The sequence below is a fragment of the Tursiops truncatus genome, chromosome 10 (assembly GCF_011762595.2).
Source record: "Tursiops truncatus isolate mTurTru1 chromosome 10, mTurTru1.mat.Y, whole genome shotgun sequence".
Classification (NCBI taxonomy): domain Eukaryota; kingdom Metazoa; phylum Chordata; class Mammalia; order Artiodactyla; family Delphinidae; genus Tursiops; species Tursiops truncatus.
Window position 1 is genome coordinate 61,769,531 of NC_047043.1, and position 72,089 is coordinate 61,841,619.

General features: G+C 43.4%; 2 protein-coding genes across 2 annotated transcripts; both read left to right on the forward strand.

Moving 5' to 3' along the window:
* Window positions 1–34,971: 34,971 nt before the first annotated feature.
* CCR2 (C-C motif chemokine receptor 2) lies at window positions 34,972–41,599 on the forward strand. The gene is made up of 2 exons (XM_004311483.4): window positions 34,972–35,206; window positions 39,106–41,599. The coding sequence occupies exon 2, from the start codon at window positions 39,117–39,119 to the stop codon at window positions 40,236–40,238; it is 1,122 nt and encodes a 373-aa protein (XP_004311531.1). The 5' UTR covers window positions 34,972–35,206; window positions 39,106–39,116; the 3' UTR covers window positions 40,239–41,599.
* Window positions 41,600–49,817: 8,218 nt separating this feature from the next.
* Window positions 49,818–54,699, forward strand: LOC101319152 (C-C chemokine receptor type 5). The gene is made up of 2 exons (XM_019946955.3): window positions 49,818–50,028; window positions 51,571–54,699. The coding sequence occupies exon 2, from the start codon at window positions 51,582–51,584 to the stop codon at window positions 52,638–52,640; it is 1,059 nt and encodes a 352-aa protein (XP_019802514.2). The 5' UTR covers window positions 49,818–50,028; window positions 51,571–51,581; the 3' UTR covers window positions 52,641–54,699.
* Window positions 54,700–72,089: the final 17,390 nt, after the last annotated feature.

Below are 72,089 nucleotides of genomic sequence, written 5' to 3' on the forward strand. Positions count from 1 at the left end.
CCAGACCAGGATTCGAACCCATGTTCCCTGCATTAGCAGGCAGATTCTCAACCACTGCGCCACCAGGGAAGCCCCTATCTTTTACTGTATTAACTTTTCCTGATTTTGGTAAAAAGGTAGTTCTAGCTATATTAAATTGTAAGTGTTCCCTCCACTTCTACTTTCTGGGAGCTACTGCATAGAATTGGTTTTAATTCTCCACTGAAACCATACAGACCTGGAAATTTCTTTTTTGGGAACGTTTTAAATTATTAATTTAATTTCCTTAATAGTTGTAAGAATATTCAAATTATCTATTTCGTACTGGGTGAGTTTTGACAGTATGTGCTTTTGAAGAAATCGGTGCATTTCATCTAAGTTATGAAATTTCGGTTTGTAGAACTGTCTGTATTATTTTTCCTCTTTGTTGTGAATGTTATTGATCTTTTAGAAGTATCTTTTGTTTCAGTGATTTCCTTTATTGTTTTTCTCTTTTCAATTTCATTGATTTCTGCCCTTATTTTTAGTGTTTTCTTACTTTTTCTTGCTTTGGCTTTATTTAACTCTTCTTTTTCTAGCTTTTGGCAGTGGGAGCTTAAATAATTGATATGAAATTTCTATTCTTTTCTAATGTAAGCATTTAGTGCTATAAATTTCTCTCTTGGCACTGCGTTAGCAGTGTCCCACAGATATCGTATTCTCTTTTTAATTTAGTTGAATGTATTTTTATTTATTTATTTATTTAAATTTATTTTAGTTTTGGCTGCATTGGGTCTTTGTTGCTGCGTGTGGGCTTTCTCTAGTTGTGGCGAGCGGGGGCTACTCGGCTACTCTTCACTACAGTGCACAGGCTTCTCATTGCAGTGGCGTCTCTTGCTGAGGAGCACGGCTTCTAGGCACGCGGCTTCAGCAGTTGTGGCACGCGGGCTCGGTAGTTGTGGCTCGCGGGCTCAGTAGTTGTAGCTTGTGGGCTCTAGAGCGCAAGCTCAGTAGTTGTAGCACAGGAGCTTAGCTGCTTTGCAGCATGTGGGATCTTCCTGGACCAGAGCTTGAACCCGTGTCCCCTGAATTGGCAGGCAGATTCTTAACCACTGCACCACCAGGGAAGCCCCTGAATGTATTTTTTATTTCCTTTAAGACTTCCTTTTTGATGCATGGGATTATTTAGAAGTATGTTGCTTAATTTCCAAATGTTTAGTTTTCCTGTTATCTATTATTAATTTCTATTTGATTCCACTGTGGTCTGAGAACACACTCTGTATTATTTCAACTCTTAAATTTGTTGAGGTTTGTTTTATGGCCTAGGACATAGTCTACCTTCATCTGTGCCCTGTGGTGCTTAAAAAATGTGTGTTCTACCTCTGTACAGTGGAGTGTTCTTTAAATGTCAGATCCTGTTAATTGGTGGAGTTATTAAGCTCTTCTATAACCTTGATGATTTGCTGTCTGATTGTTCTATCAGTTGTTGACAGTAGGATGTTGAGGTCTCCGACTCAGCATCTCCGATAGATAATTGTAAATCTATCTGTTTCTCCTTTCAGTTCTTTCAGTCTTTGCTTCACTTTGCAGTTCTGATGCTTGGTGCACACACATTTAGGATCTGTATGTCTTCTTGGTAGAGTGTCCCTTTTATCATTATGTCCTCTCTATCCCTTTCTATCCTGGTTAATGTCCCTCTCTGTCCCTGTTAATTTTCTTTGCTCTGAATTCTGATATTAAGAGCCACTATTGTTTCTTTTGACTGCTGTTGGCATGATATATATATTTCCATTTTTTAACTTTCAATCTACATGTGTTATTATATTTGAATTGAGATTCTTGTAGACAGGATACAGTTGGGTCATTTTAAAATAATCCATCCTGCCTATATTTGTGTTTTAAAAGGTATATTTAGACCATTTATATTTAATGTTACTATTGACCGTATCAGGGCTTACGTCTGCCATTTACTTTTTTTTTTTTTTTTTTTTGTGGTACGCGGGCCTCTCACTGTTGTGGCCTCTCCCGTTGCAGAGCACAGGCTCCGGACACGCAGGCTCAGTGGCCATGGCTCACGGGCCTTGCCGCTCCGCGGCATGTGGGATCTTCCTGGACTGGGGCACGAACCCGTGTCCCCTGCATCGGCAGGCGGACTCCCAACCACTGCGCCACCAGGGAAGCCCTGCCATTTACTTTTTAATCTCTATTTGTTCTGTTTTTCATTTCTCAATCTTCTTTTCCTGCCTTTCTGTGGGTTATTTGAACATTTTTTTTTTAGAATTCAATTTTGATCTATCCATTGTGTTTTTGAGTGTATCTCTTTGTACACTTTTTTGTTTTTGTGTTTTTTTGGTGGTGGTCATTCTAGATATTACATGATATATAAACATCACAGTTTACTGGTATTGACATTTCACCAGTTCAAATGACATACAGAAACCCTACCTCCTTCTACTTCCCTTTATCCTTCCTCATTTATACTTTAATTCTCTTAAAATATTTCCTTTACATATATCTCAAACCACATCAAACAGCATTACAAGTTCTGTTTCAATCATCGAAAGTCATTTATGAAACTCGATATCAGCAGGAAGATGTGTTGTTCTGACCCATATTTTTACTCTTTCCATTGTTCTTGCCCTCTTCCTGATGTTCTAAGAATTCTTAATCTTATTATTTCCTTTCTGTTTAGGGAATTTCCTTTAGCCATCCCCTTATGAGAAAAGAGAGGTAGCAAATGCTCTCTTCTTTTCTCTCATCTGATGTCTTGATTTTCCCTTCACTTCTGCTGGATATTTTCACTGGATATAGGTTTCTGGATCAAATAGTTCTTTTTTTTCAGCACTTAAAATATTGTGCCACTAACTCTGAGCCTTTATGATTTCTGATGAGAAATTCACTGTCATACTATTTTTGTTTGCCCTCTATAGGTAATGTGTTTCAAACTGCTTTCAAGATTTTTAAATTTGTCTTCAGTTTTCCAAAGTTTGACAATGATGTGTCTTGATTATATCTTTTGCTAAGTTTATAAAGTTTCATCCATTATTTGTTTGAGTACTTTTTCAGACTCATTCTCTTTCTCCTCCCCTTCTGGAAGTCTGACGAATGAATGCTGGATTCTTTTGTTATAGTCCCTCAAATTCCTGAGGCTCTGTTCTTTTCTTTTTCCTCAGTCTTTTTTCTTTCTGTTATTTCTATTGTTCAAATTTTAAGTTCACTGATTTTGTTTTTCTCTGTCACTTCCACTTCTGCTGTTGAGCCCATGCAGCAATTTTTTGTTGTTTTTATTGTTGTATTTTTCAGTTCTATAATCTGCATGTGGTTCTTCTTTATATCCTCTATTTCTTTCCTGAGACTTTCTATTTCTTTGCTGAGATGTTCAATTTATTCATATGTTTCAAGTGTGTTTATAATTGCTCATTGAAGGCTTTTATATGATGGCTGCTTTTAATTGTATTTCTAACATCTGTGTCATCTCTGTGTTGGAAGCTGTTGATTGTCTCTATTCTTTCAAGTTGAGATTTTATTGCTTCTTGGTACGACAAGTGACTTTCTATTGAAACCTGGACATTTTGAGTAGCGTAATATAGGACTCTGGATCTTATTTAAACCCTCTGTTTTAGTTGGCTTCCTTTAACACTGCTCTAGCAGGGGAAAGGGTGGTACTGCCTTGTTAGTGCCATGTAGGGGTAAATGTCTGGGTTTTCCCACTTGTTCTTCATTGACACCCAAGGGGGAGGAGGGGCTCTTGTTACTGCTAGGTGGAAGTGAGAGTACCCACTAGGTTTCCACTAATACCATTCTGGAAGGGAGGGGTGAGAGTGCCTCATTATTGTTCCTCCATGTGGCCTCCACTGACACCACACTACCACTGGACCTTGTTAATGAGTGGTGGTAAAAGTCCTGTCTTCCCACTAGCTTTCCTCTGACACCACCCCACTGGGGAGTGGGAGGAATCTTTTTTACTGCTGGGTGGGAACTGAAATCCAGGCTCCTCACATAGTCTCCACTGACACTGAAGGGTGGTGGGGATGAGCCTCATTCCCTGGTGGGGATGAAAGTCCCTGCTCCCCACCTGGCTTTCTTGACACCATTCTGCCATGAGAGGAGGGGAGAAGTTTGGGGAGTCTCATTAAAGCCTATGCTCACCACTGGTCTTTGACAGCCTGGGTGAGCTTGGGGTCACAGTTCTCTGTGAGGCATTTGGCTGGAATAGAGCGTATAATGTCTGAAAGTTTTCTGTCTTTCTAGTCCTTGGGCCAGAGAGAGTAGAAATTCATTGGAGCTATTTTTTGTCTGTATCTGTTGTCGGTTCTAGGTTCCTAGCTTTTCTAGCACCCAGCCTGGGATATATGAGATGCAAAGAAAACCCAATGAACTCATCACTGTGTTGCACCTTGGGTACTGAGGTCTCTAGCTGGTTTGCCTTCTTCTCTCCACCTTTCAGTTTTCTTTTTTTTTTTCTTTTTTCTTTTTTTTTTTTGCGGTGTGCGGGCTTCTCACTGTTGCGGCCCCTCCCGCTGCGGAGCACAGGCTCCGGACGCGCAGGCCCAGCAGCCATGGCTCACGAGCCCAGCCGCTCTGCAGCATGTGGGATCCTCCCGGACCGGGGCACGAACCCGCGTCTCCTGCATCGGCAGGCGGACTCCCAACCACTGCGCCACCAGGGAAGCCCAGAGTTTTCTTTTTTTATTAAACTTATGATTATTTATTTATTTATTATTTTTGGCTGTGTTGGGTCTTCATTGCTGTGCAGCCTTTCTCTAGTTGTGGCGAGCAGGGGCTACTCTTCAGTGCAGTGCATGGGCTTCTCATTACAGTGGCTTCTCTTGCTGCAGAGCACAGGCTCTAGGCGCATGGGCTTTAGTAGTTGTGGCACACAGGCTCAGCAGTTGTGGCTCACGGACTCTAGAGCACAGGCTCAGTAGTTGTGGCACACAGGCTTAGTTGCTCTGAGGCATGTGGGATCTTCCCGGACCAGAGATTGAATCCGTGTCCCCTGCACTGGTTGGCAGGCGGATTCTTAACCACTGCACCACCAGGGAAGTCCCTCAGAGTTTTCTTATGTTTCTTTTATATACGATGATCAGGGGTTTTAGTTGTATTCAGTGGGAAGAATAGGGAAAAGTACTTTTACTCCATCTTCCTGGAAATTCCTATTTGTTTAATTTTATGTCCTTGTCCCACAGCTAGACTGTAAGAGCCGTGTCTGTTTTGTCTACCATAGCAATTCCAGGAACCGGTACAATGTCCAGGTGATTGTGCGTGTTTGATAATGAATGCATGAAAAGTACTAAAAGGAAATAGAATTAAATCTTTACACTGTAGACTTTTTTTTAGCATCTTTATTGGAGTATAATTGCTTTACAATGGTGTGTTAGTTTCTCCTTTATAACAAAGTGAATCAGTTATACATATACATATGTTCCCATATCTCTTCCCTCTTGCGTCTCCCTCCCTCCCATCCTCCCTATCCCACCCCTCTAGGTGGTCACAAATCACCAAGCTCATCTCCTACAGTGTAGACTTTTGATGGTAGAACAATAGTGATTTTCCCCCTCTCTCTCTATACATTGAACAATTTTTCTAAAATTAGCATGTATCACCTTTATAATGGAAGAAATGAGCTTTTTTTTTTTTTTTTTTGCGGTATGCGGGCCTCTCACTGTTGTGGCCTCTCCCGTTGCGGAGCACAGGCTCCGGACGCGCAGGCTCAGCGGCCATGGCTCACGGGCCCAGCCGCTCTGCGGCATGTGGTATCTTCCTGGACCAGGGCACGAACCCGTGTCCCCTGCATCAGCAGGCGGACTCTCAACCACTGTGCCACCAGGGAAGCCCAAGAAATGAGCTTTTTAACAGAAGAAATTGAAGCCCAAGATAGGTGAAGATATATTGAGAGCATCCATTTTTTCCAAAAGAGATTTATTCTCCAGATTCAGATAAGTCACACTAGAGGTATGGAAAGAATTTGCAGGTATAACTAGAAAACTATTGTCAATAATACTCAGAGGGTAAGAGAGGAGGCAAAAGACTGGATGGAGTTGGGAAGATATCCTTGCTTCACTTATATAAAAGGAGAGACTGTTGAGTATTTACTTAAGTGAGATGGTACTGAAACTTCACAAATGCTGGGCAGAATAATTAAATGCTAGCTCATAGATACTAAAAGACACTAAATATGAGGAGCCTGCCAAGGGAAGGTGGTAAGGTTAAGCCCCCAGACACGACAGGAATAAGAGGCAGGGGTGGAGAAATGGAGGGGAATTTACAAAACAAATACTTACTCATTCCCTCTGGTAAGCTCAATGTCCAAAGTTCATGAACTTCTTGAATATCACTCTTTCATTTCCACCACCAACTTCTGACCTAAATTTCCCTGCAGTTAGTCCACCATGCTTACGAACTTCTGGTTTAGCCCCTCCTGTGCATGCTTAAGCAACACTTCTCAGTTCCACCCTACTTGCCCACCCTGTCATTTTTTGTTGCTTAATCCCTTGGCCTAGCGCCACCCTACCCCCCTGGCAGAGCAACCAAATCTTCCACTATAGGACAACATACATCCACTAATAACAATTCATGCCATACCAACTACATTTCCCTTTTCAATGAAGTTACTCAATTGGTAAATCCAGGAATGCCAATGAACCCCACTGACAACAAGATATTTGGCAGGCTCTCTACTGCCTAGTACATATCTTGGCATTTGGAGTTCAAATAGTGAGAAACAGATTTAATTGGATTGGACTGGATTGAATTGAGACCTATGGCATAGCTTAGTCAAAGGAGAAATGAAGACCAGTTCAATAATGGTATCTAACAAGAGTTGATTAATGGATTAATATTACCCTCAAGAAGATCTTTAGGGGTAAGCTAAATCTATCACAGCGAACTATTTTCTAGTCAATGATTTAGCAGTTACTCGAATGAGGGCACTAAAGCTGTGGCTTACTGGAATGACAACTGGCACAAAGTTGGGAATGACAGCTAATGACATAACAGAACCAGATTTCAAAAACATCTTGACAGCTGGTGCTTGGTTAAAACTAAGAGGATAAAATTTAATAGGAATAAGTATAAAGTCTCATTTTTAGATGCATTAAAAACTAACCTCTCGAAAATGTCAAATAATGATAATAGCTAAAGTATGTAAGTTTATAGTGAACATGATCCATTTGTATTTTGTAAATTGTCATAATATTGTTGGAAAGTAATGGGGCAGATGTTTCAATAGTCATAAACTATTTTTTTCTCTTTGACACAGTAATTCCATTCCTCGGGATTTATACTGAAAACAGTAATCTAAAAAGGAGAAAATGCCAAATGCAAAAAGAAGCTCATTACAGCACTACTTATAATAGCAAAAATCTGGAGACAAATGTACAATAATAGTGATAATGCTTAGTAATTTGATATATATCAACCACATTATGTACCTTAAAAAAGGGAGGAGATTTTTAAAGGAAGAGGTGTTATTCTAAAGACAATACAGCACAAGAAATAAATCTTACAGTATGTGATTAAAACAAAATTATTTCCCATTCTATGAATACAACTGCAAAATTATATGTGCTTATGTATATTTTCAACAAGAATTATGCACAAGAACTGCATAAAAACAGAAAATGAAAGCGATCTGTTAGAATACTGTGCTTTTTTTTCTCCTCTAATATCTATTATTTCAGTAGCATATAAATTAATGAATTTTTAGCTGCACAAGACATGATGAGAGATCTAACCTGTTATCAGTTTATGCTCATAAGATACCTAATAGTTTTTATTAGGGGCAAAGCACATGTTTGTTGGTTTGTTCTTTTCTCTTTAAAAGGTGTTTATTGATCATATACAAAATAAAGAAAACCTTATATATCACAAACATACACTACGTACAGCAATAAATACCCAGGGCCCGGCCCAGTGCTGCCCCCCGTGGACAATAACTTAGCAATAAATGCTGCACCGGGCAGGGAGGGCACGAGGCCGCCGCCATCCAGGTCAGCCAGGGTGCTCCAGTGAGGCCCCTCCCCACCTGGATCCTCAACAACCCTCACCCACCCCGGCCCACCCCGGCAGATCCCAGCGTACCCACCCCACCTCCTGTCTTCAGCCCTAGGCAGGGCAGGCAGGGTCTGATCAACTCTGCTCTGCCCACCTCTCAGCGCTAAAGCACATGTTAAGTGGAAGAAGAGTTATGTCCCCAAAGAAAGAGTTAACCAGAAATCTACACAGAGATCAGAACTCTGAGCAAATGAGGTAAAAAAAATGTCCTTCTACTGGAATGTCTGGAATATTTTATGGAAGTCTAGGGGTCATCATAAGATGGAGCACATCTCTACAGGACTAATCCTTGAAGACATTCCATAATAGGTGTGGCTTCTCTCTTCTGCCCACTCTGGAACCAGAATCTGACTGCCAGGACCAGTTCAGTCCACCCCAAATTAAAACAGTACAAGGGTATTTTTCTACTTTATATCGAAACACCACAGTTATTTTTTTTAAACTGTGGTGCTGGTACAAAAGTGGACAAATATATCAATAGAACAGAATACAAAGTATAGTAACAAATTCATAAATATAAGAAAATTTAATATATGATAAACGTGGCATTGCAAAGCAGTGGGGGAAAGACGGATACTTTCTTGGAATGAGGCTCTTAACTAAAGTCTTCTCAAGTTAACTAACTAACCCCAGGAGGGTATATTCTTTTTTTTTTTAACATCTTTATTGGAGTAGAATTGCTTTACAATGGTGTGTTAGTTTCTGCTTTATAACAAAGTTAATCAGCTATACATATTCATATGTCCCCATATCTCCTCCCTCTTGCATCTCCCTCCTACCCTTCCTATCCCATCCCTCTAGGTGGTCACAAAGCACGGAGCTGATCTCCCTGTGCTATGTGGCTGCTTCCCACTAGCTATCTATCTTACATTTGGTAGTATTTGTAAGTCCATGCCACCCTCTCACTTCGTCATATAGGAGGGTATATTCTCGATTGAGGTATTTCAAATGTGCCCCCAGGATATGGATTAAAACTAAATAACACCTCTATATTACATGTTTAAAACTGAAGTGTTTTAAATTAAATTCCAGATAACACAACAGCATTTTATTACAGGTGACCACAGGTGGTACTTCCATTAGCTGTTTCAAAAGCCCATACCTTAATACCAGCTGGATTTTCATCAGCTTTAGCCGCAACCAGGCCAGGGAATCAATCCCAGTCCCCTCATTTCCCTGAGGGTCTGTGATCTGTGCTCCTCTAGAAACCAACTTCTACTTGGTCAAGGTTCTTAGTGTGAGCAATAGAAACAATTCTAATTGATATAGGAGCAAATAATTTTATTGGAAGGGTATCAGTAGCTGCCACAATTGATGAGGAGACTAAGGATCTAGGTTTGGGCATAAACTAAGGCACATCCATTATCCTGGTGACATAAATGTTCTACTTCTGCTATTGCTGAAGACCCTGCCACCCAACACTGGTCAATCAACGACACCACAGCCACTATGAATGAGCTCTAACCTGACCACCACTCCCTCCAGATGAAAATTTCCAGAGGGCAGCAAATCGTCAGGCCTAGATCTCATGCTCAGCCACAAGGTGTCAGAAAGTGAGACGGGGGAATTTCTCCCCTGCTTTGGCTTCCAAAGCGGAAAGCAGAGCTGCCCCCTCCTTACCTGGGTTATTTCTGAAAATAGGAAGTGTTTTCATACCGGGCAGCCAAAATAATACACGCTCATTTTACCCCACCAATTACACATTCTCCTTTCTCTTAAAGGCTCAAATGAGGTCACATTCTCTTCTTTCTCTCCAGATCAAAACCTACATTCAGGAAAGTATCTGATTAATATTTTTAGTATGAAGAAATGACTGATAATGCAAGTGTATTGGTACCTTGCTTCTAATAGTATTTGGCCTCAGACCAATTACATAAACGATTTGAGCCTTGAGTTCCTCATCTTTAAAATGGGAATACCATCACTTAACCTCATAGGGTTGTTGCAAAAACTCAAAATGCCACAGTGTATCTGAAACGCTTCCTACATGAAGGACACAAAACAGGGCTTGAGTAAGTGTAGAGTCCTAACACCTTCCCGGATAGAGAGACTACTGTTGTAAAGATGCCCATTTTCCTCAAGTTAAACTAGAAATTCAGTACAATTTAATAGTTTTTTTTTAAACTGGACGAAGTGATTCCAAGTTTACAAAGAAAATGTGAGACCCCAAACAATATCTGAAACAGAAGAATAAAGTCTCATCCATTCAGAGATCAAAACATATTATGAAGCAACTGTAATTAAAATGTGGGATACTGGTGCAGAGGTAGGGAAACGAATGAAATGAAATAGTCAAAACAAATTCATGTGTATATAGGGATTTAGTATATAATAAAGGTGGCATTTCAGATCAGGTGAGAAAAGATGGGTTATTCAATAAATGCTGTTGGAAAAATTGGTTCTACATTGGAAAAAAATAAACTCTTCACACTATATATAAAAAATAGACTCCAGATGGATTAAATATATAAATGCAAAAAGAACCCAAAAAACAAAACAAAAAACCTCCATACGGACTAGAAGAAAATATAGGAGAATATTTTTATTCCTTTGGGATAGGGAAGCCCTTACTAAATAAAACACAAAATCACAGCAATAAATGAAAACAGCTGGACACAATATACCAAGTTAAAAAACACAGGCAACAAAGCAGAAGTAAATAGTTACTACATTTTACAGGCCAAAGATTATCATTTAGCCTCATATGATAAGAGCACCTCCACATAAGGATATCTCTTTGACACCACATGGCTCCTCAAAACAAGACAAATACTCCATCTCAGGCCAACCTAAGACAAACAAACAAACCGCTGACCTGTTCCAACAATGAAGGGAAACACTGCCGGAGCAGCTACAGGGCACCTTCAGAAAAATGAGAAAAATGTACTCCTTCTAAGGAGCCACATGTGGCATATTCAGTTAGAGCAGAGGCTGGGCTGCATCTCAGCACCCAAGAGCACCCCAATCACACCATTCTCACGGGTCCTGAATGGCTGTGCTGTACTTACCAACTAGACGTCAGTCTCCTACGTTTGTCTTCCACAATATTGTGATATGATGAGAATATATATATTGATGATTGGTTGATGTGGGGAAAACTCCCACATTACTTGGTGTCAGAAGTATTCTGTGGGGGGAGGAAACAGGGTTTTCCTTTACTTGAAGTGTCATGAGCAGAGTACAGGAAAAACAGGAGTTTTTCTTTTTAGTCTTTCTAAGGATTTTCAATAATATTTTTTTGCTTTTATTTAGATTTTGCTTTGCTCTACATTGCAATCGATTTGTGGGATGCAGCTAACAATGCTTAGAGGGAAGTTGACAGCCCTAAACTCCTATATTAAAAAAGAAAAAAGTCACAAATCAATGACCTCAGCTTACACTTTAAAAAACTAGAAAAAGTAGGACAACCTAAACCCAAAGTAAACATAAGAAAATAATAAAAATAAGAGCATAAATCAATACAACAGAAAACAACAAACTAAAAAAATAGAGAAAAATCAATGAAAAGCTAGTTCTTGGAGATCAATAAAATTCATAAAATCTAGCCAGACTGTCAAAAAGTCAAAAAAAGGAAGAAGACACAAATTACCAAAAGTGAGGAAGATAACATCACTACAAATCCTAAAGATACTAAGCGAATATTATGAACAATTTTATACAAATAAATTAGGCAGTTAAAATAAAACAAACTACTTGAAAGACACAACCAAGATCACCCCCAAAAGAAACAGATAAACTGAATAGCCCAAGAGCTATTAGAGAAATTGAAATTGTAGGTTAAAAAAAAAAAAACCATAAAGAAAACTCCAGATGGCTTCAATTCTACTAGACATTTAAAGAAGAAACAATACCATTTCTAACAAACTCTTTTATAAAATTGGAAAAAAAGTTGAAAGGAAAAAATACTTCCCAGCTCATTTTATGAGACTAGCATTACCCTGACACCAAAATCATACAAAGACAGTGTAAGAAAACAACAGGTCCATATCCTCCATGAACATAAATGAGATACAAGCTACCCCATGCATAAATTAAGACTTCACACTGTCCTACAAATACAAGCAATTCAGCATTGTTGGCTGCCCTTCCAGGTCTGTTAAGTCCTGCCTTTTTCATCAGAAGGCATCCTTCTTGAGGACAGAAGCCTCAACATTTGTCTCCTCACAGCACCTCTCACGGTCCTCAGCACTTGCTGACCCATCACTACACAGATAAGACATTGAGTACATCCACAAATTATTTTAGAGAAAAAGCAAGAGGAGAAAGGGATTTTTGTACAGAGAAGAGAGAGGAAATTCTTGTGGGTTTTGTACAGATGGGGCCAAGGGAAAATTACACATGTGAAAAGAAGGAGTATGTGAAATAGTGTCGTTGGTACACACAAATGCAATAATTTCATTCTTTTTTTGAAAATGACAACTATTCTAATTTTTAATGGTAATGCTTTATTGAATGCAAACTATATACTGGTTCCTCATGCCTAAGGCTGGAGATGATAATTTCCTCTTTTCATTTGATTATATTTGGTGAAACAATTCAAAGGCTGAGATGCAAACACATTCTATTTCAGGTGCATGACCTTCCTCCTGGGCTCAACACAAGAGTGATTACAGCTGAAGACACCAGGTCCTACCAGCAGAACTTTTCTCACAGTCTTGACTTTGCCTTTGTAGTTCTGGACCTTAACATCAAAGCAGAGGGAGGCCAGAGGAAGTGACTCATTTCTGCTTGACGCAAGTTGCAGGCTTCTAATGAGGAAAAAGCAAGATGCACATCTCCCTTTCCTAGTATGTAAAGTCTGTGTAATTTAGGACTTAGGACCTATATGGATTTGAAATATCAAGCATTGGAGCTGGAGTGGTTGGGGACAACACTGGTGGTGTGGTAGGCCATGGAATGTCAAAAGGTGAAACCCGCGTGAGATTAAACATCAAAACCCTCCCCTCTTCCAGTTTCCTGTGGGATGTGGATTACAATCATTGATGGAGCATAACTGGGATGGAGCTGGAGAAAATATTATCAACTAGGCATTTAAAAATGTTTGTGAGGGGCTTCCCTGGTGGCACAGTGGTTGAGAGTCCGCCTGCCAATGCAGGGGACACGGGTTCATGCCCCGGTCTGGGAAGATCCCACATGCCACGGAGCGGCTGGGCCCGTGAGCCATAGCCGCTGAGCCTGTGCGTCCGGAGCCCGTGCTCCGCAATGGGAGAGGCCACAACAGTGAGAGGCCCGCGTACTGAAAAAAAAAAGTTTGTGAGAGCTAGTTTCTCTGAATGAGAACCCATCCTATTTCCATGGTGACCCACTGGGTATTGATTCTAAAAATCCATGAGTCAGAAGAGTCCTTGTCTTCTCCAAGTTATTGTCCAGGACTCCAAGGAACCCCAACACATTAACCTTTCTGGATTCCTTTTTGTGCCACTAGCCTAGGAGTTTCCGGAAGGGGGTGGGGGGGGGGGTGGCAAGACTCTTGTCCTATTCATTCTGTAACCTTAGCAACTGACCTGGAAGAGCTGTCCCCTCAAGGTCTGGTGAATTATAAACATGCATGTCTCATCCTACTTCTTCCAGAGTATAAGCTCCAGGTACGGATAACAGTATTCCTATGATCTGTTGAGCACCTGTCTCCCTCACTGAACTGTGAACTTCCTGAGAGTGAAATCCGTGTCTGACTTATCTTGGTCCCCCCTGCTCCCTGTATTCAAAACAGAGTAAGCACTCAGTATGAGTTTGCTGAATGACCTGAATGCACATGTGCATGAATGAACAACAAGAGCCTCCCTAAATTTTATTTATCAATTACACCTCAATAAAGCTGGGGAGTGGGGGGAATGAGCCTCCCTGTTTCTGACAGTGGATCAGTTGCTTTGCTATTTTCCTGCAGCCTAGAGCTCAACGCCTGGGGCATCTAAAGTTATCTATTAGTGCGGTGGTTCTCAAATTGGTGTGTATCAGAATCACCTAGAGGCCCAGGTTCTTTGATGTACCATAGGGCCTAGGCCTTTGTAGTTTTACTAAGTTAGGCCCTTGTAGTTTTACTAAGTTCCCCAGCTGATTCTAATACCAACCGAAACCGGAGAACTAACGCTTCTGTGCAGTGCTTATCAACCTTTTTCATGTTGAACCATCATAGAGCATGATACGTATTGAGCATATTGGAGTAAACAAGATGAAGCTACTTGTAGTCAGGGGACTCAAACTCTTGGCCCACCGATGATCCTTTCATTCACTGGAAACGCCAGTTGTAACACTCTGCAGAACCCTGATATTCAAACAGCGGTCTGGGGACAAACAGCTTCAGCGTCAACCAAGAGCTTGTTAAAAATGCATATCTCAGGCCCTCCCCAGACCCCTGAAGCAGCATTCTAACAAGATCTCCAGAAGATCTGTGTGCCAATGAAAGACTGAGAAACACTGGTTTTAACAACCCTAACCTTGAACTCCAACTCCTCTCTGACCTAAACAAAACCTATGTGTCCAGGAAAAGGCATGACTCTTCCCTCCCTGTGGTTGACTCAGAGAAGCAGGGGAAGTAGGGCAGAAACCTGCTGAGCTCAGCTACAACCACTATTTACACTTGAGGACAGCGGGCGGCGGGGGGTGGGGGGTAGTGCACATGTTGTTCCATTCCTGTCGGAGCACCACTGAGCCAGAGCGTAATGGATGGTATCTGAGACGTTTAAGAAAAATAGTCAAAATTCTAAAAGATGCTGAAGGAAATTTTGTACTGACCCTTGAGCTCACTCTCCGCAGCTGAGATACATCCAGGACAGTTTTCTGCTCCATTCCTGCTATCATGACTCTAGTTCATTCATTCACTCATTCATTCACTGAGCATCGATTTTGTAGGAGGCACCACAAATACAAATGTGAAACAACACTTCAGATTGTTGCTCAAGCCTCTGCCCACAGCCTCTCGTCCTCCCAGTTCACACTGCCTACCGTACCAGACTAACCTCAGAATATGTATTTCAGTGTCACTCCCTTGGACCAGATGCTCTCAGGGTGCCAACCTTCTTTATTTGCTGGCCTATCTCCCAGAATTTTCCTATATAGACCTACCAATCCCTGAAGCTGGACTGTCCTTTAAATGTGCCAAGTGCTTTGCTGCTGGAATCTGTTTCAGCAGGTCTAGGAAGAGGCCTGAGCAACATAGTTTTGTAAAGCTGATGCACAGCCATGACTTGAGAAACGCTTGTTAACAAGATCAGAGATGTGACCCCTGTCTTCTGGACACTCATGGCCCAGCCAAGCAGGGTGTGAAGGCAATGACAGCATGAGGTGGGAGCTGCGGTACTCAGTAGAGTGTTGACATCAACATGGGTGGGCTGACCCTGGACAGGACATCCAGGAGGCTGGCTGGAGGAGAAAACGGCTGAAATGTTTTGTAGGTAGATGAGAGGAAGAAAGATACGCAGGCAGGAGACATGGTGTGAAGCTTCATAACACCTTCGGGGAACGAGAGTGAATTTAGTGTGGCTGGAGCTCGTGCAGGGTGGCATCAGGAGGAGAGGATGGTGAGGCAGAGGGCCAGATTTCAGCAATCAGCTATGCCACACTAGAGAAGTTGGTCTTAATCACATAAAGGGGTGCAGGAGGGCGGTATGGAGATTTTAATTGGGAATGCAGATCTGAACTTGAGTCTCAAATGAGGAGTCTGGACGTTTTGCAGAGGATGTGTGGTAAGATGGGGGTGGGGCTGAGGGCATGAGAGTCGAGTGCAAGAAGGCTAGTTAGAGAAGCCTTATGCAGAGTGACAGAAAGACAACTGTCATGACTTGGTTCTGCCGCTCATTGCTATGCAGCCTCCATTGAGTCATGCCATTTCCCAGGGCCTCAGTCTCTTCATCTGTAACATGGGCGGGTTGCACTGTATAACCAGAAAGATCATTCTCAGTGCTACAAGCTCATGATGTGGTGAAATTTAGTCTTATTTTTTTTTAATTGTGATAAAATACACATAACGTAAAATTTACCATTTTAACCATTTTTAAGTATACAGTTCAGTGTTATGAAGTACATCCACATTGTTGTGCAACCATCACCGCCACGATCCATCTTCAGAACATTTTTATCTTCCTCAGCTGAAACTCTGCACCCATTAAACACTAACTCCCCATTTCCTCCTCCTCCGAGCCCCTGGCAACCACTATTCTGCTTTCTGGCTCTATGAATTTCACTATTCTAGTACCTCATACAAGTGGAATCATAGAGTATTTATTCGTTTGTGACTGGCTTATTTCACTTAACATAATGCCTTCAAGGTTCATCCTCACTGAAGCTTGTGTCAGAATTTCCTTCTATTGAATGTATATACCACATTTTGTTCATCTATTCATCTCCTGACAAACACCTGGGTTGCTTCTACCTTTGGCTATTGAGAATAATGCTACTATAAAGATGAGTGTACAAACATATGTTTAGGGAAAGTCCTGCTTTCAATTCTTTTGAGAATATACCTAGAAGTGGAACCGCTGGATCATATGGTAATTCTATATTTAATTTTTTGAGGCACTGCCAAAACTGTTTTCCACAGTGGCTACTACAGCATTTTACATTCCCACAAGCAATGCACAAGGGTTCCAATTTCCCCAAACTTCATCAACACCTGTTATTTTCTGACTTGTTGATAATACCATCCTAATGGGTGTGGAGTGGTATCTCATTGTGATTTTGATTTATATTTCCCTAATGATTAGTAATGCAGAACAGCTTTTCATGTGCTTATTGGCCATTTTCTTCTTTGGACTTTTAAGCTATTCAAGCCCTTTGCCCATTTTTGAATTGGGTTGTTTGCTTTTTCATTGTTCAGCTGTAGGAGTTCTTTATATATTTTAGATATTAATCCCTTATCAGATATATGATTTACAAACTGTTTTCCATTCAGTGGGGTGCTTTTTCATTCTGTTGATAGTTTCCTTTGATAAACAGATGTTTTCAATTTTGACGAAGTCTAATCTGTCTATTTTTACTTCTGTCGCCTGTTTCTTTGGTGTCAGATCCAAGAAGTCACTGCCAAATCCAATGTCATGAGGCTTTCCCCCTAATGTTTTCCTCTAAGATTTTTACAGTTTTAGTTCTTACATTTGGGTCTTTGATCCATTTTGAGTTAATCTTTGTATATGGGGTACCACAGGGTCCAACTTAATTCTTTTGCATTTGGATATCCAGTTTTCCCAACACCATGCTGAAAACAGTGTCCTTTCCCTATTGAATGATCTTGGAGCCCTTGTCAAAATCATTTGACCACATATGTGAGGGTTTATTTTTGAGCTCTCTATTTTATTCCATTTATTTGTCTTTATGCCAGAACCACTGTTTTGATTACTGTAGCTTTATGTAAGTTTGAAATCAGGAAATGTGAGACCTTTAATTTTGTTCTCTTTTAAGATTGACTATTTAGGATCCTCTGAAAGTCCATATGAATTTTAGGATGGATTTTTCTTTTTCTGCAAAAAAAAAAAAATGTTGCTGGGATTTTTATGAGGATTGCATTGAATCTGCAGATCACTTTAGTAAATACTGACATCTTAACAAAATTAAGTCGTCCAACCCATGAATACAGAATCTTTCATTTATTTTTGTCTTCTTTAATTTCTTTCAGCAGTGTTTTATACTTTCAGTGTACAAGTTTTTCACCTCCTTGGTTAAGTTCACTCCTAAGTATTTTATTCTTTCTGATGCTATTTTAAATGGAATTATTTTCTTAATTTCCTTTCTGGTTTCCTCATTGTTAGCGTATAGAAATGCAACCGATTTTCATGTATTGATTTTGTATCCTGCAACTCTGCTGAATTCATTTATTAGTTCCAACAGATTTTTTTGTAGAATCTTTGGGATTTTCCACATATAAGATCATGTCATCTGCAAACAGAGATAATTTTACTTCTTTCTTTCCAGTTTTGATGCTTTTATTTCTTTTCCTTGTCTAATTTCCCTGGCTAGGTCTTCCACTACATGTTGAATAGAAGTGGTGAAAACAGGCATCCTTGTCTCATCCCTGATCCTGGAGGGAAAGATTTTGGTCTTTCATGGTCTGAAAGAGTTTTCTTAGCTGCGTTGGGTCTTCGTTGCTGCGCGCAGGCTTTTTCTACTTGCGGCGAGTGCGGGCTACTCTTTGTTGTGGTGCGTGGGCTTCTCATTGCAGTGGCTTCTCTTGTTGCGGAGCACCGTCTCTAGGCGTGCGGGCTTCAGTAGTTGTGGCTCGCGGGCTGTAGAGTGCAGGCTCAGTAGTTGTGGCACAGGGGCTTAGTTGCTCCGCGGCATGTGGGATCTTCCCAGACCAGGGCTCAAACCCGTGTCCCCTTCATTGGCAGGCAGATTCTTATCCACTGCGCCACTGCCCTTAATCTATTCTTGGGGTTAAAGAATTTCAAGAGTTTGCTAAGGAAGAGACCGCTTTATTAACCCAATGGGCAACAATGCTGAGAGATCAGAAAATAAAGAGAAGGGGTGAGAAGTATCTGGTGAGTATAAAGGTTGAGTGGGCTGCATATCCTTCTAATTTTCCATAGGTATTAAACAGATTGCAAAAGAAACAATGAAAAATGAAGCAACGTAGTAGGAGAGGCAAAAGTCTTAAAGTTGACTAAGCATCACTAAATGAAATGGCTTTGCCTTTATTTCCATGAATGACTTCCCAAGAAGACTCCAGCCTTGATTGTAAGCTAAACAAACAAACAGACAACAACAACAAACCCAGCACCTAAAACCAGAAGCCTTGAAAGAATGAAGAAGGAATTGGGAGACCACTCCATGTCTATTCCAGAAGGGCCAGAAGGGGTCTCCCTCTGGGGTCCTGGCCCCTAACAAGCTATGCATAAACAACCCCGGCCACATTTAGTGACAGATGGTAAGTTTGTCTAAAAATATGAGAGGGAACTGAAACATTTCAGAGAAGGCAGGGCTCAGGAGCAAGAAACAAAAAGAGGAAGGTAAAATTCTACTTACAAAAAAGAGGAATGGAAATTGAATTTTTCTTACAAAGAAAGTCCAGAAGCTTCCCCCTCTTCCCTGACTACTCCATCAAAAAAGGGGAAAAAATAGTCAATGGGAAACAGCTCTGAGAAAAATAAGCCTCTGCACCATTACAGCTGAGAATTCAAACAACCTGAACTGAAGAGTTAGGCAATTTCTTGACTCAAGGTGTGTTTGAACTGAAAGAGCATTTCTTAAAAACATCCATCCCTCCGACCTCAGAGAAGGAACTGAGGCTGAGAAGCCTCTGATCTCTCCCAGGGTCACAGAGCTAACTAACTAGGGTCAGAGACAGGCTGGAAAGTCATTTTCTGACATTGTCCTGTGCTCTTTTCGCTGGACACCCATAGCAATTTGATGTACTCATTGAACTGGAATCTCTCCCTTGACCTTTCCTCAGGACCAGGTTTACATCTAAGTCCGTGGTGCTCAGAGTAGGGTCCCCTGTCAGCAGCACTAGCATCACCTGAGAACTTGTCAGAAATGAACATTCTCAGCCCCAATCCAGACCTATGGAATCAGAAACTCTGGGTGTGGGGACCAGTCTCAACAAGCCCAATGCGAATTTCTGATGCATTAAAGTTTGAGAACCGCTGGTCCAAGAAATAAATCACTTTTATTCATTATAATAACATGCATAATAATGAACATGTACTTCACAATTGACAGAAGAGCTTTTAACATGCATTCTTTCTTATTTTGGTTTTCGGGAGAGATCGGCCTCTTAAAAATCTCTGTGACAATAGAAAGTTAGGTACTGACACACCTATTTTATGATCTCAAAGGTGAAGTTAAAGGAGGGTAAGTGACGCTGAGATGGCTGGTCTAGAGAGGATAGGGCCAAAACTGCAAGGGAGTCTTCTGCCTTGAAAAATCAGCATAGTTGCCCCAAGGCACTCCTAGATAAAACTTACTACTTATCACTTCTAGATAAAATGGTGTCAACTACGGCCACGTTTCAGTACATTCTCAGAAGCACAGAACGCTAGGTCAATTGTGTCATGGTACAGATGAGGAAATGATAATACTAAGTGCTCCCATTTTCTGAGGCCTTATATAGGATCCTGTCAGGTAGGAAGTAGAGTCTCAGAGAGACAACACTGTCCACTCGGATCACCAGGTGGGCCTGGAAGAGCTGGTATCAGAATGTAGGTGTTTGTCTCTAGAGCCTGCCTGCCCACATATGCCACATGGATTGTACTTGGTCATCCAGAGAATTAGGGGGCAGCACTGGCCCCACACTCAATGCTCCCAACTGCATATACAGTGCCCTGTCTACCTACAGAAAACCTCTTCTCCCTAGACCAATGGCTTTCAAACGTAACGTCCATCAGAAGAATCACCTGTGAGGCTGCTTTAAACACAGATTACTCCACCTCAAGAGCTTCTGACTGCATAGGCTGGAGTGGGGCCAATGGATCTGCACTTCTAACAAGCTCCCAGGTAATGCTGATGCTGCCAGTCTGTGGACCACACTTTGAGTAGAGAGGCTCTAGACACCTTAACTTGAAGGGTGATCAGGCTGATGCAGCAAATGAATAAGAACCAAAGTTCTGAGTCTAAAATCTTCACTGCCAGTGCTAATCAGTAACATACACACAATCCCATGCATTTTCCCTTTAGCTTCTCATCTACATCCATCCCTCCTTTCCCTTCCATTGCCTTCTGTCCAGTTACCTCACACCAGGTAACTCTTATAATGGCCTCCTAGCTCACCAACGAGTAGGTTTCTTTGGCCTCGATCCATACTGCCCACCTCCATCAGATTTACCTTGTCAGAGCACCAATCAATTCATGTAAGGCCTAAAACTCCTGAACTTATAATTTAAGGTTTTCCATGACTTCCATGAGTCAACCTAACATTTTAGCTTTATCTCCAGTGACATGTCTTCACCACATACTTTGTCACTCTTTCTCTCTCTGTAACTTTGTTTATGCCATCTCCTCTACTTGAAATGTTCTCCCTCACCATCTCCCCAGATTTTTAAATTCTTCAGAGCTCATCTCAAATGACCTCCCTTTTATGAAGTCTTTCGTGGAAACCCCCAGCGGGAGGTTCTTCCTCCTCTGAGATCTCCAAAACACAGAGATCTACATTGGTGGCCATTATCTTATGTTGCCTTGTATTAAAATTTCTCCATCTTGCCACATTGTCATTCGCTTAAGGGCAGACACCTTATTATGCTTTATGCATCTTTGTATTTCATCAGCACAGTACCCAAAACACTTCTGGCGCTCAGTCAGCATTTGATGAATGAACGCATATGTTCTGTTTCTAGTCATATTTGTATATATTTCAAGTGAACCACCGGTTTCCCCTCATAGGGGTCTAAAGAATAAATAATAAAGGTCAGTGCAAATTCATTAACAAACATTAAGGACAACTTATTGAAAAATTCTAAGGGCTAATCATTACACATTGCAATGCTCATCTACCTGAAGCCAGCTAAATATTGGCCAAGTTAATGAGTCTAGAGGAAAAGACAGTAAAATATAATGAAAAGCCCCCACAACCCCTAGAGCCCCAGGTGATAAACTGAGGCCCTATGACAATATTTCATGAACAGTAAAAGTGCTTGACAGTAAAGCAAGAAATGAGAGAGAAGTCTGAATAACCCTTATATCTGGCTACCACAAACTTCTGAGAATAATGGCCTTTCCTCCCTTCTGCCTTCCAAACCATAGGTAAATTCTTCTCACTGGAGACCTCTAACCATATAGAGAAGGGAAGCCATGTAAAGTCCATACAAGGAGAGGGATTCTGGAAAATGTCATTTCTTGCCTCCCTTCTATACTCTCCTGATGCAAAGCCTTTACTATCTTATATTATACTTAAACTCCTTAACAAAGCATTATACAGTCTGGTTGCTTCTAACCCCGTAAACATTCACACATACTCTACCAGACTGACTGTGCTCTGGCCACACTGGCCTTCTTTCAGTTCCTTGAAAACACTGATTTTTCATCTATGGCTTAGTAACTTCATCTTTGGTTTTGCTGTTTCTATTGTGAAGATATGGCAGTGGTTAAAAAAAAAAAAGAAACAAAAGAAAAAAATATATATATGACAAATCCCAGTTCTAAAACAAGCATCTTGGAACCAGAAGTGGAGCAGAAAACCAATGCGGTGAGTAGAGCTAAACCATGAGCCCAGGTCCAAAAGTGGGTGATGGCAGCCAGGAGTATGGCATCTGATGGGTAATAGGTACTAAAAAAATGCATGCTTGAGATGGAGATTGGAGCCAGGCTGAGTCTTAAAATCAAAGGCAGGATGAGTTTCTACAACTCCTGAACGAAGGCTGGCAGCTATTGCTGCCCTTTCCCAGGTGCACAGCTTATACAGAGCGGCAGGCCTACAGAGGCAAGAGGACCCAGACATCACTTGGCAACTGGGCACGAACCACGTCACCTGCTGTTATAGCCCCAATATCTTCTCAGGGCAAGCACTCTGAACCAACGCATGAAGCCTGGTTCTGGCTTGGTTCGGGAACTAGACAAAGACAACCACAAAATAGCTGGATAGGGAGAGAGAAGCATAAAAGGAGGAAGAAGACCAAATGTTCTTTTATTCAAAATGAGACTACAAGTCAAAATTCCACAGTTTGTAAAGAAATCAAATGGTAATTAACACACCCAATGCTCAAAGCTTAAAGTCAGAGGATTCTCTGTCTTAAGAGTCTCTTAAGTCAGAGGACAGCGTTCTACCATGCCTGATAGAAGGATGGGGGAGGAGGTAGAAATACATCCAAATGTCTGACTCTAATAGAGACTATTGGTTGCCTTCTAATAGCTCTTCTTTCATAGTAACCCTATCTTACTGAGTAACAAAATCCTGCACAAGGCAATTATAGCCAGTCAAAAGATGACTTTTCTCAGCTTCCCTTGCTACTAAGTATCACTGAGTTTGGGCCAATGAGAAGTGAACAGAAGTGTTGCGAAGAACTTCTGCAAATTAACCTGAAAAGCAAAGGGATGAGTTCCTATTTTTTCCTTCCTCACTTGCTCTTTTCTGCTGTCTGAATGTGGGCAAGATGGCTGGGGTCATTTTAGACCACCAACTGACCTTGAGGATAGCAGTTCTGTACTAGAGATGGTGTGGTAGCAAAAACAGAGGTAATAATAAACCTCGATATTGTTAAGATGGCAATATTCCCCAAACTGATCTACAGATTCAACTCAATCCCTATTAAATTCCAGCTGGTTTTTGCAGAAACTGACACACTGATCATAAAATCGATATGGAAATGCAAGGGAGCCAGAATGGCCAAAACAATCTTGAAAAGAATAAACAAAGTTGGAAGATTCATACTTGCTGATTTCAAAACTTATTTCAAAGCTACAGTAATCAAGACAGTGAGCTACTGGTATAAGAATAGACATATAGATCTTATATCATATAGATATAAGAATGGAATTGAGAGTCTAGAAATAAAACTTTTTATTTATGGTCAATTCATTTTCAACAAGGGTGCCAAGATCACTCAGTGGGGGAAAGAATAGTCTCTGCAACAAATGCTGCTGGGATAACTCAATAGCCACATGCAAAAGAGTGAATCTGAGCCCCAACCTGCAGCTAACTGGGCTGTGGGTCCAGTGAGACTACTGATGCTCTGTCACCCAGGGCTGTGCCAGCAATGTGACAGTTTACAAATCTCCCCTCAAAAATCAAATAAATTTGAATGCTTATCTCATACTATATGCAAAAATTAACCCAAACTAAATGTAACACCTAAAACTATAAAACTCCTAGAAGAAAACAGGAGTAAATCTTCATGACCTTGGGTTAGGCAATGGCTTCTTAGATATGACACCAAAAGCACCAAGAACAAAAGAAAAAACAGATGAACTGAACTTCATCAAAATTAAAAGAACCTTTGTGCTGCAAATGATACCATCAAGAAAGTGAAAAAACAATCCACAGAATGGGAGAAAATATTAGCAGAAAATATATCTAATAAGAGACTTATATCCAGAATACACAAAGAATGCTTACAACTCAATACTGAAAACATAAATAACCCAACCAAAAAGTAGGCCAAGGATATGAATAGATATTCCTCCAAAGAAGATATAAAGATGGCCAATAAGCACATGAAAAGATGCTCAACATCATTATCTATTGGGGAAATGCAAATCACAACCACAATGTGATGCCAATTCACACTTACCCGTGTGGTTATAATCAAAAACACAGATAACTATTGTCGGCAAGGATGCAGAGAAATTGAAACTCTAATACATTGCTGGTAGGAATGTAACATGTACAGCAGCAGCTTTGAAAACAGTTGGGCAGATTCTCAAAAACTTAAACACACGGGCTTCCCTGGTGGCGCAGTGGTTGAGGGTCCGCCTGACGATGCAGGGGACACGGGTTCGTGCCCCGGTCCAGGAAGATCCCGCATGCCGCGGAGCAGCTGGGCCCGTGAGCCATAGCCGCTGAGCCTGTGCGTCCGGAGCCTGTGCTCCACAACAGGAGAGGCCACAGCAGTGAGAGGCCTGCGTATCGCAAAAAAAAAAATAACAAAAAACTTAATCACAGAGTTGCTCTATGAGCTAGCCATCCAACTCCTAGGTATATACGCAAGGGAAATGAAAACATATGTCCACACAAAAACTTGCATACAAATGTTCATAAAGCTTTATTCATAATAGCCAAAAAGTGAAAACAACCCAAATATGTCAACTAATGAGTGGATAAATAAAATGTGGTTTCTCTACACAATACTATTCAGTCACAAAAGGTATGAAGTACTGATACATACTACAACATGGATGAAGCTTGAAAACATTATGCTATGTGAAAGAAGCCAGTCATGAAAAACCACATATTGTATGATTCCATTCATATGAAATGTCCAGAAGAGAGAAATTTATAGAAACAGAAGTAGAATAGTGTTTGCCTAGTTCTGGGCATGGCAAAGGGACAGGGAGTGGGAGAGCTAATGGAGAGTGACTGATAATGGGTACAGGGCTTCTTTTTGGAATGATGAAAATATTTTAAAATTAGCTTATGGTGATGGTTGCACAACTGTGAATATACTAAAAAAAAACCCATTAAATTTACACTTTAAATGGGTAGATTTTATGAATTATATCTCAATAAAACTGTTTTTAAAAATCAGGGGAAATGGACTATTCATTAATGACACAGTTAACTGATTAGCATACAAGAAAATATTAGATCCTTACTGCACACTATATACAAAAATAAATTTCAGGGACTTTCCTGGCAGTCCAGTGGTTAAGACTCTGTGCTGCCAACACAGGGGTTGCCAGTTCGATCCCTGGTCTGGGGAACTAAGATCCCACACACCGCGTGGCGTAAAGTTACGTAAAGTAAAAGTATAGTAAAGTAAAGTAAAATAAATAAAATAAATTTCAGGTGAATCATATATCTAAATGTGAAAAGCAAAAATTTAATGCTTTTCGAAGATAAGCTTTATGACTTTAAGGTAGAAAAGGATTTTTCTGACAAGATACCAAAAAACACTACTCACCAAGAAATATTTTAATAAGTTGCATTAAAATAAAAACCTGTCCATCGAAAGACACCATGAATAAAATTAAAACAAACCACAAACTGTAAGAATATATTTGCCACTGATAATAAGAAACAAAAAGATTAGTATCCAGAATTTGTAAACATCTCCAACAAACTTTATTAGTAATCTGGGAAATGCAAATAAAAACCACAGTGAAACACTATGGCCCATCAGACTGGCAAGTACATTTAAGTCTGATAACACCTGGTACTGAGCTGGCCCAACAATTCCATTCCTGGGCATGTTGCCTAGAGAATTCTGCTAAATATCCAAAGAGGGTTCATTGCTGTATTGCTTGAATAGTGAAAAACTGAAATCAGTTAATATATCCAACAGCAGGAGAAGATTTTTTTAATTGTGGTTTATTCATGCAATGGAATATTTCATGAATTAACTGGTGTTTTATTTCACCAGATGAAAACCTGCACTACAATCATTCCAACCATGGTCTGAATACTGAGTTTCTCTATTACGCACGAAAATTTAAAGTGAACATATTCTTTGATCTCATAACCCTACTTTTGGCAATTTGCCCAAAAGAGACAATTATACAAGTGAGATAAATCTTAAAATCATAAAGTAAGCTGCAGACAATACGAGCAGTATATCATTTTAAAATTTTAAAATGTATAAAACAATACTACATATATAGTAAAAATAAATAAATTATGCACGAGAATAATAATCACCCAATTCAGAACAGTGTTGACACTGGGAAAGGAAAGAGAGAGAAAGATAAATGGGGACTATGGGAAGATAAAGTAATTTCAGTTGTAGCTCTAAGTTTTTACTTTTTAAAAGCAGACTGAATATGGCCAAATAAGATTTGTTAAATTCGGGCAGTAAGTACACAAGCTTTCTATCATTTTTTGAATACTTCTGTATATTTAAAGTCCATTTAAAAAATAAGAACACACGTAATTTTTTTTAACTAGCTCTTTTCTACTTTCTGGCCTTTACCAGTATGGCTCCCTCTGCTTCAATTCTTTATGCGGTGCTTGAGAGTGGGGGAAAGAGTCAGATTGCCTGGGCTTGAGTTCCAGTGCTGAGTTGATTTAGGGAGATTCTTAACCTCTTAGTTCCTCAATTTCTCTTTTGAAAATTGGGTATAATAATAGTATTGACCTCATAGGGTTGTTACAAGGATTAAATGTGGCCAGTATATGTAAAGCACTATAACAGTGCCTACAAGCATTTAATAAATGTCTGCCATTACCATCACCACCATCACCATCATTACTATCATCATCACCATCATCACCACCATCACTATTAAATGTCTTTGTCTAGTCAATTCCCATTCGTCCTTCATATTTTAGGTATCAGTTAAAATATTACTTTTCAAAGAAGTCTACCCTGACTCTACAATATAAATTAGATTTCATAGGACCCTGTCCTTTTTTGTCCATGCACTTATTAGAATTTATAGTTACATATTTATACGTGTTTTAATTTGTTTAACATCTCTACCACATTTGAACACAAAAGTTCTTGAGGGCCAAGGCTGGGTATGTTTTATTCACTTTTTTATATACATTGTCCAGTCTAGGCTGGACAATGAATAATAACGGTATAGATTCTGACTACTTGTTACATGAATAAATACACGAATCATTTTATCATCTGACCAGTACGCAGCCATTGAAATTATGTTTATGAAGGATTTACAACACGGAAAAACTTTTGGCTTGCTTAGTGGAAAAACTAAAAGGTACAAAATTATAAATATGATGAGTACAATGCCATACAAATAACAACAAAACCAAACCTATAAATTGGGGAAAAACAGGGGAGACGTACATTCACTTTGTTGTGAAATCACCACCTTTATCTACTTTCAAAACATTTTCAACACCACCAAATAAAACCCTGTGCCCATTAGGTTGTTACTCCTAATTCTGCCCTCCCCCAGCCCCAGCCACCACCAATTTGTTTTCTGTCTCTATGGATTTACTTATCCTGGACATTCCATATAAATTAAGTCACACAATATGGGACTTGTTATGTCTGGTTTCCTTCACTTAGGATGATGCTAGTGAGGTCCATCTACATTGTAACATGTATCAGTACTTCATTCCTTTTATGGATAATTATATGTATACGCCACAATTTATTTATCTATTCATCCTTTGATGACTATTTGGGTTGTTTCCATCTTTTGGTTATTGTAAATAGTGCTGCTATGAACATTCATGTACTAGCATTTGATTATGTTTTCATTTGGGGGGTGGGGTATATATCTAGGACTGGAATCACAGGGTCATATGGTAATTCCATGTTTAGGTTTTTTTCTTAGGAATTGTCAAACTGCTTTCCAAATCTGGTATGTATCATTACACATTCACAACAGCAACGTTAAGAGTTCCAACTTCTCCACATCCTCACCAACACATATTATTTCCTTTAAACAAAAAATGATAGCCATCTTAGTAGGTGTACAGTGGTATCTCAGTGTAGTTTTGATTTGCATTTCCTTCGTGACTAATGATATTGAGTACCTTTTCATGTGCTTGTTGAGCATTTGTATATCTTTGGAGAAATGTGTCTTCAAGTGCTTCGTCCATTTTTAAATTGGGCTGTTTGCCTCTTTGTTGTTGAGGTGTAGGCACTTTCTATATTTTCTGGACACTAGACCCTTAACAGATACATGATTTGCAAATATTTTCTCTTTTTCCATAGGCTGTCTTTTCACTTTATTGGTAATGTCTTTTTGACACACAAATGTTTTCAATTTTGATGAAGTCCAATGTACCTATTTTTTTCATTTGCTACTCTTGCTTTTGGTGTCATATCTAAGGTTTCATTCAAAATCAAAGGTCATATTTACCTCTATATTTTCTTCTAAGAATTTTATTGTTTTAGCTCTTATATTTACATTATTGATTCATTTGATTTAATTTTTATAAATGAAGAGCGGAAGAGGTCCAACTTCATTCTTCTGCATGTGGATATACAGTTGTCCCAGCACCATTTGTTGAAGAGAATATTCTTTCTCCATTCCATGGTCTTGGCACCTTTGTTGAAAATCAGTTGGCAATAGGTGCAGAAGTTTATTTCTAGACTCTCAATTATAGTCCATTGATCTATATGTTTATTCTTATGCCAGGATAAACTGGCATAAATTACTGTAGCTTTGCAGTAAGTTATGAAATTGGGAAGGTGCCAAGTCCTCCAAAGTTGCTTTGTTGTTGCTGCTGCTGTTTCGATTGTTTTGACTATTCAGCGTCCCTTGCAATTTCATATGAATCTGAGGATCAGTTTTTCCATTTCTGCAAAATGCCACTGGAATTTTGACAGGGACTGCATTAAATCTTTAGATAGCTTTGGGCAATACTGCCATCTCAACAATTTAAGTCTTCCAATACATGGACATGTGCCATCCTTCCATTTGTTTAGATCTTCTTTAATTTCTTTCAACAGTGCTTTGTAGTTAGGGTGTACAAATCTTTCACCTCCTTAGTTACATTTATTCCCAGGTATTTTATTCTTTTTTATGCTATTATAAGTAGAACTGTTTTCTTAATTTCCTTTTTGGATTGTTCACTGCTGGTGTATAAAAACATAACTGATTTTGTGCACTGATTTTGTTTCCCGCAACTTTGTTAAATTTGTTTATTAGACCTAGCAGGGTTTTTGTGAATTCTTCAGGGTTTTCTGTATATAGGATCATGTCATCTGTGCACAGAGATAGTTTTACTTCTTTCTTTCCAATTTGGATTACTTTTATTTCCTTTTCTTGCCTGATTGCTCTGGCTAGAACTTTCAGTATAGTGCTGAATAGCAGTGGTGAAAATGCGTATTCTTGTCTTGTTTTTGACCTTAGAGAGAAAGCTTTTAGTCTTTTACCACTGAGTATGATACTACCTCTGAGGTTTCACATATGCCCTTTATCACGTTGAGGAAGTTTCCTCATTATTTGTACTTTTTTGAGTGTTTTTATTATGAAAGGGCATTGGATTTTGTCAAATGCTTTTTCTGTGTTAATTGAGATGATCGTATTTTTTTCTCTCATTCTGTTAATGTTGTGTATTACACTGGTTGATTTTCTTTTATTGAACCATGCTTGCATTCTTTGGATAAATCCCAGTTGACAAGAGAGTACAATCTTTTTAATGTGCTGTTGAATTCAGTTTGCTAGTACTTCGTTGTGAGTTTTGCATTTGTATTCATAAGGGATATTGACTCGCAGTTTCCTTGTGGTGTCTCTGTCTGGCTTTGCTATCACGGTAATACTGGTTTCACAGTATAAATTAGAAAATGTTCCCTCCTCTTCTATTTTTAGGAAGAGTTTGAGAAGGACTGATGTTAATTTTTCTTGAAACGTTTGGTAGAAATCACCAGTGAAGCCACCTAGTCCTGGATGTTTTCTGTTGGGAGGTTTTTGATTTCTGATTCAATCTCTTTATTTTTTAAAAGATCTTTTCAGATTTTCTATTTCTTCTTGAGTCAGTCCTGGGTAATTTATGTGTTTCTAGAAATTTTTCCATTTTATCTAGGTTATTTATTGGTGGACGTTGCTCATAGTTTTCTCTTATAATCTTTTTTTATTTCTGTAAATTTGGTAGTAATAAACACTTTCACCTGATTTTAGTTATTTGTATCTTTTCTTTTTAATCAGTGTTGCTAGAGGTTTGTCAACTTTGTTGATCTTTTCAAAGAACCAACTTTTGCTTTCAGCATGCTATATATATATATATGTGTGTGTGTGTGTGTGTGTGTGTATATATATATATATATATATATATATATATATATAGCATGCTGAAAGCATGGATATGTATATATCTCCAACAAGCCCACACTTGATCAGGGTCTCTCTTACTATCTTCCATCACCCACTGCCCACCCAGCAACCCAGGATGAGGCCTCAGTCATGTCCTCCAATCAGAATCTGCCACGTCAAGCTTTATGGGTTTCTTCTCATGCCACTTGTGCCGGCAAAGAGCATTATCTGGGTTTCTTGCAGTTGGGTACAGCATAATGCCCTTCCCTGGGACACCTCAGAAGACATAGGCAAATAGATGATGTCAGCGGTAGGAGAGGAGCAGCTATGGCCCTTAATGCCATGTATGAAACCTCATTCTGTAGGTACTTGCCCCATCCTCCTACTACTCACCATGCCTTGGGGTGGGGGGCAGGTAATGGTGGTGAGAGTGAATTCTAGCTTCTCATTCCCTAGAACCAGCCCCCAACCCACTGCTGTCATGTACTGAGAGGCAGCTAAAAATGCCTTCTAAGTACTCTGTTCTGACCCATCCCCAGCCAAGGCTTCCTCCCCAGAGCAGGACACTTCTGAGGCATCTAGACTAAGATCTGATTCTAGTCACAGAGTAGTTCCAAGTACCTGGGCTACAGAAGAACACAGCATTATCTCCCTACTACACAGTTCCAGTGACATCACCTTAAGTCACCTGAGGGGGCTTCATAGCAAGTGAATGTATTCAAGATTCTGACTTCACATCTATTTCCCCAAAGTTTATTTGGCCTGAAGGTATGGAAACATCCAATCTGCTACCCTTACACTCTTAAATTAATAAATACTTAAATTACCATTTTTGATGACATTTTTATTTCTATTTTTCATCACATGTTCTAGTCTGTTCTTGGTTCACTTGGAGATGGTAGTGAACTTGGACAACGAAGGAGAAATTCATGTCTCGCCTCTATTACTTGACACTTTTCCAAAAATCAGGTGTAGTTTCTGGGCTTTCCTGCTGTGACTATATGCCCTGTTGTGTTGCTTTGTAACTTGGAACAAAAACAGTAGAAAAAGTTTGCACAATTTTTATTATGAAGACATGACCAGAACATGTAGGAACATATAACTGTGCTGCTTCTACGGTTATTAGTCCAGATCATTGTTTTTAACCAAAACTGACAATGTAAAATCCTAGAACTCACTAATCTATTTTAGTAGGTCACAGGAAGCAGGCAAACTATAGAAACCACAATCAACCAAAACCATCGTTGTTGAAAAACCAGCAACAGTTTATCTTCTAAATGTGTCAACTGAACAAATCCAACTGACGATGTCAAGGGGGCATCTTCAAAGTTCCCTCAGGTTGTTGATAAACCTTTCCTATCTCCTTGCCCCAGCAGCATTCTCTCCAGCCATGCTTTTCCCCATGTTTTCATTTGGTTGAGTAATGCCACCCATGGAGGGGCAGAGAGGTTCTTGGAACACACCTAACTTTCAGCTTCAATGGTCTAACCCCCCACTCAGCTGCTGACCTTCAGAGTATGAATAAACAAGAATCTTAAACTTCTCATGGCCAGTGTTGGTCTGGTTCTTCCCTCTTCGTTCAGGGAGCATGAACTTTTTTTTTTTTAATAAATTTATTTATTTATTTTTGGTTGCATTGGGTCTTTGTTGCTGCACATGGGCTTTCTCTAGTGTGGCGAGCGGGGGCTACTCTTCACTGCAGAGCACGGGCTCTAGGCACGCAGGCTCCGTAGTTATGGCTTGTGGGCTCCAGAGTGCAGGCTCAGTCGTTGTGGTGCACAGGCTTAGTTGCTCCATGGCATGCGGGATCTTCCCGGACCAGGGATAGAACCCATGTCCCCTGCACTGGCAGGTGGATTCTTAACCACTGTGCCACCAGGAAAGTCCCAAACTATTTTTATTTCATTGGTTTACAGAAGAATTGAGCATCTCTTCATTGCTGGCCCAGGTCACCTTGAGATGACCACGGCCATGCCTTCCATGTGACCCTGCTTAGTCAGCAGTCACACTAGAGACAGGAGGCTGGTGGTGTGTTTTCCTCGAAGTCTGCTCAAAAGGTCATACTCCTTTGCCAGACTGAGAATTTCAGAAACCATGAACCCAGTGCCAACAAGTAGATGTGGGGTTCTCAAGCTCAAGGAAAAGTATCTTTCCTAATTCTTTCCACGTGCATAAAGAATTCTAAGGTGTACTTACTTCAGTTTCCAGTTTTACGACTGTCTATATGGACCATGTGAAAACAAAGTGACAAGAAAAAAACAGTTTGACTTGATAGCTGTGTGGGTATTTGCCATTCTCCCCAGATCCACTGAGCCCTGGGAAGCTGACTTCTATGGGTTACATCACCTAGACTCCCTGCTGCTCCCTCTTCTAGCTGGGTTCAATCACCAGGAAGCACTGGCAGGACATCAGAGTGGGAGGAGGAGGTTAGGGTACTTTCTGATCCTGCTCTCCTGCCTGGCGTAACTTCTAGTAGTGCCTATATCCTTCAATCTTCAGCTATCAACAGGGTCCAGGTGACACTGTTTTTTCTTTTGACTCTTAACAGCTCCCACTTTTGCTAGCATCTCTGGGCACCTCAACACCCCTACACCCCTGTTGGTCCTTTTAACCCCGCCAACCCCTCTGTACACATTCTCATCCTTATCAAGTCTTCAAAATCTCAGCTGAGTGTGTCTTCTGTTCCCTGCCCTAGAGATAAGACAAAGATTTGAATCCTGGCTCTACCACTAACTACCTCTGTACATCTCTCTGTTTATAAAATTACAGAGCTGGAATCAACGATGTCTTGTATGTAGACAGAAATAGTAATAGAGTAGTCGTAATCAGCAACAGCAAAATTCCTGGGTCTTGACCTTCCCCATCACAGTCTGACTCAAAGGAACTAGCAGCGAGATGCTGGAATCAGGAGATTCCCTAAGTGGAAGTGGACCCAGTAACGCTGGGGTGAGTATCACCCATTTTGTTACTGAAACCTCAGAAAGACCCTTCTGATCCCTGCCCAGAGACCGCATTAGGAGATAACTGGGGAACTTTCCCTGTTCCTGTTCACGCAAGGAATTGCTTCTAAGGAACAACCTGAGGCCCTTTTGCTTAGCACGAAAAACAGGTCTTATGCAGGATACGTGGTCACAACTTATTGAAAACTAGAAAGGACACCTGAACTTCCCTGAGTGTTTTATTGTTATTCACTACGATTTACTGAGAGCCTACTACACACCAGGCACTGTATTAGCCGCTTTACATTTATTTAAACCTCACAGACCCCAGAGGCCTTATTATTTGTTTCATAGCTAGGGAAATCAAAGCTTAGAAATTTGTCTAGCCTACAGCATGAGATCCTTCTTTCTATATGGCCTATCCTGGAAATGTCCCGTGTGCATTTGGGAAGAACACGTATGCTGTTGTTTGGTAGAGTTGTGTATATACATCTGTTAAATCTGGTTGGTTCATTGTGTTGTTCAAGTGCTCTATTTCCTTACTTCTATATGGTTGTTTTATCCATTACTGAAAGTGGGGTATTGAAGTTGCCAATGATTACTGTACAACTGTCTTTAGTTCTGTCAGTTTTGGCTTCATATATTTTGATGATCTGTCATTAGGTGTAAATGTTTGTAATTGTTATATCTTCTTGCTGTACGGAACCTTTTATTAATATATAGTGTCCTTCTTCATTATCTCTTGCAAACATTATCTCTTGCAAACTTAATGTCTATTTTGTCTGATATTAGCATAGCTACCTCTGCTCTCTTTTGGTTAAGATTTGCACGGAATATCCTTCACTGTCAATCTATTTTTGTCTTTGGATCTAAAGTCTCTTATTGACAGTTAGACCATGTTTTTGTTTTGTCAATTCATTCTATCATTCTCTATCTTTTGATTGGAGCGTTTAATCCACTTACATTTCAAGTAGTTACTGATAAGGCAGGACTTCATTCTGTCATTTTGCTATTTGTTTTCTATGTGCCTTACAGCTTTTTTGTCCTTCATTTCCTGCATTACTGTCTTTGTGTTTAGTTGACTTTTTTTTGTAGTGGAATGTTTATATCGTTTTTTTATTTTCTTTTGTATATGTTCTATAGCTATTTTCTTTGTGGGTACAATGAGGGTCACATTTAACCTCCCAAAGTTTTAATTTAAATATATAGCTTAACTTCAATAACATACAAAAACTCTTTTATCTGGGAATGTCCTAATTTCTCCCTCACTCTTGAAGGATAGTTTTGCCGGCTATAGGAAAAACATTTATCTTATTGAGAATCCCTTGTATGTGACAATTTGCTTCTCTTTTAGTGTTTTCTTTTAGCAAAACTTCTTTCTGAGGAGTGGAACCTATAACAGCTAAGCACCTTCTTACTAAGGACATCTCTGACACAAGAGACCACTTAGCCTTCCCTTTTCATTAAGAAGCTGTATCTAAATAACATTTCTAACGAAGTCCCAAATCCTCGATGCCACTGAAATCAGTGCATATGGTCACACAAAACGTAATTATATTTCCTCCACCATCACCAACAGCCCCCATTAGCATTCATCTTCTTGGGAAATGAAATTCTGATGTGCTCGTTTCATGCAAATTATTACTGGCAGAAGAGAGGGGAAGATTTCCAGATATAGAGACCCACAAGATAAAGAAGCCCAGAGCTGTTAGACCCAGGAGCAGACACAGGGTGTGCCTAACTTACCCTCAAGGTTGCATAAGCAAGATTTCAAAATTAATTCTACTCTGGAGACTTCAACCTAGTATACAATGTTCCTGGCTGGAAAAGAAGAACTGTATCATTCTTTTTTTCAAATCTTTACCATTACTTGCCCTTGTATCTCCGCCTTCTCTTTTTGCAGGAAACTTTATTTCCTACTTCTGCACACCAAGTTTCTACCTCCAGATCTGTTTGGTTCAGTTGCTGAGAAGCCTGACACACCAGTGCCACTTGGAAGAAGCCATCTACCGGTGAGCTGGGGGTGTTTTTTCTATCACTTTCTGAACCAAAGGCTCGAAGCACCTCAGTGCTAGAGATGCAGGGACTGGGAGCACCCTGGGGGTCTCCACAGCCCAGGAACTTGGGAGATGATCAAGAAAGGAGAAACGGGTGGAGGGCAGCATCGGTACCAGGAATGTCAGAGAGACCCCAATGGCAGTGAGGAAGCGCAAAGTGGAGACCCCCCTCAGGGCTCAGGCAGTAGGATAGAGTGGGCTAAAAGAAGACAATTAAGAAAGAAGGACAATCAGGTTTCTCAACTACTGCTCCTCTCACTCTGCCCCTCCCAGCCACCAAGGACTGTGAAGAGCTGGAGCTTTCTACCTCAGATTTTCCCCCCTCCAGTCCATATACGTGATAGTCCAGGCCCTGCACCAAAATGCACCTCCTGCCTCAATTCAGAGGCTGAAGTGAGGGATTCACTTTTCTGGGAGGCAGCTTTTAATCAGTTCTGGATGATGTGTCTTGACACTTGAAAGTGAAACATTAACCAGTACCCTTCAGCTCCCTTGCTACATGTCGGCTGTGGTAGGAGCTAGGTGTACGGGGGTGACATGGGAATAGGGAATAAAAAGGAGAAGGTGGCTGACACTTGAGAGGCCAGGGCAGATGAAGAGCAAAGCATAGGAAACACATGGTGGATGTGGCTGGGGCAGTTCACCCACAATCTGAATCACCAGAGTGAGGGTCTGGGCTGTATATTTGTGACTGACAGGCTTCCTGTATGATACTTAAAGCCAGCATTTCAGAGTCACTGATCCAGTCCACACTTTCCTGTACAGATGAGGAGACTAACCTACAGAACAGCCCAGAGGGCCTGCTGCAGCTAAAAGGCTGTGTGCAAGGATCTCCAATATTTTAGTCTTTATAAGATCTCCCACTGGATTACCTGGGAGTCTAGTCCACAGGGTAGCCCTTTGTTTCTCAGAAGCTTGTAGCCTGCTAGTTCGCTGTTATTCACTTTTTCAATTGATATTTATTTAGCAGCTTCTATGTGCTAGCCTGGGTTCTAGGGCACCAAGATAGCTCATTGCAAAACAAATCTCTCTGCCCTCATGGAGCTCATCTTCTGGCGGAAATGTCTCTGAGGGTGTGTGTGTGCGTGTGTGTGTGTGTGTGTGCTTGTGTATGTATGGGTGGGGCACGCTTGTATGGGAAAGTGTGTGGATTTTAAGGCTAAAATGCCAAAGAAGTTCTGTTCAAGGCATGGAAGAATAACTAGAAAATCTGTTACTTGTTCTTCTACATCCATCTCTGCTCTCAGAGCCTGAAGATGAAAACCCCTGAGGGCCTTTGAAATTGTATAGTCCAAGGTTCAAATTCCAGCTCGGCCATTACTTGCTTTGTGAGTTTGGGAAAAATCATTTAATCCACCCATGCTTCTATTTCTTCACTTGTAAAATGTATACTGATCTCACAAAACGGTTGCAAGGATTAAATTAATTAATGTACGCAAAGTATTTAGCATAGCACTGGGAGCTTAAGGAACACTCAATTAATTACTATAGTTTTAATTCTTTAGGTGGATACATTTTTTTCCCCGAGTTTGATGAGAGGTATTATTTAGTTGCTGCTGATTTAAAGAATCTAGTTCAGTGCTGTGAAATTCAAAATCTGTGAAATGTATCAATCACAAGAGAAACTGAAGAATAAGGTGTATACACAGATAAAAACAAAGTCACAGTCATTGCCAGGAAAAAATGAATATTCTTGAGAACCAATTCTAATGATGTTAGTTGTCACACTTATTACGAGTTTTGTGTATTTTGTCCATGAACATTTATTGGTGCCTCCTTCAGCCAGGTGCCATCATAAGAGCTGAAGACAGAAACATGACCTAGTCCTTGCTCTCGAGCAGCACACAATGTGTAGAAGATAATGTGCTTATTTAGAGGCACACACAATGTTATGAGATAAGAATGATTTGACAGAGGAGGTGGGTTGGGCTTCACGGAGAACGGGAATTTGAGCAGGATGTATTGCAGGATGAATAGGAGCTCACTAGCCATTTTAAGCAGAGGGGCAAGCATGTGCACAACCACTAAAGCCTGAAGGAAATGATGAGTCTGGGGGAAATGGAAAAAAGATGGGTATGGCTGGAGCACAGGATCTGGGATTTGAGAAGTCATTAGAGATGAAGCTGAGAAGAAGTGAGCTTAGAAAAGCCATGATGAGTAGTCTGGGCATTGCCTTTGAGGCCCCGCCACATACAAATCGTGGGGCTACTCCAGTTTTAAACTGAGAAGTGCATGATCCAATTTCAGCTTCAGAGAAGACAGACTGAATGGGAGCATGGCTAAGAATAAGGCATGAACAAATGAAAAAGCTCAGCAAAGCCACAAGTGAGAAGTATAGGAGGCAAGAGAGTGGCAGTTGAAAGAGATGCAGAGGGGAGGACTCAGAGGTGTTTACGAGGGAGAATTCATAAGACTTAGTTGCAATAATACAAAGCATTTCTCTGTATCAGATGCTGCACTACGTCTTTGTTTCCATAGCAACTCAGCTTAGTTATTATTTTATACATGAAGAAGCTGATAGTTCAAGAAGTAATTAGCCCCGAATTACACAACTGTAGTTTGGAAGCAGGAGTCAAATCTAGGTCTTTTTGGCTCCAAAGCCCTGGCTCCTAATCTTCTGAAGAAGAGGGGACCCAGGACAATGTCAAATCTTACTTCTTAAGTAATGGAGTAAATGACAATAGCCAAGATAAGGAATCTACGAGTTGAAGCAACTTTCCAGGGGCGTTCAGTTTGGGGTGGGCTGAATTTGAGGTGGCTATATGATACCCACTTTGCTCTCTGCTGTATCTCCAGTGCCTAAAATAGAGTATGGCTCCTGGCAGGTGCTCAATAAATATTGGTTAAATGAATAAATCCATGGGGAGATGTGCAGTCGGCAATGGAAAATTCAACTCTGAGGTGGGACTGGAAGGCAGAGCTTTGGGAAGCATTAGCCTACAGGAAACTTAGAACCTTGAGATTAGACAACACAATTCAGGAAGAACTTTGGAGCAAGGGTAAAGAAGTAAATGGTAAAGAAGTGGGAGCCAAGGGTGGTGCCTGGGACTCTTACAGTGTGGTCAGAAGAAAGAGACACCAACAAAGAAAATGAAAAAGAAGTGGTGAGCCACTTTTTCTCCTGGAAGCCAAAAGATTTTTTGTGAGTTTGTTTTTTAACTTTTTGGGGGGGGGCCTTGATATTCACTGTAATATCAAGATATTTTGATCCTAGTTCCCTGACCAGGGATCGAACCCACGCCCTCAACAGTGAAAGCATGGAGTCCTAACCACTGGACAGCCAGGGAATTCCCAAGCCAAAAGTTTTAAATGGAAGAAGTGAGCAGAAGGATCAAATGCTTGATGAAAAAGAAACTGAAAGCCAGCGTGTTTAAAAATTGGGTTGTCATTGCAACCCTGGCAAGAGAAGTTTTCTGATGGAGACAGAAAGTTGAGAGAGATATCAGCACACTCTGGGTGGCAGGTAACGGAAAATGCAAATCACAGTGGCTCATTATGAGCATCCCCAGAAGCCCCCAGCGGAGTCCCCTTAAATACTATCATCCAGGAATGGGTCACAGGCCTTGTACCACTGCAGAGGAGCTAGAGAAAGCAAGTGTCCAATATGGTCAGCCTTATCACGAGAGTCAGGCTCTCTGGGAAGGCCAAGGGTGTTGGGAAATGGCTGTGAGGAGATGACTGGTGTCTGCAACCAGGAATAAGGGGAAGTGATGAACTAGCATACACGTTTCAAGGAGATGGCTGTGAAGCAAAGACAAAGCCTAGGACGTTGCTTAAGTGGAGCAGGGACCTTGGTAAGATTGGGGATCGCAGCCGTTGTGTTGTGTGTCATCATCTAGTCCTCTTGTTTACAGGACAAAGGAAGATGGATGGCAATGATACGTTTCCCCAGTTCAGCCACGATGTGCTTTCCACATCTCATTCTCTGTTTACAACGAATATCAAGGGGAACGATGAAGAACCCACCACCAGTTATGACTATGATTACAGTGAGCCCTGCCAAAAGACCACTGTGGGACAAATTGAAGCCCGGCTCCTACCCCCGCTCTACTCGCTGGTGTTCATCTTTGGTTTTGTGGGCAACTTGCTGGTCGTTCTCATCCTGATCAACTGCAAAAAGCTGAAAAGCATGACTGACATCTACCTGCTCAACTTGGCCGTCTCTGACCTGCTGTTCCTCCTCACCATCCCGTTCTGGGCTCACTATGCTGCAGACCAGTGGGTCTTTGGGAATGTGATGTGTAAATTTTTCACAGGGCTGTATCACATTGGTTATTTTGGTGGAATCTTCTTCATCATCCTCTTGACAATCGATAGGTACCTGGCTATTGTTCATGCTGTGTTTGCTTTAAAAGCCAGGACGGTCACCTTTGGGGTGGTGACAAGTGGGGTCACCTGGTTGGTGGCTGTGTTTGCCTCTCTCCCAGGAATCATCTTTATCAAATCCCAAGAAGAACATTCTGGTTATGCCTGCGCCCCTTATTTTCCACTAGTATGGAAGAATTTCCATACAATAATGAGAAGTGTCTTGGGCCTGGTGCTGCCACTGCTTGTCATGATCGTCTGCTACTCGGGAATCCTAAAAACCCTGCTTCGGTGTCGCAACGAGAAGAAGAAGCACAAGGCCGTGAGGCTCATCTTCGTGATCATGATTGTCTACTTTCTCTTCTGGGCTCCCTACAACATCGTCCTTCTCCTAAGCACCTTCCAGGTATTCTTTGGCCTGAGTAACTGTAAGAACAGCAGTCAGCTGGACCAAGCAATGCAGGTGACCGAGACCCTGGGGCTGATGCACTGCTGCATCAACCCCATCATCTATGCCTTCGTCGGGGAGAAGTTCAGAAGGTATCTCTCTGTGTTTTTCCGAAAGCACATTGCCAAACACCTCTGCAAACAATGCCCAGTTTTCTACGGGGAGACAGGAGATCGAATGAGTTCAACATATACCCCTTCCACTGGGGAGCAGGAAGTCTCGGCTGTTTTGTAGAGGAGTAGCAGTTCGCTTGTTATTTTCAAAGGGAGACAGAAATCTATATACGATGATAAGCCTCCACAGTTTGTTGAAGAATAGAGGACTCTAAGTCTCTAAAGCAAGTGCCCAGGAACCTCAGGGTTGTGTGAACCAAGACAGACTTGTGTCATTCCTTGTAGAGCCAACATGCGCTCAGGGAATATTCCAGAACAACTGTGGGCAGAGACCTGGACTCTCCAACGAGCTCATCGCAGTTCCTGGAAAATGTCACTTTGCCTTGTGCTTTTGCTCTTTCCCCCCTCGTCACCACTTTGCTCACTCTCTGATTCTATCAATCTCTTTAATCAGCTGGAGGTGGGGAAGAGAACGAGACGGGCACAGGTGAATGGAACAGGGGGGAGTGGGGTCAGGACCAAGGAGAAGGAGGAGGAAGTGTCAACAAGGCTGAGCCTGGAGGAGGATGCAGGTAAGGGCTTTGCTCTCCCTTAGCACCATCTCCTACTGTATTTAACTTTGGAGGCTTCCCCAGCTCATGGAGAGCTTAGGAACAGTAAGAACTTTCTATAAGCTTTGGTTGGGTCCATGATCCCCCTTCTGCTAAATGCATGACACATTTCTGCTTTATTATGGTTTAGCTATGACAACCACGCACCCTACATTTGAAATCTATTCAGTATCTTGCCCCATTGTTCATGTGCTTCTTAGGCCTCATTCCCCTATACAAAAATTTACTAAAGGACTTCCCTGGTGGCACAGTGGTTAAGAATCCACCTGCCAATGCAGGGGACACGGGGTTCAAGCCCTGGTCCGGGAAGATCCCACATGCCGCGGAGCAACTAAGCCCGTGTGCCACAACTACTGAGCCTGAGCTCTAGAGCCCGCGAGCCACAACTACTGAAGCCCGCGCGCCTAGAGCCCACGCTCTGCAACAAGAGAAGCCACCGTGATGTGAAGTCCACACACTGCAACGAAGAGTAGCCCCTGCTCGCCGCAACTATAGAAGGCCCGTGTGCAGCAACAAAGACCCAAAGCAGCAATAATGAAATATAAAATGAATAAATAAATCTTTAATATTTACTAAAGTGTTTGTTTATAAAAATATGCATAATCTTTAATGAGATGAAAAAATAAAAGCCCTCGCTTGGAAACGGGAGGGTTGGAGGTCGTGATTATGAGAAAGGGGTAGGCACTAGTGAGTTCCTCCATCAGGAGTGGAGGGGTAAGCTCGCAGCAGGATGTGCAGGAATGTTTCCAGAATCAGCTAAGAGCAGAAGCCAGGAAGGATGCGTTAGAACACTTAATAGGCCTCATGTCTCTGGATCTGATGGTGTCTGTTTCCTTGTGGCTCCTCCTGCTTTCCTGCTGCCGCTGCCCACCTGTCCCCCTGCAGCCTTTATCACATAACTCTGCCTGGAGGATTACCCCACTCCAAAAGCCGGTTTGTAGCGGTCCAGGAGAGCAGCTTTGGGGAGAATGTGAAGGAAACTGTGCAACAAGAACCCCCTGTTGGGCCCTGGAGAGGGAAGGCAATTGGTGAGGATACTGGGGTATGTGCTCAGAGCAGAGAAGGGGCCTGTCTTGGAAATCAAACATCGGCCTGTAACCTCAGGGTCTATTACCAGGCAGGGCAGGCCTAGATGAGGAAGAAGCTAGATAGGGTGGAAAAAAAAGTCTTCCAAATTACCTTCCAGCACCTCATTTTTGCATACAGGCAAAGAGTTCAGATATACACACACACACACTTTTTTCAATGTAAAGTAAAAATTAAAGCTGAAAACTGCAACTTGCAATTGTGGTAAAGTACCACTTTAAGAGTTACTATTATGCCATGCCTAAAAATACTGTATTAGTTATAGAGACAATTCTGGTGTTGGTGGAGCACGTGGTATGTTTGGGAGACCACCGGTTCATAAATAAATGTTGATTAGGGAGTTGGAGGTCTCTGATGTGTGGATTTACTAGCTTACGGTGATGTAGCATCTAAATAATCTCAGTCGGATCACAGCACACTCCCCACAACTGTCATCTCAACTGTCTTTATTCTCTCTGACTTGCTACCAAAAATCTCTTTTGCCTTGTTAGTAAGTCTAGGAAGTCGTGGATTTAATCCTATTTGAATGCTTCATGCCTTGCCAGTGTCCTTATTGATGCTCAAATGGTCCCCTCTTTGGCCGGTGGGAACTTCTAATTCAAGCTGACTCCTAATCAAAGCTTTTAAATCCTATTTGTAAAGGAGAGGAATTGGAGAAGCTCACTTAAATAAGCAGAGATTTTCATCTTGGCTGAGCTAAGAATACAAATATATGTTAGTGCATTTCCTATCTGATGCAGGCAAGAAACACAAGGCTCCTGGAACCTGGCAACTGGGGAGCTGGAAGTTACTATGGTTTTACTTTCTTGCCTCATGGCTAAAGAAGGTTTCAGAAAGATGTGTGTGTGTTGCAAGGGAGGGGGGTGGTGCTTCACCTGCAGATATTTATATTATCCTAATGAATGCATTAAATTTTGTTTTGATGATGATGAAACATAAATATTGTTTTAAAAAACTATCACTTGGGGCTTCCCTGGTGGCGCAGTGGCTGGGGGTCTGCCTGCCGATGCAGGGGACGCGGGTTCATGCCCCAGTCCAGGGGTATCCCGCATGCCGCGGAGCGGCTGGGCCCGTGAGCCATGGCCGCTGGGCCTGCGCGTCCGGAGCCTCTGCTCCGCAACGGGAGAGGCCACAGCAGTGAGAAGCCCGCGTACTGCAAAAAAAAAAAAAACAAAAAAAAACTATGACTTGGAAAATGAATCAATACTCTTAATTATATTGTTTTAAAAGAAAAACTGTCTGATTGCCAACTACCCTGTCCTTCTTCTCCCAAAACTCTGACAACCACCATCCTATTCTTTCCATCTATGAGTATGATGATTTTAGATTCCTCATATAAGTGGAATTATGCAGTTCTTATCTTTCTGTGATTGACTTATTTCACTTGGCATCCTGTCCTCCAGGTACATCCATGTTGTTGCATATTGCAGGATTTCTCTCTTTCTTAAGGTGAAATAAGATTCCTTAGATGTATTAACCCTATTTTCTTTATCCATTTATCAACATGCATAGAATTTCAGTTATACAGGATGAGTAAGTTCTAAATATCTGTTTCACAACAGTGTGCCTACAATACTGTATTGTACACTTCAAGATCTGTTAAAAGGGTAAATCTCATACTGTATTCCTACCACAATAAAAGTCTTTAAACTGCCTGCTTTGTTATGCTGTAGTACGACAGACTGTCTTATGGTTCACAGCTTTTCACTCCCTTCCCCCTGTCATTACACATGCTAGTCCTTGCCGTGTGACTTGCAGCGCGCCCTTCAAGAGGGACCCCCACCCCCAAGCCACAGCCGGCTCGGCCAACAGAAAGTGAGCAGAACTGACAGTGTCGAGTGACTGGGTGGAGCCTCTGGCTCTCCCTGCTCAGCCACAGGAAGGCCGTCCCAGAACACAAGTTCAGCCCAGGTGCCTGGTGAGTGAGCGGGAAGATGCAGAGAGCAGAGCCAGGGCCCCGGCCACAAAGCGGCCCCAGGTCACAGGAGTAAGAGGTCCATGTTCACTGTGGTACGCCCCTGACTCGTGGGGGTTGCCTGCTAAGAAGCAGAAAAGGTAACAGATGCATAAGGCAGCTGGTGCCCTCAGAGGTAAAATTTGGAAAAGTGTCTATTTGTTTTTCCATCATGAGATTCACTGTGACAAGCACACCTGAGGATCTACCGTGTGCCAGACTGGCGCGGGTTCATAACGACGGATATGTTATTCCCATGCTCTTAGACTTCCTAGTCCAGGGATGGCTGATGGGGAGGCGCGGGGGAGAACAGAGTATTAATAATCACAATGCACTGTGCAAAGCACAGAAACAGAGGTGCACGTGTAGTTTGTTGACAGCCCCGAGGAGAAGGTGACTAACCCGGTGACAGTCCTGCATCACAGTTATAATAGCTACAGTAGGATTTTATTGCCACCAAAGAAACTGCCACTTGAAAGTTGCCAACTATCTCCATATCTAGAAGTGGAAGAAACCTCAAGTCTCCTTTATTCTAGGGAGAACGTTCGAAGTGGGCTGAGTTAAGCAAATGTCAGGAAAGATGATCATTCCAGGCGATGGGTATCTTAAGACTTTTGGTGGAGCTGGGGCTTGACACAGTCCACCCCATACCAACCTCTTCGATCTGTGGCAACTGGGGCTGTTGGAGCACTTTTTCAGAGAGGCCCTGCAGCCTCCTGGGAGTAAGCCATCAAGACCCTATCTTTCCACTTTCACTTTTTCTCATTATTAAAATTTCCCTGGGAATTCCCTGGTGGCACAGTGGTTAAGACTCCGCTCTCCCAAGGCAGGGGGCCTGGGTTCGATCCCTGGTCCGGGGACTAGATCCCACATGCATGCCACAACTAAGAGTTTGCATGCCCAACTAAGGAGCCCGCAAGCCACAACTAAGGAGCCCTCGAGCTGCAACTAAGGAGCCCGCCTGCTGCAACTAAGACCTGATGCAACCAAATAAATATTTTTTAAAAATTTTTTTTAATTTCCCTGATGGGGCTTCCCTGGTGGCACAGTGGTTGGGAATCTGCCTGCCAATGCAGGGGACATGGGTTCGAGCCCTGGTCTGGGAAGATCCCACATGCCGCGGAGCAACTAGGCCTGTGAGCCACAACTACTGAGCCTGCGCGTCTGGAGCTTGTGCTCCACAAGAAGAGAGGTCACGACAGTGAGAGGCCCACGCACCGCAATGAAGAGTGGCCCCCGCTCACCGCAACTAGAGAAAGCCCACGCACAGAAACGAAGACCCAACACAGCCAAAAATAAATAAATAAATAAAATTAAAAAAAAAAAATTTCCCTGAGAAACTGAAATGGCCTCAGGTGAGATTAGCCAGCAGCAAAGGCCACCAAGGGCTGCCAAGAAGAAACTCAACATGAGCGAAGAGGTGCCTGGGCTGGTGAGCTGACCTCTACGAGGCAGCCCATGAATTCAGGGGAAGGCTGGCCCTGGGTGTGGTGAGTGACTGAGATTGGAAATTTCTCCAGACGCCACCTGTCTAGCACCATGTTTATAACTTGACATCCTTGGGATATCCTTGCTGCCTCACGGCCACACCATCTCCACCATCACCTGTCTCCAATCTCCTCTTCCCTGCTCAGCTGGTTTGCTGCCCAGTGGATGCCCCACCCAGGAATGAGGCACTGGCCTCCCCTTCCCGCAAGCCCCCATTCCTCACATGGTTCTTTCAGAGGCCCCTCCTCTGGCTTTGGGGAGAGGAACCCCACCCTCCTTCCCATCAACCCCACCCACTTCTATAACCCTTTCCTGCCCAAACTTGTCTCCTTACACAGGATGGGGTGAGAAGGGTTGTCATGGTGACTAGGGGCACAGGGCTGATTCTGTTACTCTTAGTAAGGCCTGGGGGAGGTGTGTGATCCTAGGTGTCAGTGGTTTTTTTGTAGAACTTCCGGGTACTCAACACCTCTTTGCCCTCAGCCTCAGGCCATACATAGTTGCCAGCTCTGGGACAACAGGAAAAGTCCCACATATCATGTTATGTAGAGAGCCGAACACATAGCTGCAGGTATGACCTGACCCACTGAAGACCACAGAGGGTCTAGTATACACCTTAATCAGCACCTTAGACTTCTGTTACCGCACATAAGGTTACATCAGCGCCATGTCTGGGTAGTGATCTGAAAGAAATACCCAAAATGCATACAGCAGACTTCCCAGCAGAGTTAAGGGGTTTCCACCAGGTCTGGACATTATCTAATAAAGCGATGAGGTGGACAGCCTGTAAATGTCTACTTGGTTTGATGATTTGCACAGGGTGAGGGGGACGTGGTGCATGGTCTGGGAAAAGGGGTCATACTGGGAAGGGTCTAGCGAACAGACACAGTGGGAGTGGAGAGAACAGCATGGTGGCCTCCCAGCCCCGCTTGCCACAAAGGGTGTCTGGGGTAGAAGGTGAAGGGACACTGGAAGTCATGAGACCCCAGCATCACTGCTGAGGCACATGAGTGCAAAATGTAACACTGGTTGGAGGGGGGGAGGGATTCTTCCTACTTCTTCGAGGACCGTGGGGATTCTCTGGCTCTCCTGGTGAAGGGGGCTTTGGGGACACTGGGAGCTTCCTCCTTGGTGGAGATACCAGAGCACTGACAGCAACACTCAAAACATGCTGTCCATGTGAGTGAACCAGGGAAAGGGCTCAACCGCCTATTAACAGAGCTCTGTCACATATAGTTACGGCATTCTGTTGAACGAAAGAAACCAGAAAGAGGACAGAGTCTGTGATGCCATTTATATGAAGTTAAAGAAGAGGCACATCTAATCCATGCACAGAAGTCAGAGTGGCCCCTGCCGCTGGGTGGGGTACAAGGGCACTTTCTGGGGTGACAAGGCTACTCCCTATCATCTGGCTACAGGGTGTATGCGTATCAAAACTTCACCAAGATGTACACCTGGGTCTAGTGCGCTTTGCTGCACGTAAGTTATACCTCAATAAAAATAATAATTAAAAAGCTGCATTTATAAAGAATTTTTAATAACATAAGGACATGCCTATACTGTAATCTTTAGCAAAAAAAAAAAGCAGCATAAAGAACTGGAATGTGTGTGAGAACAATTAATCAGAAAGTATGCATGGGAAAAGGTGTGGATTAAAACACATCATGTGTTAAGAGGGACTGTTTTGAGATTGTGAGAATGTCTAATTTTTTCCGTACTTTCTATTTTTCTGTTTTTCCTAACTTGACACAATAAGCACGTGTTGGTTTTAGAGTTAGACACCTGTTTTAAAAACGAAAAGATTCACTTGCTATTTTTTCAGTCCGTCTCACTGTTGACATTGACCTAGAGTCAGCGTGAGCCCCTGTCTGTTCGTGTGAGCTGCTGTGTGTCAGGGTTTCAGCTCATTGAGCTCATGCAGTTGGTCCTTTGAACCCGAGGAAGAAATTCAATGTCCTCCCCATCTTGTGGATGAAGCTCTGAGTCCAGAGAGAGAAGCAGCCCTCGGAACTCGGGTGTAATGACTCAAAGTGGAGCAGCTACTGGAAGCCTGGCCAGCACCCCACAAGGAGGGCTGGGCATCAAGTCCAGAGCAGCAAACCAGTCAAAAGATCATTTCTCATGGAGAGTCTGAAGGCCATACATAACAGAACCAGAGCCCTGCAAACTGGGAAACTGGGAGGGCCAAGGTAAAAAAAGAAGCGGAGATGGCAAAACTAAGGCACAGCATGATACACTGCTGGTTTACTGTTGCTATGGGACAACACGGGACAACAGGAAAAGTCCCACATATCATGTTATGCAGAGAGCCGAACGTAGAGAGAGACGTTCCCATGGGTCCTCCCTTCCTTGTGCATCCCTGGGATGAACCCCTACCCCAAGAGGTGACCTGAATGTCCCCCTAAAAGGGGGTCACGCACCCTGCTAAGCTGTGCTTCCTTGTTTCAGCCTGTGAATCCTCACCCTGTATTGCCCAAATGTGGTATTTTCCAAACCAACTTGGCCATGGAGTCATTTTGTATTTAAGGGGAGAGGTCCCTTGGGGACCCCAAGTCTAGCACATCATTTCACAGAATGGGGAAACAGAAGCTCAGAGAGGGGAAGTATCTTGCCAAGGGCACACAGCGAGCCAGCAGCCCAGTATGGGCAACTTCGAGCCTGCTCCACTACTCCACGCTGCCCTCTGGGGGTGAGTGTGCCCTCAACTCCACAGCCACCCAGATGACAAGACCCACAGAACACAGGGCAAAGCCCCAGCTCCACATGGCGAAGTATCAATAAAATACAAGGCAACCAATGCCACACACAGAAAAGCAACATTTGTCTGGCAGCATCTGAGAGTTCTACCCAGTGTATTACCACTGAACATAAGGCTTCTCTTCAACCAGCCGAAACTATATTCCCCATTTCCTGTGAAATTCTGTGTTAATTTATTTGCTACACATTTTGTGAACGCTTTCTCAAGCATACTTTGTACGTCGCTGCTTAACTAGCCCACAGAGAGCCGGTACCTACAAAAGACTACAACTCGTTCTGTCATTTGATCTCAACCACAGATCTGTCGAGTAGGTTTGTGTTTGGGGCTTTTTTTCCCCCCATTTTACAGGTAAGAAAACTAAGGTCTGGAGAGTTTCAGTAACTTGTACAGATCAAGTAGTAAAGAGTGAAGCTGGGTGTTAAGTCCAGCCTCATGACTAGAGTCCAGTTCTCAACTGCTGCCTCTTGTATGAACTTGAACATCTTCTTCGTAACTCACTGTCCTGGTTGTGATTACCAGCTGCTGGGTCCTTCTGTGCTTTTCTGGCTTTTCCCAGCAGTCATATCCCTAATGGCACCAGCGGTTAGCTTCTCCCTTTCAGCTTCTATTTTGCTGATACTAATATGCTCTAGACAAGGACCCCACAGGGAACAAATTTTTTTAGAATTTTATATAATAAATCTCTCTAAGAAAGGATCACTGAATGAGTAACTAAGAGTCTGATGTTTATTGAGTGTATACTATGTGCTAAATTCTGGACATGGATGCCTCATGTAATCCTCCCAACAAACCCATGAAGCAACTACCATTATTCAGCCCACTCCACAGATGAGAAAGCTGAGGGTAGGGCGAGGCTTCGAGCTCAGGCAACCTGACTGTAGAGGCCACTTCCACAGGTTTGGGGTCTCCTCAGATCACAAGCCAGTGCTTCTTATTCTGTGGCGCTGACTCTCCACTATGTTCTTGGTTTTGTGGTCTACAATTAAGATTTATAGATAAGTAACCAACCACCAAGGAAGCCTGGGGTGACTGCATATAATATTGAAATCGAATCTTGAACTTGACCCTATTCTTCTGCCATTTGTTGCCTGTTTTGTGTTGAAAAATTCTCACAGAAATTCCAGATAGACTGTATCCTTGGAGTGAGGAACTCTGCTGCCTACATCCCTGGCAGAATACAGGCACTCACAAATGCCTGCTGGCTTGGAGGGCTGCAAAACAGTGGATAGGGAGAGTGAAAATTCATAATGACATGCTCCCAAGATGCTTGATCTGGAGAAAGATGGGCAACATGTTTAGCTCACAGGTAAAGGTAGAGTAAAAACCCTTAAGCAACCAGTTATTTTAGTTTGCAGAGGAAAACAGTATTGGGTGGTGAGCATATGTGTGTGAGTCGTGGCAGGCAAGGGGGGTGAGGGGAGAGCAGATAAAGGGGAGCACGGGGTTAAGGTGAGATGTTCCCTTCACTTCAGAGCTGGTTTCAGCTGGCTTTCACGGAAGACAAACGGCAAGGGGGTCAGAATCTCTCACCCGTTGAGCCTCCCCGTTGATAAGCCCTGTGGTCTTAAGTCCTCCTAATCATTTGCTTCTTGGCCAGCAGTTTCTTTCAGTAAAATGAGGGCTTTTACCTAGATGGACATGAATGTTCTTCTAGTTCTATTACCCTTCAATTCTTTCTGTTTTCCCTTCAATTCTTTCTGTTTTCTAACAGACTGTGTGGTTGGATGAACTGAGAACCAGAAAGAAACTGTGTAATCAGGGAAGCCCATGAATAAGCTTTCAGACCAGCTATCTATTTTCTAGTCTATTTCAAGCTCAATTTTTCTTTTTTTTAGAAAAAAAGACTGTTCTCTGATGATTTTCTGCACTGCCACATACTTATTCATTAAAACTCCGCCCCCAATTCAGAAGAAACTGTGCATTTCCTTCTTTTATGCTGTCTGTATGTTTGATTTGCACAGCTCAACTGGTCAGAGGAACTAAGACATCTGTCCCCCTGCGAGAATCTCTCTCGGTAAGTCACCTCTCAGCCACTTTGCCTATTACTTAGCTCAGCTTGTGTGATGAGTAAAAGCCTTTGCAGGAAACCATGGAAGACATTAGAAAAACACCAGGTGCTCACTGAACTATCTTAAAATATTATCTTTAAGTAAAAAGTTAGATTTCAGAATGGTTTCAGACTGTGATAACATCAAAGATACAAAACATGATTATGAATGAAAAACTTTAAAGGGAGCAATATTATTTTTAAAAGCCCTCACCTTTCATAAGAAAGATTTTTCAGAGAGATGATGATTATTGGCCAAAACCTTGACAGAGATGATCTTCTGGTAAGGAGAACTAAAACCTCCTCATCAGGATGCCCTCTGAACAGACGCCTAACCAGAAGTTGCATCCAAGTCTTCTTTTTTTTTTTTGGCCAAGAAAAGAAGGAAGCCTGAAAATTGTCCAAATTAATAACAAGTTTCAAATATCAAATGAAGTTTCATGGCATATTCAGTGTATGATTCTTTTTCTGGCTCAGAATTTAAAGGTGAGATTTTCTGTGTGCTTCTCTCAGCTGCCTAATCTGAGGTACCAGGAGTTTGAGACTCACAAGGACTAATTAGGGAAAACTCTCAATCAAGGAGTGGAACTTAAATAGACCAGGCAAGTCAGTGGGTCGTGAAGGGACTGAGCTAACTCAGGATGTATGATGGGAGATGAAACACTGTCCACTTGGTCATTTTTATGTATGTGTGGGAGCTCTTAACCATAGCAGCTCAGAAACTACAAACACAAACTTCAGAGAAAATGTGAGAATGGCAGTCTGGATTTCACAACTGGCTGCTGGTTCCTATGACCTTCTCAGGGGACTCAGGCATCAGCCTGTTTCATTTTGACTACACTGAGGCACCAGGCTGACAGTCCTGTTTTTAGTTCTCTCACCAAAGAGTGAAAGATCGGGGACCACGACGGATAAGAGTACAGGCTGCCTGCATTCAAAACTAGTTGCTTCCTCACTGTGTGTCTTTGGCGAAGTTACTCAACCTCTCTGTGCTCTGAGGCCCTTATTTGTAAAATGGGGACAATAACCTGACCCGCCTCACTGGGTCACCTTGAGGATTAACTGAATGAATGGAAGTGAAGCTTGGAACAATGTTTGGCAGGCAGAGCACCCTGGGGAACTGTTCATTACCACCAGCATGCTCGTAATGATGCTGTGTGTAAGCTAACTCCTGGGAATGGCAGCTTCAGAATAGATTGTAAGACAGTGTCGGACGGTGCCTGACCCGGTTTCTGGACATTGTTATCACAGCTTCATTCACTCCACATGGCTACGCAACGTCAGATTTTATTTAGTGAGATGATACTCTCCATCTAGTAAGCAGAGAAGCAGGCAACAAACATCCCTTACTACAGAAGTTCACTGTTTGACCAAAAAAGGGACTTCAGTTAAATGTAGAAATCTATGTATCAACTTTTAAAATCTACTGGTGTTTAAGATAGTTTGCATTCATGATGGACTGTTAAGGACATTCTAGGACTTTAAAAAAGATCTCTTCTTTATTCACAGAGTCGAGCAAAATGGATTGTCAAACATCAAGTCCCCTCTACGACATTGATTATGGGATGTCAGAGCCCTGCCAAAAAGTCAATGTGAGACAAACTGCAGCCCAGCTCCTGCCCCCGCTCTACTCGCTGGTGTTCATCTTTGGTTTTGTGGGTAACATTCTGGTTGTCCTCACCCTGATCAACTGCAAAAAGCTGAAAAGCATGACTGACATCTACCTGCTCAACTTGGCCGTCTCTGACCTGCTTTTCATCATCACCATCCCATTCTGGGCTCACTATGCTGCAGACCAGTGGGTCTTTGGAGATATAACGTGCCAGTTTTTCACGGGCTTCTATTTCATTGGCTTTTTCTCTGGAATCTTCTTCATCATCCTCTTGACAATTGATAGGTACCTGGCTATCGTCCATGCTGTGTTTGCTTTGAAAGCCAGGACAGTCACCTCTGGGGTGGTGACAAGTGGGGTCACCTGGGTGGTGGCTGTGTTTGCCTCTCTCCCAGGAATCATCTTCACCAAATCCCAGAAAGAGGGTTCTCGTTATACATGCAGCCCTCATTTTCCATCCAGTCGGTATCATTTCTGGAAGAACCTCCAAACTTTAAAGATAGTCATCTTGGGCCTGGTGCTGCCACTGCTTGTCATGATCGTCTGCTACTCGGGAATCCTAAAAACCCTGCTTCGGTGTCGCAACGAGAAGAAGAAGCACAAGGCCGTGAGGCTCATCTTTGCCATCATGATTGTCTACTTTCTCTTCTGGGCTCCCTACAACATCATCCTTCTTCTGAGCACCTTCCAGGAATTCTTTGGCCTGAATAACTGCAGTGACTCTAATAGGCTGGACCAAGCCATGCAGGTGACAGAGACCCTGGGGATGACACACTGCTGCATCAACCCCATCATCTATGCCTTCGTCGGGGAGAAGTTCCGAAGCTATCTCTTACAGTTCTTCCGAAAGCACGTTGCCAGATGCTTCTGCAAAGGCTGTCCAGTCTTCCAGGGAGACGCTCCAGAGAGAACGAGCTCCATTTACACACGATCCACAGGGGAGCAGGAAATCTCTGTTGGCTTGTGACCTGACTCAGTTTTTATATGCAGATTAGGGGCAGGAGCGGTTCTTTTAAAGAGGAAGTTACTGTCATAGAGGGTTTAAGTTTCATCCATTTATTTGGCATCAGCTCTAAGTATATTAGATATTTCAAGCTCATCAGTTCTAGAAAGCCAAACCAAAACACGTGATGAAATAGCAACCTTCTCACCTCCACTCCACATACATCAATTTATTGGCAAACTCTCCCTTCACTGCAAAAGTTCAATAAAAAAAAAAAAAAAAATCCTCAGAGAATTGCTAATTCCTGAGTTCGGTTACCTGAACGGGAATAACAAAATGAACTGAGGAAAGTACTGTATAGTTTCTTATTGGAGTAGGGCAACATCCAGGTTGCAAATGTGCTTAAAATATATCTTTCTCTTGCCATGGGGAGAAAAGACATGCCCGTGATCAGTTAAGAAATGACAACTTCCATGTGGGATCTCCCCTCCAAGGTGTGGTTAACAAGTTCCACAGACATTCACACCAGGGGAGAGCCCTGTGGCCTGCTGAGAGCTGGGAAGGCTTCTTCGCAGAGAAGGGATTGGAGGTGGATGGTCTGTTGGTGAAGAGGGAAGATGAGCTGCAGGCACCGCACTGGCAAAGACTGGCTGTGGGGAGATGTGCTCTGGTTGGGGGAGCCCCAGGGGAGGAAGGATGAGGTGAGAGCATGAGGAACCTGGACAGCGCTGCTCATCAAAGTCCAAGAGCAGAGCAGGGAGCCCTTGCCAGTGTTGCAGAAGGCTCATTCCACAGCCAAAGGATGGCCTGGAAAGGTGAGCATTCAGGGAAAGGAGACCAAAACAATCTGATCGAGTGAGGAGGCTCCACTTAGGTCGAGGCACAAGAGATGGGAAGGAGGGGTGCATTCTCACAGCATTTAGGATGAGAGTCAGCAATAATAGTTGGGGCGGATTTGGCTTGGCGGTGAGGAGCAGAGAACAGTCAGAGTGAACCCCTAGATTCCACGCGAGCATCAGAGATGCCCTGAAAGAGACACCAAGAAGGAGGAGGAGGTTTAGGTCAAAACAGGAGTTGGTGGAAGAGAAAGTTGGTGGTCTGTGAGCTGACCAAAGCCCTAGGCACACAGACCCTGGGCTGCCTGTGACTGACTGCTCCGCCCCCAGAGCTGTCCGTCCCATCCAGGCTCGAATCATGAGGCATCTCCAGGGGGCTCTGAAACACCAGATTTACGAACGCACGAGCCTGAGGTCCAGGAACACTTTTAGGTCAGATATGACATCTAGGTGAGGACTGATTACACAGTTAATGAAAATCCAGAGCTTTATAAGCACCGAGTAAAGAGGTCCCCAAGAGCTGCAGGAAGCCTGAATGACTGTTTCTGCCTGTTTCAGGCGCACCACTATTTACGGTTTTCTGGATCTAACTATCAATAGACAAAGGGAAGAAGGACACACTCATTTGGAAACAGGCTGCCTCAAGCTTTATAAGCCACAAAACGTGCAATTTACTAACCTCTGTGTTTCAGGCTGAGTGTGGAGGCTTTAGATACACCTTCCAGGCACCATCTCCAAACAAAGCATATCCAAACACTAAGAGACTTATTCATTTCAAAGGGAGAATTTGAAATTTTTCGCAGTTGCTACTTCTGTTATTTTGTATATGCCTAAGATTGTTTTGAATTCAGGGGTAGCTAAGACTATCGTTGTAAAGATTAGGTGGGAAAATGTAAAGGAGTGAGAATCCCTCAGGAGATTAAGGTGTCAAAATAAGAGGTACTACTGATTTTTCTGCAGTTCTTAAATGGGAATCTTGAGGGTTGTGGCTATCAATGGGAAGTGACTGGAAGGACCTTTTCTTTTGCCCTTAAGGTTACTGAGAGTGCATATATAACACATGACCCTCACCTATGAATCAGTTCAAACATTCTGGTATCTTTGTGTATATACATATAAACATATATATATGTATATATACACATATACATGTGTATGACATTCTTACATATATAGGAAGTTACAAACTGCTTAGAAGAAAATATGTATCTAATAAAAACCCTGTAAAATAACTGGTTGTATTCTTGTATTTTCAGCCAAGTTTACATTTAGAAAATAGCACATAAAGTTGTGAGAGCATTTTGTGTAGCTGTTTCGGAAAATTTCATACACACACACAAACACACATATTGAGAATTATTTTTCTAATTATTTTTAAAAGTTAACCTTCTCCCTGGATCAAATTGCCAGAATAATTTGTTTTTAAAGATGCTACTTCCCAGAGTGGTGATTCTGAACAACTGACCCTGCAAACTTTTAAATTTCAAATTTAATTCTGCTCAAGCAAAAGAACTGACATATTTTTTTAAAAAAATCAATGTGTGATTCAGCATATGCCAGCTGTCTATGCTTGAAAATGAAGACATACAATGTCATAACCTGGTCATTTATCTGTAGTCTTGAGTTACAGATACATAATGCAGGAGGAAGAGGTTGGTGGCTATAAAGATTACTTTTCTTTCATTTAAAGTCTCTCCCCAAAACTTGGCTGTAATTTCAGCGATGGCAACGGTGCCCATGTGAACTTCTGTGCACGCGTCTCTCACCCTCAAGGAGGACAGGTGCTCCATGTGGAGGTGACCTGGCCAGGCACATTCACACTGGTTTTCCCCCTGCTGTCCTCTCCCCTTCCAGAGTGGACTCTAGAGTTGGCCAGCGTCCTACATGCAGGTCTGTGAAATGAGCAGCAGACAAGGACAGCTGGAGCTGGTCCTTAGGACAGCTTCTCCCTAACAATACCTGAAAGACTTCCATCTCATAGGCTACAAGGAGGCATGAACCAATGAAGGCTGGAAGAGGGCTGGGATTAGAGCAGAGGGAAGGGCCAGGGAGAAAGCAGGCCCTGCCCCATATGACAAAGGCAGCTGCCATAGGGAGACTGGAAAGTGTCAGTTTTTATGGCTGATACACATGCACTTCTTATCCTCTTTCCCTCTGAAAAAATGAATCCAACGTTAACATGAAGAAAAAGCTACCCAACATGTCTGCAGCCTTTCCAGGGTGCATACCCCACGCTCACTCCTCGTTTGCCTGGATCCTCCATGCCCCTTGCTTTGCAGGCCCCTCCACTGCCCACCTCTTCTCTGCCCATCCCTTAGATCAACAAACAAGTGTGAACTCATTATGGCCTGCAGGTTCTGACTCCATTCACTGCCTCAACTCAGAGGCCCCATCAAGGACGGGGTTGTATGTGCCATGGAGAAAGTCAAAGAAAAGGTAAACGTCCTTAGCAGGGAGCAATAATGTGCAAATTCATAAGCTAAGATTCTGTTGACATATATATTCCAAGGGTTCTCAGTAAAAGCAGCTCTGACTAAACTAAAACGTACTGGCATTTCTACTGATTAAATTAATAAGTCATTTACTTTCTATCTGAAGGAAGGACAGATTCCCCAACATGAACATCAACGTTCAAATGTTAACCCTTCTAATGAAGACATCAGACACCACTGAAGTAAGAAGTGAGCCAGAGAACAAGTCCTGAACTTCCTAACTGCTCTGGCTCATAGTCTGGTAACATATCTTTTACCTACAGTTCAGGGTTTGCGAAGACCTCCTATAACCCTCAGGGGTGAGGGTGGACAGAAGAGGCAAAAAGAGGCATTTCCATAGCTCCTTTGCAATTAAATAAAATTCACTATAAAAGTCTTGCTTGTATTTTTCCAAAATACTGTCAAACTTTAATATATTACATTATGTATATGTCATAATTGTGCCACATTTTCCATTTTCCTTAATTTGTTGTAAGCATATTTACAAGTCTTACTTATATTTGGCTCCATATTGTTACTACTTTGAGAATAAGTTCTGTGTCACTGTGATTCTGTCATGTTTCAGGAACTTATTTTTGTCTCCTTTCTTAAAGTGGTTAACTAGTTTTTCAAAGCACACACTTAAACATCTTTTTCACATTAAATTCAATGGGAAGCCCTTCAAAACCATTAAGAACCTCGGGCTATACTGTCCCCCTGTGGCCACTTAGTAAACCAACAGGGGGGCCAGCAGCCATCCTTGACCACAGAGAATGTAGACAGGGGGCATTTTTACACTCAGCCGTTTAATCTCTGTCTCTGCTGGCGCCACTCCTGCTGTGGACAAGAAGTATTTCCACAGCAGCTCGCGGTGGATGATGCACAACTCATTCTTGTTATTTGTGAAGAACAAGAGGAGCATCAGTGGAGGCCACACTGATGCCTGCAGGGAAGGTCCCAGCTGCCCAGGGCCAATCCCTACAGATCTGGTCAATCTCTGGGATTCTGATTTGATCAGTCTGCGATGAGGCCTGTGGTTATGACTTTCAGAAATTCCCCGGGTGATTGTAAGTGTCACCAAGTTTGAAAACCACTTGCTTACAGCCCGTCGAACCGAAAGCAGGTTCGAGAGGTGGCTGATGTCTGAGGAGGATGCTGCCCGGCCTGGAAGTGGGTGGCATGTGGGCCCGGTAGACTCTGGATTCAGACCCTCAATTCTCATAACAGTGCATTGACTCTGTCTTCCCCCAAGCTGGTTTTAAAAGCGTGTAAATCTAGACTTAATTGGCAATATAAAATATCTGTATTTGAGGCTCCAAATATTTCGCTTTCATTTCTGGTTTTGGATTATGTTTTGACCCATCCATTCCAAGTGAAAAGTAAATAAAAGTGGGATGTCTGGTGCCCATGCTGAGCTTGACGACTTCAATTTCAACAGAGAACAAGTCCATCATGTACAAAAGGTCTGTCTGAGATGGTTTACAAGTGAATATAGATTTTGCTTCTGTTGGCAAAAGAATACTCCCCCCATTTCCTCCTCCCTTCAGTGAGCCCCACCATTAACCATGACCAGTAAAAAGCATTATACCCGAAGAACCAGATAACTCTGGGAGTCCCTTTCAACCCTGGGTGAGGCAATGATAATTCTGCAGAGAAATCAACAGTTTTAAAACAGCAATTGTTCCTATTTAGTCTAAAGTTCCTCTACTTGTGTTGACTGCCACTTACCTAATATTCTTCAAAAATTCCTTTTAAGAAAATTATGACTTTTTGTAACATATAATCAAATCAGGGCTCTGTTGATTGGTTAACTCACTCCTTCATGCAGGGTACAAAGTAGACCCTGGTAGACGAAAGAGCAGCTATTTAAAAATCAGACTGGGACTTCCCTGGTGGTGCAATGGTTAAGACTCCTTGCTCCCAATGCAGGGGGCCCAGGTTTGATCCATGGTCCAGGAACTAGATCCCACATGCATGCTGCAACTAAGAGTTCGCATGCCACAAGTAAGGAGCCCACCTGCCACAACCAAGGAGCCCACATGATGCAATAGGAAGCCGGCGAGCCACAACTAAGGACCCTGCCTGCTGCAACTAAGACCCAATGCAACCAAAAAAATAAATAAATATTTAAGGAAAAAAAATCAGACTGACTTGAGCTCCAGCCTTGAGACTGTGGGAGCTTGTGGAAGTGACTTAAAGACCCTGGATCTCAGATTCCTTTCCTGTAATTTGGGGCACTGTTAACATCCACCAGTGAATTATGCTGGGATATGGTGTCTAGACCAGCACTGTCCAGCAGGATTTTCTGTAATGATGAAAATGCTCTGTATCTGCACTGTCCAATACAGCGGCCACCAGACTACTGCAAAATGTGGCTAATGTGACTGTGGAACTAGGTTTTTTATTTTATTTTAATTAATTTAATTTTAATATGGCCAATGGCTATATTAATGGACAGTGCAAGTCTGGCATACAACAGATACTCGTAAATATCAGTAACACCTGGACTGGCATCAGGGATTCCTACGTTTAAATTCCTAGGCACATTACTACATGTTTCTAAGCCTGTTTCCTCATCTGTAATATGGGGCTAATAATAATACCTACCTCACAGATTGGTTCAGAGGATTAAACAGAAATTACACGTTAATGGCTTAGCACAGTACCTGGCGCACAGAAAGACCCTCTTGTAACTGTCGGCTGCTTTCCTAATAATGGCTGTTTGCTCTTTACACTAGCCCCCCCCCCCACCCCCCCCCCCCCCCCCGCGAAGAATGCTCTTCAACATGGTGGGCGATCCAGCTCACTTTCTGTAGTGGAATAGAAGCACTGCAGACCTGAGAGGGCTCTTTGGGTGTGAAATCAAACACCATGGATTTACAGTAATAGATGGAGAGGGCCTCCCAACTTTATGGCATTGTGTTCAATCCATTCGACCTTATGGATCTCCTTTGAAAAGCCTTTCAAGCGTAATTAACCTGATAATGTAATTCTGGCTGGATGCAGACCCTGTAGCTCAAAGCAAAATGGGACATGGAGGTGTGGGTGGCAGGCCAACTCCCCTCCCCTGCCTCTGGGATTCTGACAGAAGCTTACACACAAGGAGAATCAAGAACTCGGTTAAGTACTGAATGTACAATGAGCTCTGGCAAAGTAACATGGGCAGATGTGGCTTAGGCAGGAAGGCAATGGGGTTTCTCACCACTGTCCTCCATCGAGATCTGGGACCTCACCCCCAGGTGAGCCCGGGGAAAGGGGAGCAATCAAAAGACCCTTGGCCCACTCTCCTCCCATGGAAGCTAGGACAGTCAGGGGTGGGAGAGGGATGGCAAGTGTCCCCGTCAGCCCTCCCCTGAGAGGGAGAGGGGACTTGGGCAGAGGCTCTGCCCTCCGTGGAGCAGAAGCAGAAACCTGGGGAAATGGTAAGTGAGGGAGGTCTCTCTAGTACCATTCAGCTGTGCATTAACCGTCTGAAGCTCAACATTCATTCATTCAACAAACACTTGTGGAGGGCCTACTACGTGCGAGACAACAACCATTCCACGAACGGGAGTCTGTCCTCACGAGATTCACTGTTAAGAGAGAAAGGCAAGCAAATAAACAAAGTGACCTGGTGTTTGAAGAGCGCCCTGTGAATGAGGTACAGGGAGGAGAATGAGCTCTCCCAGCCCGAGTACAAGGGCCCAGGGAAGGGAGCCTGAAGGAGGCAATGTGTACTGAGCAAGGGCTGCTGAGAAGCTCCTTAGGTGGTCATGGGAGAGGGAACAAGTGTGCAGAGGTGACCGAGAGCAAGGCACAGGACAGGGGCCTCAAGTGGCACAGCCAATGAGATAGGTATAGATGGACAGACAGATACACAGACTATGTGAGTGTGGGGGGAGTGGGCATTCCTCCCAAGGGAGGTCAGGAGTGGTGGCCAGTACAGAGAGGGCAGGACCAGGAAGTGTCCCCGCCAGGCTTCCCCTGGGCAAACCCTCTGCCCTGCCTTTGAGCAGAAGCAAAACACAAGGTGATGGGGAGCCAGGAGTCTCCCCAAAATACTACCCAAGTGCATTAGCTATTTATGATTCCACATTCCCCAATTACTCATTAATTCAACATTTACTGAGTGCCTACTGTGTGAAATGTCTGTGTCCAGCTCTCAGGTGTGGATTCCTTTCTGCTGGCCACAGGAAACCCCTGACACAATTAGACCCCAACAGCTTTGCTTTTCAGAAAAAGTCTGTCTGTAGGACAAAAGGAGAGACTCAGGGAAGGAGCAGGCATCACAAACCAGAGGCGGTAGGGTGAGAAAAGCCAAGGATCACATGGGCCCCAGGGAATGAGGTTTCCATGGAAGCAGAGTTATTTCCAGACATCTAAAGCTCTCTGCTTTTAGTGCCAGTGTTTTTATCATGGCCATTTTATAAGGAGAGCCTGTCTACCACCTCTGCTTGTATCTATGCCTCCTTAAGTAGATTACGCTGAACAGTATGTACTTATTCCTTACTGTCCAGCATCACTGTCCTGAGCGCAGGTCGTGGAGGCGTGGGGACACGTCTGCACCTGCAGACAAGGCCCCAGGCTCTCTGAATTCTTGGATCTGGTTTTGTAACTTCCCTGTCTCTCCTCTTGCTCTAGTTTGCAGGTACCAAAGGGAATAATTTAAAAGTCTCCTTCCCACTCCTATCTCCAGTTCCCCAGTTTCCTATCCTAGAGGCAATGAAGTTACCAGATTCTTATCATTCAGGAGATATTTCCTGCATATATAAGCAAATTCTGCATCCCTATCTCCTACTTTTACACAAATGCTAGTACAATATACTACACCTTGGTTCTTTTCACTTTATGATCTTGGGCAACTTACTTAAGCTCTCTGTGCCTCACTTTCTCCGTCTGTGAAATAGGGATAATACCAACCTCACAGATTGTTCTAAGGAGTAAATAAATACATTAACTGGCATATGGCAATATGTGACATGTACTAACTGTCCCATGACGGCCACTCAGAGAATTTTAGCTATTGTTGTTGTTTGCCATTCAGAAAAATTTTATTTGTATGCAAGTGAACTTACTTTTTCTTTGGATTCTGGGTTTTGTGGCATGTTCAGAAAAGCCTTTCCCACTCTGAGATTGCAAAAGACTCCGTGTTTTCTTGGCTTCATTTTTTTTAATATAATTTTTACTGCTCTCTCTGGGATTTATCTTGGAGTATGGAGTGACGAGCGGATCTAAGACATCCCCCCCCCCAGGGGGTACACAATCATCCCAAGACCATTTGTTAAATAATTTTCCTACTAACTTAAAATGCCATCTCTCTAATATTTTAAATGCCCCTCAATGTCTGGCTCTACTTCTGTACTTTCAGTTAAATGACTGCATCCTGGGGTGCCATTTAACACGTTTCTCTGTACCCTGTATTTTCTTCAAATTGGTTGTTACATCTGGAGGCCTCTTGAGCTGCAGGTGTGATTCCCTGGGGAGACACCTCATGAATGCGGCAAGCTCTTCCATCGCTCCACACAGGGGGTGCACTGTCACCATTACTGTGATGTCAGTGTTGAGCACTGGGCTCGGGGCAGTCATATCAGTTAGAGAGCCCCCCTGCCAGCCTTTGGTGGTCTTTCAAGGGCACTACAGTGGACACAAATTAGAGAAGCGACTTGCCTACACTGAAGTCTGGGGGTATGATACCCAGGTGAGCCAGTCAGATCCTGCTCCCAGAGATGATGACCATGACTGGGCCCCAGAGCAGCAGGCAGTGACCTGGAGAGAGTACCAATAACTGCCTGGTGGGGGGTGCGGGGGGAGGCTGTCCCAACACAGAACTGCCCCAGGTCACATCTTTCCCAGGGCCAGATGCTTGGCGATTCCTCCTCTCCTGTGATCAACCCCAGGAATCTGCCAGCACTTCCCTTCATTGCTGGGTAAGCCTGAGTGGCTCTCTGTTTGCACATAGGGTGCCTTCAGGAATACAGACAATACAGTCACAGAAGTTCCTGCTTCCCCTACACGTGCAGCAGAAGCACTTCTCCACACCACACTTTCCAGCGGCTCCCTTCTTTTTCCAGTTGAGTGGTAGGTTTCATCCACAGATGCACAGATATTTGTTCACCAGCTATTGTGAACTGAATGTGACCACCACCACCCGCCTCCCATTCATTTGTTGAAATCCTAACCCCAATGTAGCCCCAATGTGAAATCCTAACTCCAATGTATTTGGAGGTGAGGCCTTTGGGAGGTAATTAGGTCATGAGAGTGGAGCCCTCATGACTGGCATTAGTGCCCTTATAAAAGAGACAGGAGAGCTTGCTCATTCTCTGCTCTTCCCCTGTGAGAATACAAGGAGAAGATGGACATCTGGAGGCTTTCACCAGACACCAGACCTGCTGGCACCTTGATCTTGGACTTCCCAGCCTCCAGAAGTGTGAGAAATAAATGCCTGTTGTTTAAGCCACCCCGTCTACAGTGACTGGTTACAGCCAACCCAAGGTGACCAAGACACCAGGCATTTTGCTACAATGTGTTTCTTTCTTTCTATTTATCTATCTATTTTGGCTGTGCCAGGTCTTAGTTGCAGCATGCGGGCTCTTAGTTGTGGCACGTAGACTCTTAGTTGCAGCACGCAGACTCCTTGGTTGCAGCATGTGAACTCTTAGCTGCAGCATGCATGCGGGATCTAGTTCCCCAACCAGGGATCGAACCCGGGCCCCCTGCATTAGGAGTGTGGAGCCTTACCCACTGGACCACCAGGGAAGACCCCAAAGTGTTTCTCTGTCCTTTTGGAAACTGCTTTTTTAAGGGATCTATATTAATTACAAAATAATATCATTTTTGGAAAGTGAACCCTTCTGCCCCTCTTAAAGTGCTGTCCCCCACCGCATAGTTTTCCTCCTCTATCAAAACCTCCTCTCCCATTTTTCACCCAGCACAGGGTAACTAACAGATTACAGTGGAAAAGTGTCACTAATTCGGGGGATTTGCATTTTAAGTTAATCATTTATATACCCAAAGATACTTATAGAGAAGCTAGTGTGCTGGTGCTAGGGTCACAATGGGGCACGAGTTCCTGTGTTCACGGAATGATACAAGAGTCTAGAGACAGGATCCAGAGAAGTAAACAGACAATTGTACAGTGTAGAGTGAGGCATGCTCCAGCACCGAGGAGGGCTTCCCAGCCCAGTGCTGGGCTGTCAGAGTTGGCCTCCTGGCAGTGACGATGGCTCAGCGAAAGCCTGAAAACCAAGGAGGGCCTTCTGACAAACCAGGGTTAAACCAGGTCCCATGCTCAGAAGCATGAATGAAACTATTTTATAACCAGACATACTTTTCCTCAGTCTAAGCTGCATTTGTTTCAGAACACAAAGTTCCATTCCATCCTTCCTAGCATGTTCAATCCGACTCCGTGATTTTTCAGCTAAATTCAGGATGCATACAAGTCATTTTCTGCTCGGTGCTCCATTGCCAAAAAGTTTTCCCCTTTCCCCTGACTCCCATGGTTGACTCTTCTAGTGTAGTGAATCTCAACCAGGGGATGGCTTTCCCCCAGGGGCCATCCAGCCACGTCTGGAGACATTCCGGTTGTTACAGCTTGGGACGAGACCAGGGGTACTGCTCAGCATCCTACAATCCCCCACAACAAAACTGTATCCACCCCAGCCGTCAGCAGTGCCACGGCTGAGAACCCTCCTCCAGCCTCAGCAAGGAGGACCCTGGATCAGGCCCCGCACAGACTGCTGCAGCTGACTCCAGACTCACGGAACATTCTGGACACTCTGCATGGCCACAGGAGACTCAGGCTATCCACAGGCACCCATTCCTGTCACTCCACCACTTCCACAGCCTTTCCACACCTGATGATGCAGGACAAGCCCACAGTGGTCCCACCAAAGATGCTCTCAGCTTCCCTACAGCATGTGCAGACCTAGTGAGTGTGTGTTCCCTGTCCCCCACCAAGCCCCCTTGGCCAGGTGACCTTAGAACACAGCAGTTCCAGATATTTTTCTCAGTGATCCAGTTTGTGTGCATATGGGGCTGGGGGGGAGGGGGCTATTATATGAGGAGAAATTACAAGGAAAAGTGTATATATGTGGGATGAATGGAAGAATTTCGATGGAAACAGTGTATGAGAAAACACAGAGGCACAGAGAAGAGGTGGCTTCAGGGAACAGATGGTGAGTGGTTTCATGAGAGGGGAAAGTGAGAAGGGAGTGGAAAAAATTGGGACTGGAGGCTGGCGAGTAGAGGACAAATGAGTATGGGCCGCGCGCACCCTGCTAAAGGAGTGTAGACCTGTGGGGGAGGAGGGGGCTTTGAAGCCAGGGAGTAAACGCATACTTTGGACCCTGAATGGCCCCGGCGAGTGGCAGATGTGCTGGAAGAAGACTAGAAGGGAGGCAGAGACCCTAGGCAGAGGTTTTGGCAGTGCTCTTCCTGGGACACAACGGGGGCCTCTACCAAGATAAAGAGCTCTGTGTGGAGAGAAATTAATGTATTTGAAAGCTATGAAGGAGAACCACTCATTAAGATTTGGATTTAGGGAGTGAGTGAGTGGCAGAGGTCAAGGCTTGGGCCCCAGCCCAAAGGGATGGAGAGCACTGGCTCCAGGATGTGGGATGATGGGTTCAATTTTTAGGACAGGTTGAGTGAGAAATCCTGGAGGACATTCAGGTGGCAGTGTCGAGAGCCGCTGGATGTGCTGGCCTTGAACCCAGCGGAGCAAATGGGTGGAGATCCACATTTGGGGTCATAGGAAGTGAACACCGTGAGGGGTGGACAAGTGGCTCTAGACAGAACCCAGAGGAACACAGGCAGCAAAGGAGCCCGAGAGGAGGAGAAGGAGAAAGTGGGCAGGGCAAAGCCAACTGCAGAGAAGAGAGCTCTGGGAGGAACAGGAAGTGTCAGTGATGTCTAATGCTGCCAAGCAAGATAAGAACGGACAAAACATCTCCTGACCCCGTGATGCAATCAGAAAGGCGCAATAACTTAGTAGCTCCTGCCTTGTCTCTTCCTGGACCAACTCATGGCAAAGGAGCGTAGAATCATATTTCCTCCTTCCCCCAGAAAAACATGATTTTTGTCCCCAAGTTTTGGGCTCTCCCGAGGGGACAGGACTGGCCTTTGTAGTCTGAAGGTCCTGGTTTACTGGTAGAGGGAAGTGCCCTTTCCAATGATCTTTCCAGAGAGTGTGGCTGAATCCTATGGGACAGGAAGGGATGGGACCATGGACTCTGAGGCAGAGATAGGAGCCACCTCAAATAGAGTCCTCGGAGGCCCCAGGGCCTGGAAGGAAATGGCTGCAGAGCCTCTGAGGAGACTCAAGGACCAGCCTGGGGGAGCACTGGGCAGGAGGGAGCACAGCCTGCAGTCTCCAAAACGTGAGGCTCACATGGGCCTTGGCCCTTGGAGGGGCCCAGAGCAACCAGCCAGGCTGAGGACCAAGGCAAACCCCGTCCTGCAATTAAAATCTACCATGATTTAATTCTGTTAAAGGAACTATTTTTAAAGTGAGATGCTACTTAGTTTATTACCTTTTACCACTGTTTATAAGAAAAAAATTCTTATCTATTTAAGATACGGTTAGTATCCAATCAGTGACTGTCCAACACGACCGACCCTACGAAAGCTGGAGTGTGGCCAGTGAGGTGGGGAAGGAGAGGCGGAGAAGGGAATGTTGCGGGGGGCGGGCAGGAGGGACGAGCCACTTCCTCTTCCACTCTTCTGTTCACACCCTGATGACAACGGTGAGTAAGCCAAGGGAACGGTCAAGTGGAGTGAGCGGGCAGTGCGGCCTCGCTGTGCCCATGACTCCTCCTCCGTACACCGTACACATGGGTTTCACGGTCTTACGACACACGGTGGTGTTGAAAATTTCAGTTTCCATTTCTTGTCATTCAGGGTAAATGAAATGTGCGGGAAACCAGAACACTCAGCCTGTGCAGCGCTCTGCCCAGATGCCCACTTCAGTCCTGGGGACAGGGCTGCTGCCCCCCTCACTGGGAACCACCCTCAGCCACCAGGACCTACCTGCCCATGGGGTGGCTGAGGCCGATGACTGGCTGAAGTGGGACTGCAGAGGCCGGGGCCCTTCTCTCACTGTGGGATGGCACTCAAAGACCACCCCGGAGCTCCACACAGGATCGGGTGAGACCTCACATTGTGCTGAGGTGTGTGCTGTACTCACATCGTGGTGGCTCCTCCCTCTGCCCGGTCCTGCCTCGCTCACTCCCTTACACGCGTGCCTCCTGGAAGCTGCCCCAACAAGACCTCCGCCCCTGAGGGCTCTGGATTACCAGGAACGCAATCTAAGGTAGTCTGATTCTTGGTTTCAACTTTCCCTTCCACAGAAACTCAATCACAGATGCCAGTAAGTAATAAAATGTCTCTACCCTGAATTGTGTTACTTTCCCTTCCCTTGCTCCATCTCTGACATCCAAGTAGATGGTCCCTCAAGGACCTGAAACAAAAGACACTAGGAGGAAAAGGGAGGAGAGGGGAAGAGGCCTATGCACGCCTCGTCTGGCTAACTCCCATTCAGAATTTGGGCTTAGAAGACTCCCACCCCGGGAAACCCTGCCTGGTCCCTCCGGCTGGGCCAGGTGCCCCTGCTGACAGCTCCCACAGCTCCTGTGTTCTCCCCCAGTACAGCACATGACTCCCTGAATTATAAACAGGTATGCACCTGACCATCTCGCTCCAGAAAGTCAATGCCACGAGGGCAGAAAAGGGGTCTACTTTGCTCGCCATTTTCTCCAGGGACCTGGTAAAGTTCCTGGCACTTGGGAGATGTGTCCTGCGGGGTCCTGGCAGCAAACAAATGGCACACGCAAATAGGGCAGCTGAGGAAAGTTTGGTAAAAGGACTCTTTACAAAGATTTAGACAGGGCATGGGGAAACCACAGGACATAGTGCAGTACCTGATGCTAGTGAGAGCAGGCCGCCATTCCTGCTGCTAGGAGCAAGGAGCACAGGGCAAAGGAGGGGGCAGGGGCTTCTGTCTGACAAAAGCTGCTCACAGGTCAAGAGACACATCAGCCCCGCCGGGAAAGTGACCCCTGAGACCCACCAGGAAGGATCCAGGGAGCTAAATCCCTTGACCTCACTTTCCAATCTCCTGCCTAAAACTCCCCATCGGCCAAACGCAACTGAAACTCAGAGGACAGAGGAGTCTGCTATTACAAGATAAGGCTCCCTGGACGTAAATCAAGGTGGAGGAAAGTAGAGAGTAGATACTGAAGAGCAAAAGGAAGATTTATGAGACAGTCGACACTAAATACATGGGAAATGAATAAATGAATGATGTTTTTCAACAAATACGCACTGAAACACTACTCAGTGGATACTTATTCTGATCACCGTCTTCATGGAGACAAATCAAAGGCCGCACACATAAAAAGGCCACTAGGTGTAACTCCAACCTGTGGGCAGACAATAAGGCCTTAGGCTACGTGAGATGGGCATCTGGAACTGAGAAGTCCTGACAAAAAGCAAGCGCTTGGGAAAAGGTGGACCAGAAGAAATTTGCCCAGAGGCAGATGACAATAAGTAAGCTTACCTGTTTTTGCCTAGGCTCTACGTGGGAGGGGGAAAATCTCTGAGAATCCAAAACCTGCACTTCATGAAAATCTGAGGTTCAATTTTACAATACCCTCAAAATGGGAGACCCCAAAACAGGCCAGGAAAGCTCATCTCAGGCCATTGATATCTTAGTGCTCCTGGCTGAAACAAATGCAAAACTCCTCCGGAAGGGAGTGTTCCCACTTCAGGTCACGAAAAAGCTGCTGCAGAGAAAATAATCCCCGATAAAGATGAACTCACACTGAGACTACAAAACACACAAGTAAATGGACCACCGTGAGTGACAGCTGGCAGGCCTAACAACTACAGGATTAGAACTCTGAAAGGGTTGATTAAATCATGATTTGATTAAAAGTATTTTTCTAAGGAATCAAAATCCTAAAAAAGGAACAAAATATTATTACCAGAACCCACTCAGTGTATACAAAGGTATACTCCACTCTAACAGAATCTGTCTTATTGCCCTAACTCAGCACACTGTCTTAGAGGATGAAAGGTCCTAGAAACCCTTCTGGAATATGGAGGCTTTTACTCAGTAGGTGTTTCCCCTCTCTTTTCCTAGGGATACATACTCACCCTCTGAGTCCCCCTGTCCCCTAATTGAAGAATACTGAAATAATTCTCAGGACTTAACGATTTCCCTTCCTTCTTCAGTACCATATCTGTAGTAGGATTAGGTTTAGGTACAATTCAAAGGTACCACATTTCAAAGTTGTGGTACACGATTGTACCCTATTTCTTGTTCAGTCGCTACTGGCAAATTTTTAGAATTTTTGTTGAAACTATTTTTCAGTCATTTTACAAGGCAGTGGAGAAGGAAGAGTCCTTGACCCTACTTCACTCCACCATCTTTACTAGAAAGCCCCACACTAATGTTCTTGAGATTCTATAGGGGTAAGCACTGCTTCAACTTGGGCAGCCGTAGATGTAGCTGTGCTTGTATGCTGACTTCAGAATTCTGTTGGTGGGGTTGGTGTTTACAGTTGGGCGGCAGGGAGATACTGGACACCTCGTTTATGGGGCATTTGCCCCAACTCAGCAGAGCAACTGATTACATTTCACCACACGATGTTGCTGGTGACCCTGGGAGACCAATCTCAGGGGAACGGTGGGGACAGAAGCCAGGCCGGAGGGGACTCAGTAGGGAGTAAACAATGTGAAGCAGCTGGACAACTAATGAAGGCTGCCTGGGAAGAGGTAGAGTAAGTAGTTAGAGCAATGTGTGAGGTTAAGGGTGGATTTACAGTCTTTATTTAAGGGAGATACCTGAGCATTTTAAAATTTTGGAGAATCCAATAGAGAGAGAGAGGCTGTAGCTAAAGCAAAACATGGAAACAACTAACGGAGGTTAGACAGAATGAGATCCAGAGTGCAGGAGGAGACGCCAGCCTTCAATATAAGAGGAGTAACTCTGTCCGTGGAAGAGGAAGAATGGAGAATTTGAAGCTGGGGACCAGGGAGGTGAGAGTTTGAAAACTGTAGAAGGTGAGCTCCTCTCCTGAGCATAAATGTAGGTGATGGGAATGGGCATTTGAAGAGATGGGAAGAGTTTTAAATTGCTCAAAGTAGCCAATGGAAAATGAGAGAAAGTGACAATTTGAGATATTCAGAAGAGTTACGAGGGAAACTAGAAAAATCTCTGGAAGCCAGCTGAGATGGGAGACCATAAATGAGTGATGGATCTTGTCTTCATGGCTACGTGGTTTTAACCAGCTATTCTCAGAAATACATTCTCAAAGAAAGAATGGCAGGGAGTAGCAGATTGATGGATTGATCTAAGGCTGGTGGTCAAGGGAGCTCAGGGTACTGACCAGAGAATGACTACGTGATAGACTATTAGATTTCAGCTAGACTAGGGGGATGCAACCACAGGAGGGGCTGAGAGGCAGAGGCTGGAGGGCTTGATGAAGAATGACGACAGTTACAGAAGGAGCGAATGGAGTGAGGGAGACCAAAGGGGTAGACGTTGTGATCAGAAGAGTGAGCGATTTTATTGTGAAAGTCCAGTGGTGGATCAACTTAACAAACCTGAAATCTGACCATGAGTGTGGACGATAGTGGAGTGAAACTGAAGGCCAGTGAGGCTGAGTAAATGAGCTGAAAGCCCTGGGCCCTGCATGGGGGTCAACATGGGCAATTAAGTCACCAGGATGATGGAGAAAACTGGGGTGAAGAGAAGCTCCTTATCCATGTACACTAGTCTTAATAAAAGAAGGGGGCAATCAGGCAGACAGTGGTAATGATGAGGTGGAGTAGCGGGTAGTGGCTGGAGACCACAGTAGTCTCTTATATACGTACCTATTAGATCTTATAGGAGTAATGGTCACCAAGTGGTCACCTGGGGCCAGGGACGTCACCTTCTGATCCCCAAGGGTGAGGCGGGTAAGACAGAGAAGGAGCATCCTCAAGGGACAACAGATGGTAGGAACATTAGGAGGTGAGGTGAGGTGAGGGCAGAGGAGGCACAAAGGAGAATGGCAATGAGAAATTGAGAAGGTACCTGACCTGAGGCACTGACTGAAGATGGTGGGGATAGGGGCACGATGACATCAAGTGGTCTTACGTGTTCCAAAAAGACTGACCCCAGCAGACCACAGGTAGACGGTGGTTAAGAAGATGAGAGAAGTATTAAGATGCTGCTGAACGTATCATTCTCCAGTAAGCAAAGGACTCAAGACTCTCTAGAGACTGATGTCTCCCTTCAAAGGCTGTGTTAGCACAAGTTCTTCAAAATATAGACGCTAAGATGGGACGTGGCATAAAAGAAATGTATTAGAGGAAACGTCTCTGAGAGAGCTTGCAAAGGGAGGTGGGAGAAGCTGGGAAAGCTGCCAGATCACAATGCAGGTCTGACCACAAGGGAAGGAGAGAAGGAGGAAGTGAGGTTAGGGAGAAGCACCAGTCCATCTCCCAGGAATGGGCCTGTCCCAGTGCCCCTAACAGGGCCACTGACTGGGAGCAGCCCGTGGCCGGCATGGCCTCAGCACGGATGCAAGGATGCGTTTCAGAGTGAGGAAGCTGGGATCCTCAGTCAGTTATGCTCATTCCCATGGCCGCCACACAACACAGCAATATTTGTATGTCTGAGGCAACATTTCTCAAAATACAGCCTGCAGAGTCCTTGGTCCATAAGTAACTGCGTAAGAATTAAAAGGGGATTCCATGATCAAACAATTTTGGGAAATGCTGCATACTTTCTCTAGGATCCTAATGCTTACTAGCACTTGAAGAGTTCTGAGAAGCACTGTAGTAAAGAAACTTGCTTTATATTTTCAGTCCACCTATTTCTCAAACCTACTTGAGTGAAGTCCACCCCCACTTTTTTTTACACCTTTCAGCACAAAGCAGAATAAACCGGACATGAAATGAGAAAGGGTTTTTAAGGATATAGTTAACTATTTTTCTTCCAGCAAGTACATATAAAATCTATATTTCAGGGTTGGTCATCAATACAATTGTTTTTTGGAAGTATCATTTCCCCCTCGCTGCCCTCCCAGGTAGCCCAGGTATTGAGAGGACTAAGCACTAAGGTGACATTTTAGGCTTAGCCAAGATGTGGGAGAAAATGTGGGGGCAGGATGAGACATTCTCAGAATCCCTAAAATTATAACATGTAGGTATAGGCCCCTTCAATCTACTGCTCAGTACCAAACAACGAATCCAGAGGAAAATTGTTTTCTAAGAGTAGGTTTTACACACTTTCCATTAAGAAGCAGTGCTATTCAGGGAGATCAGCTCGGTGCTTTGTGACCACATCGGCGGAGGGGGTGGTGGGATAGGGAGGGTAGGAGGGAGACGCACGAGGGAGGAGATATGGGGATATATGTATACGTATAGCTGATTCACTTTGTTACACAGCAGAAACTAACACACCATTGTAAAGCAATTATACTTCAATAAAGATGTTAAAAAAAAAAGTAGTGCTATTTAAAAATTATAATAGCTGCTATTTGGGATTATCATAGATTTTTTTTCCTATACTTACCTGATTTTCTGTAATATTTGCTAATAAAAATTAGTTAGACAGATAGATAATCTGAGAACACTGATATTTGATGAAGCCATTTTAAGGGATAGATAAATTATTGTAATTCTAAAGTTCTGAATACCCATTTCTCAATAACAAGTTAGACCTCTGAAAATGTCATCACGCTAGCATTCAGCATCCTAGCACCCTCCCATCCCTTCGCTCAACTAATTTAATGTTGTATCTATCAATCAGCATCCAGTCAAAAGACAGGAATCATACCAGTAATTTGACCAAAGAGCATTTACTACAAAGAATTATTAATTAGTCAAAGGGGATTAACTGTCTAAGGGAGTAGGAAGCAGAGGTAGGAAGAGGCCCCTAGACTGAGGCAGAGCACCCGAGAAGGAACACACGTGGAAGAGGCCCTCCCTCCCAAGGCTGAGATTCAGACCTGTTACAGAGGGTGACTGCAACCCACTGGATGGTCAGGAAGTTTGTCAAGGTGAGGCCCTTGGGGGCTGGTGAGCAGGAAATTGCCTGCAGTGAGACCCACAAGAGGGTGGGCACCACTCGGTCTCCACACAGCACTGTCAGGTCATCCCAAGGAGCAAAAACAAACAAACAATAACAAAATTCTGTA

Coding starts and splice junctions, on each gene's coding strand:
- CCR2 (XM_004311483.4), top strand. CDS start 39,117: ATGGATGGCAATGATACGTTTCCCCAGTTCAGCCACGATGTGCTTTCC.
- LOC101319152 (XM_019946955.3), top strand. CDS start 51,582: ATGGATTGTCAAACATCAAGTCCCCTCTACGACATTGATTATGGGATG.